Genomic DNA, 72,089 nt, shown 5'->3' with positions numbered 1-72,089 from the left:
GTATAGCCCAGTAATGTCCTCTTGAGCCTTTTCGGTTCCACTCATAGATATCTCCCAGTATTATGTCTTGCATTGCATTTTCATTATCTATTTATTTTCTCTTTCTTTCATTTTTTAAACTTTTTGCAGGCACTCATACAACATAAATCTTCCCATCCCAACCACTCCAAAGCAGTGGGGTTAATCACATTCACAATAATGTGAATTTACACCCTGTACTATAAGTTTCCTTCCACCCAAACAGAAATCCTATACCCATAAATCATTAACTCCCTATAGCCTCTGCCTCCACCCCAGTAGCCTGCACTCTACTTTAAGTCTCCAGGAGTTTCATATTATCTGATATTTTCCTTAATATTTAACATATTAAATCTATAACAATATTAGTTGCTTCAATACCGTCTTAACTTCAAGCATACATAAAGCATGCCCTATATCCTTAAATCCCCCACCTTTATGTAGTTTCAAATTACATATTTCATATTTCAAGTTATTTATATGTTGTATACCTAAAATCATTGATGTATCATTATCATCGTTTCATACATTTGCAGTTTAAATCCAGTAGGAAGTAAAAAATGGAGTTACAAATCAACATAATATGGTAATGATATTTATTTCTACTTATGTCGTTATTTCTTAAGAGATCTTTATTAATTCTTCTGGCTTCCATCAATTTTCTATTGTCCTTTGCTTTCATCCTGCACAAATTCCTTTGGTATTCCTTGCAGGGCAAGTCTAGTAGTGACAATGTCTCTTAGAATTTTCTGTTCTGTGAATGTCTTAACTCCTCCCTCATTTTGAAAGACAATTTTGCCACATATAGAATTCTTCGTTGGTGTCATGGTTAGGGACATGTGTCAACTTGACCAAGTTGTGGTACCTGTTTATCTGATTGGGCAAGTGCTGGCCTGTCTGTTGCAATGAGGACATTTCATAGGATTAGGTCATGATCACATCAGCTGCATCCACAGTTGATTCCATTTGTAATCAGCCAAAGGGGAGTGTCTTCTACAATTAGTGATGTTAAATCTAATCACGGGAAGCCTCTTAAGGAGGACTCAGAGGAAACAGGTTCCATTCCTGCTTCGGCTGGTGAGCCTCTCCTGTGGAGTTCAGCCAGACCATCCATCGGAGTCGTCGGCTTCACAGCCTGCCCTGTGGATTTCGGACTCTGCATTCCTGCGGTCACGTGAGACATTTTATAAATTTTATATTTGCAAGTGTTCCCTGTTGATTCTGTTTCCCTAGATAACCCTAACTAATACAGTTGGCAAGGATTTTTTCTTTATTTTCTTGATAATTAATATTGAGAGCTTTTTCTTTTGCAACTGAACAGGTACACTTTATTTTTTGACATTTTAAGTAAAATATAATCATCGTAGAGTCTGTGTTTGTACAGTAAATTTCATAAACCAATTTAAAATTAAGACAAACAAGTAAAAAAAACCTACAGACACAGATATCAGCATTTCCTGAATTTGAAATATTATATACTAACTTAGGTACCATCTGATTAGCTATCAAAATGATATGCATTCTCAAAATATCAAGTATAAAGTTATTAGAAACATCAACTTAGCTATAGTCATGACCTATGTTACTGAAAAATTTTTAAGTTTTTGTTTCAAGAGAATATAAGGATACAAATGTTTTTACAAGTAATGTATGAAAATTTTATCTTTTATATCATAACATTTAAAATCTATTTTTCTAATTTACTATAGCTACCTGTGCTTTCTTTTGGCTACAGCTTACACAAAACATCTATTTCTATCTTTTCAATTCCAATTTGTTTGTATTCTTAGTCTAAAATAAGTCTTTTGTGAGCAACATATAGACAGATCATATTATTTAATCTATTCTGTCAATCTGTGTCTTTTAAATAGTGAGTTTAGCCCATTAACATTCAAATTTATTAATGTAAAAGGAGATCTTGGGGTGGTGTGATGGTGGCTCAGTAGCAGAATTCTTACCTGCCATGCCGGAGACCTGGGTTCGATTCCCGGTGCCTGCCTGTGCCAAAATAAAAAAGCAAATCTTAGATCTAGTGTCTTATCCTATAGCTATAGATACAGATGTCTGAGTTTTTTTAATTCTAAATACTAAACACTAACTTAATACCATTTAATTAGCTTTCAAAACTGTGAGTATTCTCAAAATATCAAGTAGAAAGTTTTTACAAATATGAACCTTGCTATAGTAATGATTAATGCTACTGAGGATTTTCAAGTTTTGGATTTCGGGAGACTATAAAGATACAAATATTTTTACAATTAATAATGACGATTACAAATGAATACCTTGGTTAGCTTATCCATAGGCATATTAAATAAAATATAATCATTGTAAAGCCTACTTTTGTACAGTAAATTTTTTTTAATTTAAAGTAATCCAGGAAAAAAATTCTAGAGGTACAGATATCAGAGATTCTTAAATTCCAAATATTAAACCCTAACTTAATTATCATTTGATTAGCTATCGAAACTGTATACATTCTCAAAATATCAACTAGAAGTTATGAGAAATATCAGCTTTGCTATTGTAAAACCTACGTTACTGAAAGTTTTCAAGTTTTTTATTTCAGAAAAATATAAAGGTATAAGTGTTTTTAACAATTAACTTATGAAAATATTATCTCTGAAATTATAACACAAAATCTATTTTATCTAATATTACTATAGCTATTTATGCTTTCTTTTAGTTACAGCCTACATGGCACATCTTTTTCCATCCTTTCACTTTCAGTCTATTTGTATCCTTGGGTCTAAAACAGGTGTCCCATAAGCAACATTTAGAGAGACTATATCATTTAATTCATTCTGTCAATCTTTGTCTTCTAATTAGTGAGTTTAGTCTATTGAAATGCTAATTAATCCGCTGACATGCAAATTTACTGCTGTAAAAGCAATTATTGAATCCAGCATCTTATCCCAAAGTTTTTATTTATCAGATCTAAATATTTATTTCCCTCTCACTTTTTATCTTTTTAGTTACCCTTGCATTAGCCCTGCTCAAGACCTTCCTCTCTAGTTTTTTTTTCAGATGACAGAGATCCCTTTAATATTTCTTATAGGGCAGGTCTCTTGTTGGCAAATTTTTGCAGCCATTGCTTATCTGTGCAGATTTTAATCTCCCCCACAATTTTACAGAACAACTTGGCAGGATAAAGAATTCTTGGTTGGAAGTCTTTCTTGTTCAGAATCTTAAATACATCACGCTGTTGTCTTCTAACCTCCATGATGTCTGTTGAGTAATCTGAGCTCGGTCTTATATAGTTTCCCTTGTATGTAATAAATCGCTTTTCTCCCGCTGCTTTCACGATTTTTTGCTTCTCCTCAAGATTTGACATTCTGATGAGTATATGTCTTGGAGTAAGTCTATTTAGATTTATCTATTTTGGATTCATTGGACTTGTTTGGTTTGGATATGTATGTCTTTTATAAGGGCTGGGGTGTTTTCCCCCACTATATCTTCAACTTAAGCCTTCCTATCTCTTTATTCTTCTCTTCTCCCTCTGGGATGCCAATAAATATTTGTACATTTCATGTTGTCTATCATGTCCCTGAAATTCAGTTGCATTTTTTCCATCTTTCTTACAATTTGTTCATCTGAACACTCAAGTTCTGTCTTCTAATTTGCTTATTCTTTCTTCTGTCTCTTGAAATCAACTGTTATGTGTCTCTAATATGCTTCTAATTTGGTCTACAGTATCTTTCATCTCTGTGAGGTCTGATATTTTTCTATTTACTCTTTCAAATTCTTCTTTATGCTCCTCTAGTAAGTCCTTGATATCCTTTATATTGTTATGAACAACCTTACTCAGTTGTTCTGAATTCTAAATCCCCCCAGTTAATTTAATTTGGTCATTTGGCTGAGCCATATCTGCGTCTTCTTTTTTATTTCTTTTTTTTTTTTACTTTATCAGAGAAGTTGTCAGCTTATAGCACAATCATTCATAAAATACAAGATTTTCATACACTACTCTATTAACATTCCTTGCATTGGTGTGGAATATTTACTACAATTGATGAAAGCATATTAACTATAGCCCATGGTTTAATTTAGGGTTCACAGTTCCCCTGCAACCACATTCAGATAAATATTTCCATGCAGTTAATTACATTTGCAATGTTGTGCTGCCATCACACTATCCGTTACCAAAACATTTGACTTCTTATAAAGTTATTTTCTCAGTTCATGCATTATAGTTAGGAAAGTACTGGGAAAGGAGTAATTATAGACTTTAAGAAGACAGGACATAGCTGAGAAGAACATTGTGTCAGTTTGAAAAGATTATGCACCCTAGAAAAGCCATGTTTTAATCCCGATCCATCTTGTGTACGCAACCATTTCTTTTCATCTCTACTCAGCACTGAGGGTTAGAAACCTGATTAGATTATCTCCATGGATATATGACCTGCCCAGTAGTGTGTATTAACCTTTGATTAGAGGGAGATGTGACTCCACCCGTTCCAGGTGGGTCTTGATTAGTTTACTGGAATCCTTCAAAAGTGGAAATATTTTTGGAAAAAGCTTCAGAGCCATGAGAGAAATAAGAGGCCAGGCAGCCAGAGACTTTTGGAAATGAAGAAGGAAAACTACCCTAGGGGAGCTTTATGAACATGAAGCCTGGAGAGAAAGCTAGAAGACATCACCATGTCTGCCAAGTGCCTTTCCAATTGAGAGAGAAACTCTGAACATCATCAGCCTTCTTGAACCAAGGTGTCTTTCCCTGGATGCCTTAGATTGGACACTTCTATAGTCCTGCTTTCATTTGGACATTTTCACAGCTTTACAACTGTACACTTGCAACTTATTTAAATAAAGCCATTCTGTTTCTTATATATTGCATTCCAGCAGCTTGCAAACTAGAACAAACATGATACCAAAAAAATAATTCTTATTGCTTCATTTCCATAAACACAAAAAGTTTACCCATAAATTTTATCTAAAGACTGGTCAGTAGATGGGAAATTTGTATAGACAATTTAATCCTTGAGTTCTCGAATGATTCCCACTGGGACAAGTAGCAGAAGCACTCGCTGAGTTTGAATAATGTCTCAACTGAGCAGTAATGGCCTAAAAAACCATTCCTATAACCCTAAAAAAACACTGAATACCATTCCAAGTAAGGACACTACATGAATAATCCTTGTTGTTAGTTATGTTTATTCTCTGTTCAAGAGATTAATTGGAAATAGCGTAGTATTTCCAATTAATAAATTTCCAAGTACATTTCAACAAGTTGTTACAGAACAGATTTTATAGTTTGGTATGAGTTATAGTTCTGCAATTTTTCATTTTTTCTTCTAGCTTCTCCATGACACTGGAGACCAATAGAACTATCAATATAATGATTCAGCAGTCATACAATCATTGTTAATGATTATTAACAATGTTATATTCTCTGTTATATTTCTCCTTCTCTTTAAATAACATATATACACAAAAGCCATAAATTTCAAAGGACATCACAACAATTAATTGTAAACAGATTTCAGAGTTTGGTATTGGTTACAATTCCAAAATTTTAGGGTTTATTTCTAGCTGCTATAAGGTACTGGAGGATAAAAGAAATATCAGTATAATGTTTCAGCACTCAAATTCATTTGATAAACCCGACCTGTATAACTCCACTATCAGCTTTGATCTTTCTCCTGCTCTTTAGAGGTACTTAGACTATGCCCATCCTAGCTTTTTCATGTTAGTTGGAAGGGGCTGTGGATAATATATGATGGGGGAAGGAACTAGTTCACATTCTGGAAGGATTGGTCCCTCTACATTTCAGGACTCATCTTGACCAAGGACCCATCTGGAGGTTGTAGGCTTGGAAAGTTACCCTACTGCATGGAAACTTTGTACAATCTTACATAATGCCCTAAATATTCTTTAGGATTGGCAGGAATGATTTTGGTTGGGGGTTGGCAAGTTAGGATATGTAACAATGTCTAACTGAAGCTTGCAAAACAGTGACCTCTAGTGTATCTTCTTGATTCTATTTGAACTCTCTCAGCCACTGATAGTTTATTTGTTACATTTCTTCTCCCCCTTTTTGTCAGAATGGCATTGTTGATCCCATGGTGGTGGGGCCAGGCTCATCCTTGGGGGTCATCTCCCATGCTGCCAGGGAGACTTTCATCTCTGGATTTCATGTCCCACATGGGGGGAGGGCAATGCCTTCACTTACAGAGTTGGGCTTAGAGAGAGAAAGTCCGCATCAACAAAAGAGGTCCTCTGGAAGTGAGCAACAGAAGAGGTCTTCTGGAAGTGACACTTCGGCATACCTAAAGGTAGACTAAGCTTCTTTGCTACATACATAAGTTTCCCAAGAGCAAGCCTCAAGATCAAGGTCTTTCCCTACTGATTCAGGTGTCCTTAATGTGTTTTTTTTTTTTAACATGGGCAGGCACCGGGAATCAAACCTGGGTCCTCTGGCATGGCAGGCAAGCATACTTTCCTGCTGAGCCACCATGGCCCGCCCTGTCCCTAATGTTTTGCACCATTTCTGGGGCTCCCTCGGTAGTAAAGCTTAATAGTTCCTCAACAAATGTCCCACAGGTTCATTCACATTGTTGCATTCCTCACAACTTTCTTCCTTTTTGTAGCAACACAACATTCAATCATATGTATAAACTATCATTCGGTACATCTTTCAGTCACCTCTATCTACTGGGTCTCATGTATAATATCCAAAGTCAACAATCAATCAACACTCTCAATTTTAAATAATTTCACTGTTCCCAAAAGAAAGATAACCAATAAACACACCCTCACAAAATAGAAAATCCAAACCTCCCCCAAACTCTTGTCCCTCCCCCCATTATATACCCCTGGTATTGCTGCAGTTCTGTTGATGTTTTCCTGATAAACATAGCCCAAAGCATGCAATATAATTTTCCCCCATTCCCTGAAATTATGCATTCTTTGTACAAGATTCATACCTTTGCAGTAAGTCATGCAAGAACTTATTTATATTTGTAGTGCTAATTGGTGGGACACCTGAGTCTGTACAACACTTTTCAATCATGTTCACTTTCAATATTACTTATAGACCCACTAATGAGCTGCTTTCACTTCTGTCTATTCCCTTACAAATAAGTTCAACCTCATAGCAAATCGACTTTACAATGGTCATAAAAGTGATATATACAGTATCTGTCCTCATGTGTCTGACTTATTTCACTCAGTATTATGTCTTCAAGGCTCATCCATTGTGTCATATGGTTCAGGACATCATTTCATCTTACTGCTGCATAATAGTCCATCATATGTATATACCACATTTTGTTACCCCACTCGTCAGTTGATGGGCACTTGGTAGTTTCCATCTTTTGTGATTGCAAATAATACTGCTATGAACATCAGTGTGAAAATATCTGTTTGTGTCACCGTTTTCAGCTCTTCTGGGTATATATCGAGTAGTGCTATTGCTGTTCATAGGGCAACGTGATATTTAATTTTCTGAGGAACCACCAGACTGTCTTCCATAGTGGCTGCACCATTATACATTCCCACCAGCAGTGAACAGTGTTCCAATTTTTCCACATCCTCTCCAACATTTGTAGTTACCTGTTTGTTTAAAAGCTGCCATTCATACAGGTGCGAGATGGTATCTCATTGTAGTCTTGATCTGCATTTCCCTTATAACTAATGATAATGAGCATTTCTTCGTGTGCTTTATAGCCATCTGCATTTGCTCTTCAGAAAAATGTCCATTCATATATCTGGCCCACTTTAAAATTGGGTCGCCTGTTCTTTTGTAGTGGAATTGTATGATTTCTTGATGTATATAGGATATCAAACCTTTAACCAACGTGTGATTTCCAAATATTTTCTCCTATTGAGTTGGCTGCCTCTTGACCTCCTTGATAAAGTCTTTTGAGGCACAAAAGCATCTGATTTTGAAGAGTTCCCATTTGTCTATTTTTTCTTTTGTTGCTTGTGCTTTGGGTGTAAAGTTTAGGAAGCTACCTCCTATTATTAGGTCTTGAAGATGTTTCCCTACTTTTCTTCTAGGAACTTTGTGTTACTGGTTCTTATATTTAGGTGCTTGATCCAATTCGAGTTAATTTTTTGTGTAGTGTATAAGATAGGGATTCTCTTTCATTCTCTTGGCTATTGATATATAGTTCTTCCATGCCCATTTATTGAAAAGACTATTTTGTCCCAATTCAGTGGATTGGAGGGGGCTTGTCAAAGATCAGTTGACCATAGATTTGGCGGTCTATTTCTGCACTCTTGATTTGATTCCATTGATCAACGCTTCTGTCTTTGTGCCAGTACCATGCTGTTTTGATCACTGTGGCTTTGTAGTAAGTTTTAAAATTAAGAAGTGTTAATCTTCCCATTTCATTCTTTTTTAGGATGTTTTCAGCTATTCAGAAGTCTCTTTCCCTTCCAGATGAATTTGGTATTTATTTATTCCAAGTCTTCAAAGTAAGTTGAGGGAATTTTAATTGGTACTGCATTGAATCTGTAGCTCAATTTGAGTAGAATTGACATCTTAACTACATAACTAGAATGTTATGTAGTTCTCTGTGTACAAGTCCTTTACATCCTTAGTTAAGTTTATTCCTATACACTTGATTCTTTTAGTTGCTTTTCTAGTTTGCAAGCTACCAAAATGCAATATACCAGAAATGGAATGGCTTTTAAACAGTGTAATTTATTAAGTTGCAGGTTTACAGTTCTAAAGCTAAATTAAAGCAAGGCTATAGAAATATCCAATCTAAGGCATCCAGGGAAAGAGACCTTGGTTCAAGAAGGCCAATGATATACAGGGTTTCTCTCTCAACTGGAAAGGAACATGGTGAACATGGTAACATCTGCTACCTTTCTCTCCAGGCTTTTTGTTTCATGAAGCTCCCCCAAGGGCGTTTTCCCTCTTCATCTCTAAAGGTGTCTGTCTGCATAGGCTCTCATGGTTCTTGTGCCTCTGAAGCTTTTTCCAAAATGTTTCCTCTTTTAAAGGATTCTAGTAAACTAATCAAGACCCACCTGGAGTAAGTGGAGTCACATCTCGCTCTAACCAAAGGTTAATACCCATAATTTGGCATGCCACGTTCCACAGATAATCTAATCAGGTTTCCAGCCTACAGTGTTGAGTAGGGGTTAAAAGAAACAGCTGCCTACACAGGATGAATTAGGATTTAACATGGCTTTTCTAGGGTGCATAATCCTTTCATATGACACATTCCACCCTTTGAACCCTAAAAAAGACATGGTTTTCCCATATACAAAATGCATTCATTCCACCACAAAATTAGAAAGCCTTAAACCATTTCAGTAACAATACAAATGCAATACAAATTCAGGAACCATATCAAATCTTCAAAGTTAAGTAAAGGCATGGTCTGTCTTAAGGCAAAATTCTCCTCTGCCTTGGGACCTGAAAAACTCAAACCAAGTTATTTGCTGCCAACATGCAAAGGAGGGGCAGTCATAGGAACCATATACCCATTTCCATAGGGAGGCACTGGGAGGAACACAGGGTCACCAGACCCAAGCAGTTTCAAAAACCTGCAGGGAAGGGTGGGACATGGTTGGGGTGGGCCACAATGGCTCAGCAGGCAGAGTTCCTACCTCCCATGGTAGAGACCCGGGTTTGATTCCTGGTGCCTGCCCATGCAAAAAAAAAATACAAAAATAAAAATAAATAACCTGCAGGGCAAACTCCATTATTTCAAAGTCTGAGAGTCATTTATCTTTGTGGCTTTAGAAAGTGGGAGCACCACCCTTTCCAATGGCCTACTCAGTGGTCTGCCTCTCTCCAAATGTAACGTTGGGGGACACTGGGGAGACCACATTTTTCTCAGCTCCACCCTCTCTATGCATCAAAGCCACACCCAAACCCTTTGCTGTCTCAGAGGAGCACGCTCAACTCCTCCATGTGGTGGCAGCCAGGCTCTCCCCAATCCCCAAGGAATTTGCTCCAAACTCTCCAAGGCCTGAGGTGGCACAACTTTTCCCCCACAATGAGATGAAAGGCTCATTTTCTGCATTTGGGGCAAGCTCACCTCTCCAAGTGCTTGGTTGGTCCATTCTCCTGGCATGAGGTTTCTTGACTTCAGACCTTATTCTCCATTATTCTGCCTCTGAAGACATATTACCATCACTTTGTGCCTCTCCTGAGTCTTTTAGTCCATACTGGCAGAGGTTCCATTTATACAGATCCCCCAACATTCTTGTTGGCCTTGTATGGACTAGACAAGGGCCATGCCCATCAGACAGAAGGAGTTTCCACAAATCCTTCCTGGATAACTCCATCTCCAATTGTGGCTTTCTCTGAAATGGCTGACTAGTTCCACATTTGGTTAAATCCTCACGTGAAGCACTATTCCCTAGGGCCTCCCCTCCTGGAAGCCCAGAATTTTCCAGAATATCAATTTCTGGTTTCTTTGTACTCAAGAGTTCAGTTCTCAGCTTATCTCTTTCCTGTTATATTTCACTATAAGCTGTGAGGAGAAACTAGGCTGCATTTCCCACATTTAATTTGGAAATCTCTTTTGCTAAATATCCAAGTTCATGGTTTTTAAAATCTGCCTTCCAGTCAAAGCCACTAGTCAATTTTGCCAGATAATCTGTCATTTTAAAACAAGGATCATCTTCCTTCCAGGTTGAAACAACACACGCCTTATTTCTGTCTAGAGTCCTTTCAGAGGTATCTTCAGAGTCCACATTTCTGCCCACAGTCTCTTCATAGCATTCTAGGCTTCTCTATCAAGCTTCTTACAGCTCCACCAGAACCTTTCCTTTATCCATTTAAAAAGCTGCTGCAACATGTTTAGAAACTGCAGCCGCACCCCACTTCTCTATTAACAAAATCTGTTCCAGTTTGCTAGCTTCCAGAATGCAATATGCCAGAAACAGAACAGCTTTTAAAAGGGGGAATTTATTAAGTTGCAAGTTTACCATTCCAAACCCACTAAAAATGTCCAAATTAAAGCAAGGCTATAAAAATGTCCAATCTAAGGCATCCAAGGAAAGAGGCCTTGGTTCAAGAAGGCCAATGATGTTCAGGGTTTCTCTCTCAACTGGGAGGTAACATGGCAATCAAGGTGATGTCTGCTAGCTTTCTCTCCAGGCTTTTTGTTTCATGAAGCACCCCCAGGGGTGTTTTCCTTCTTCATCTCCAAAGGTTTCTGGCTGCATAGGCTCTTATGGTTCTCGTGGCTCTGAAGCTTTTTTTCAAAATGTTTCATATTTTAAAGGATTCCAGTAAACTAATCAAGACCCACCTGGAGTGGGTGGAGTCACATCTCCTAATCAAAGATTAATACAAATGGGCATGTCACATTCCATGGAGATAATCTAATCAAGTTTCCAACCTACAGTGTTAAAAGAAATGGGCGGGCCGCGGTGGCTCAGCGGGCAAAGTGCTTGCCTGCCATGCCGGAGGACCTCGGTTCGATTCCCGGCCCCAGCCCATGTAAAAAACAAACAAACAAACAAAATACAATAAAAACAAGAAAATGTTTAAAGATGTTTCCCTTTCTTCCATCCTTCCTTCCTTCTCTCTGTCTTTCCTTCCCTTCCTCCCTCAAAAAAAAAAAAAAAAAAAAAAAAAAAAAAGAAATGGCTGCCTCCACAAGATGGATCAGGATTAAAACGGGTTTTCTAGGGTGCATAATCCCTTCAAACCTGCACAATTGCTATTTTAAAAGGAATTTTTTCTTCAATTGACTCTTTGGCTAGGTCATTGCTGTGTGTGTGTGTGTGTGTGTGTGTGTGTACATATACATAGCCATATGTATAGCTATGTGCTACACACAAGGATAGAAATATTACTGACTTTTGTACATTAATTTTGTAACCTGCAACCTTGCTGAATTTGTTTATTAGCACAAGTAACTTTGTTTTAGATTTCTCGGGATTTTCCAAGTATAATATCATGTCATCTGCAAATAATGAAAATTTTACTTCTTCCTTTCCTTTCCAATTTGGATGCCTTGTTTTCTTTTTCCTGCCTGATTGCTTTTCCTAGAACTTCTAGTACAATGTTGAATAATAGTGGTGACAGTGGGGACCCTTGTCTCATTCCTAATCTTAGGGGGAAAGCTTTCAGTCTGTCACCAATGAGAACAATGCTGGTTATGGATTTTTCACATCTTTTATCACATTGAGGAAGTTATCTTTGATTCCTACCTTTTCTTTTCTTTTTCTTTGCATGAGCAGGCACCAGTAATCGAACTGGGGTCTCTGATATGGCAATGATTCCTACCTTTTGAAGTGTTTTTATCAGAAGAGGTTGTTGAATATTGTTGAATGCTTTTTCAGCATCAATCAAGATGATCATATGATTTTTCCCTTTCAATTTGTTAATGTGCTATATTATATTAACTGATTTTCTTGTCCTGAACCATCTTTGCATCCTTGGTATAAACCTCACTTGGTCATGGCATATAATTCTTTTAATGTGCTACTGGATTTGATTTGCTAATATTTTGTTGAGAATTTTTACATCTATGTTCATAAGGGAGATTGGTCTGTAGTTTTTCTTTCTTGTAGTATCTCTACCCAGTTTTGGTATTAAAGTGATGCTCACTTCACAAAATGAGTTAATGTTCCTTTTTCCTCAATTTTTTGGAAAAGTTTGAGCAGGATTGGCGTTCTTTTTAGAACATTTGATAAAATTCCCCTGTGAATGATATGAACTGACATTAGTGAATGAACTTGGAGAATTTCTGTTGGTAACAGAAACCATCAGGAGATAGAAATAGGGTAGATATTGGGTAATTGGAGCTGAAGGGATACAAATTGTGCAAGAGTACTGATTGTAAGAATTTAGGAATGGATAGCACAATACTATCTAGCTGTAATACAGTAATGTTGTATCACTGAATGAAGCTGAATGTGAGAATGAAAGAGGGAGGAGGCCTGGGGGCACAAAGGAAATCAGAAGGAAAGATAGATGATAAAGACTGAGATGGCATAATTTAAGAATGCCTAGAGTGTATAATGATAGTGACTAAATGTACAAATTTTAAAATTGTTTTGCGTGAGGATGAACAAAGGAGTGTCAATACTGTGGGGTGTTGAAAATAGATGGTAATTAATATTTTGAAACTTTAACTTACGTGTGAGACTAAAGCAAAAAGTGTTTTTTTGGTACAAAATTTACATTTTGCATTTCCTAATATAACTTATGTGGACAACTTAATTGAGCACCATAATACTTGGAACATTGAGTAGGGCATGAGATTTTGTAGGTTTGTTCAGAGTGATGCCCCCAATAAATCCCAGAGGGATTTGGACAGTGAATAAAAAAGTATTTGCAAAGTTCCCTTGGGGGAATGGTGAGAAAGGGGGAAAATTCAACTTCCCCAAGTGGAGAATTCTTGATATTCTCACAAGCAGTGGGGACAACCAAAGCAATAGGCTGAGCCCCGAATCTTGGGGGTTGTTCATATGAAAATTAATCCCATAAAGGTTAGGCTAAGCCTACTTAAAATTAGACCTAAGAGTCACCCCCAAGAGAACTTCTTTTGTTGCTCAGATGTGGCCTCTTTCTCTCAGTCAATATGACAAACAAACTCACTGCCCTCCCCCTCTCTATGTGGGAAATGACTCCCAGGAGTGTGGACTTTCCTGGCAACATGCGACAGAAATCCTAGAATGAGCTGAGACCCAGCTTCAAGGGATTGAGAAAAACCCTAGAATGAACTGAGACTTAGCATCAAGGGATTGAGAAAACCTTCTCGACCAAAAGGGGGAAGAGGGAAATGAGACAAAGTGTCAATGGCTGAGAGATTCCAAACAGAGTCGAGAGGTTATCCTGGAGGTTATTCTTACGCATTAAATAGATATCACCTTGTTATTCAAGATGTAATGGAGAGGCTGGAGGGAACTGTCTGAAAATGTAGAGCTGTGTTCCAGTAGCCACATTTCTTGAAAATGATTGTATAATGATACAGCTTTCGCAATGTGACTGTGTGTTTGTGAAAACCTGGTGTCTGATGCTCCTTTAATTTACCTTATCAACAGACGAGTAAAACATATGGATTAAAAATAAATAAATAATAGAGGATACAAATGTTAAAATAAATTTGGTAGACTGAAAAAAAAATTCCCCTGTGAAGCCATCTGGCCCTGGGCTTTTCTTTGTAGGAAGATCTTTTATTTTTTCACATGGGCAGGCGCCAGGAAATGAACCCGGGTCTCCAGCATGGCAGATGAGAATTCTGCCACTGAGCCACTGTCGCACCGTCCTGTAGGAAGATTTTTGATGACTGTTTGAATCTCTTTACTTGTGATTGGTAGTTGAGAGCTACTACTTCTTGAGTCAAAGTAGCTTGTTTGTGTGTTTCCAGGAATTTGTCCATTTCATCTAAGTTTACTAGTTTGTTGGTGTATAGCTGTCCATAGTATCCTCTTATGCTTTTTTAATTTCTTCAGGGTCCATGGTAATGACCCCCTCTCATTTATGATTTTGTTTATTTGCATCCCCCCTCTTTTTTTCTTTGTCAGTCTTAGTGGCCCATCAGTTTTGTAAATTTTGTCAAAGAACCAACTTTTGGTTTTAGTGATTCTTTCTATTGTTGTTTTGTTCACCTATTCATTTAACTCTGTTTTAATCTTTGTTATTTCTCTTCTATTTGCTTTGGGCTTAATTTGCTACTTCTTTCTCAAGTTCCTCCAAATGAGCACTTAGGTCCTCAATTTTTGCTTTCTCTTCTTTTTTTAATATAGGCATTTAGGGCAATAAGTTTCCCTCTCAGCACAGCCTTGGCCACATCCCATAAGTTCTGATATGTTGTATTCTCATTTTCATTCATCTCCAGATAGCTGCTGATTTCTCTAACAATTTCTTCTATGACCCACTAATTGTTTTTTGGGTGTGTCATTTAACCTCCATATGTTTGTGAAGGTTCTTTCTCTTTGGTGGTTATTGCTTTCCAGCTTCACTCCATTGTGAAAGTGCTGTGAACAATTTCAATGTTTTTAAATTTATTAAGACCTGTTTTGTGCCCCAGCATATGATCTATCCTGGAGACTGTTCCATAGACACTAGAGAAGAATGTATATCCTGGTGTTTGGGGATGTAACAACCTATATATGTCTGTTAGGTTAAGTTCTCTATATCCTTGTTGATCCTCTGTCTGGGTGCTCCATTTGTAAAGGAGAGTGATGTAATGACGACTCATACTATTATTGTTGAAACATCGATCACTCCCTTCAGTTTTGCCAATATCCCTCATGTACTTTGGAGCTCCCTGATTGAGAGCACAGACATTTATGATTGTTATTTCTTCTTGGTTAATTGTCCTTTTTACTAATATATGGTGTCCTTCTTTGTCTTTTATGATGTCTTTGCATTTAAAGTCTATTTTGTCTGATATTAGTATAGCTACTCTGGTTTTCTTTTGGCTATAGCTTGCATTGAACATCTTTCTCCGTCCTTTCACTTTCCATCTATTTGTATCCTTGTGTCTAAGGTGAGTCTCTTGTAAGCAGCATATAACTGGATTAAATGTCTTAATCCATTCTGCCAATCTTTATCTTTTCATTCATAGGTTTAGTCCATTAGCATTTAAAGTTCTTACTGAAAAGGCATTTCTTGAATCCACCATCTTATCCTTTGGGTTTTGTCATATCTGTAAGTGCTTTTCCCTATTTCTCTTTTTATCCTTTAGGTTACCCTTACTGATACTCTTCAATTCTGTGCCCTCCTCCAGTCTTCCCTCTCCTGTCAATTTTTCCAGCTGACAAGATTCCCTTTAGTGTTTCTTGTAGGGCCAATCTTTTGTTGACAACTTTTTTCAGGATTTGTTTGTATGTGAAAAAAAAAATTTTTTTTTTTTTAACATGGGCAGGCACCGGGAAACGAACCCGGGTCCTCTGGCATGGCAGGCAAGCGTTCTTGCTGCTGAGCCACCGTGGCCTGCCCTGTCTGTGAAAATTTTAATCTCTCCCTCAGTTTTGAAGGACAGTTTGGCTCGGTACAGAATTCTTGGCTGGAAGTCTTTCTCTTTCAGGATCTTAAATACATCATACCACTGCCTTCTCGCCTGCATAGTGCCAGTTGAGCAGTCAGAACTAACTCTGATGTGATTTCCCTTATTATAATAGATTGTTTTTTCCTTGCCACTTTCAGGATTTTCTGCTTCTCTTCAACATTTGACAGACTGATTAGCATGTGTCTTGGGGAAGGCCTACTTGGATTTATTCTGTTTGGAGTTCATTGGGCTTCTTTGATTTGCATATTTATGTCTTTTACAAACTGTGCTGGTTTTGAAAGGATGTATGGACCCTTGAAAAGCCATGTTTTAATCTTAATCCCATTTTGTAAAGGCAGCCATTTCTTCTACTCCCTATTCAGTGCTGTATGTTTGAAACTGTAATTAGATCATCTCCTTGGAGATGTGATTTAATCAAGAGTGGTTGTTAAACTGGATTAGGTAGAGGCGCATCTCCACCCATTTGAGTGGGTCTTGATTAGTTCCTGAAGTCCTATAAAAGAGGAAACTTTTTGGAGATTCAGAGAGAGCAAAGCAGAACAACATAGCCATGAGAAGCAGAGTCTACCAGCCAGCAACATCTGGAGATGAAGAAGGAAAATGCCTCCCAGGGAGCTTCATGAAACAGGAAGCCAGGAGAAGAAGCTAGCAGATGATGCTGTGTTCGCCATGTGCCTTTCCAGATGAGAGAGAAACTTTGACTGTGTTCACCATGTGCCCTTCCACTTGAGAGAGAAACCCTGAACTTCATCGGCCTTCTTGAACCAAGTATCTTTCCCTGGATGCCTTTGATTGGACATTTCTATAGACTTGTTTTAATTGGGACATTTTCTTGGCCTTAGAACTGTAAACTAGAACTCATTAAATTCCCCTTTTAAAAAACCATTCTGTTTCTGGTATATTGCATTCCAGCAGCTAGCAAACTAGAACACATAGCTTGGAAAGCCTTCCTCCATTATATCCTCCACTACTCTTCCTAGCCCTTTACTTTTCTCTTCTCCTACTGAGACATCAACGATTCCTATATTTGTTCACTTTGTTTTGTCCATCATTTCCCTGAAATCCAATTCAAAATTTTCCATCTGTTTTGTCATTTGCTATTTTATGTGTTCAAAGCCAGTTGTCCTGTCCTCTAGTTCACTTATTCTTTCTTCTGCCTCTTCAAATCTGTTGTCATGTGTCTCTAGTATTTTTTTTTAATTTGGTCTACAGCATCTTTAATGTCTAGGATATCTGTTATTTTTCTATTTATTCTTTCAAATTCCTCTTTAGGCTCTTCTAGTGTCTTCTGGATTTCTTTTATGTCATTAGCCATTTCATTGATTTTATATAGTAGAGTTATAAGAATATCTTTGATTAGTTATTCCAAAGTCTGTGTCTTCTCCTGTGTTTTAATTTGGTCATTAAACTGGGCTATATCTGTCTGCATCTTCATAAGATTTGTGATCTTCTGCTGTTCTCACAGAATGTAAATATCTCAATAGGATTACTTTAGTTGTTCATTTCCTTCTGTAATCTAAAGCTTTGTGGAGCAGGATGTGGGACATAGGGAGGGACACAACAGTGTGGTGATAGGTTGTGGTGCAGGTATATGCATGGGTCAGGGATTTTAATCTGCTGCCTGTGAACATGGGGGTGTGGGTCACAGGGTTGTGGGGTCATGGGGGTGAGGTTCAGCTCAGGAAGGCCTTGGAGTGCAGGAGCAGGGTGTGCCATGGGGGACACAGGGATAGAACATGGCAGGAGGTAGATGGGGCCTGAGCAGCTGTGCTGGGGCTAGTATGTAAACAGAATGTGGATATGCATGTGAAGTGTGTGGGTTATGGTTGTCAGGGTGTGGTGTAGAGGGCACGGAAGTGAAGGCACAGGGAGGTTGGGGTGAGGGTGTGTCCTTCTACAGGATGAGGGGGCCAGGGGGGGCAGAAGTAGGTGTATGAGTGTGTAGGGGTGGGGCACAGGTCACAGAGTTTGTGTATCAGGGGTGAGTGATGACAAAAGTAAGTGTGGCCCAGCTCAGATCCACAGGCGCAGGGGTGGGGTGAGGTAAGGGTGCCCACTGGTGCAGGGCCGAGGCCATGTGGCACAGATATGTCCACGAGTACCTGCCAGGTGTGAAAGAAGGGGTTGTGCCATGAGGTGGGGCAAGGCTGTGTGCACATATGGGGCAGAGGGGTGGGGTACATGGGTCAAGAGGTCCATGCATGGATACGTGAGTGCCCATCAGGGGATATGTGACTGTGCTGGTGAATTGATCTGGGTGGCAGGGCCCTGGTGTTCACTCCTGATAGCTCTGGGCCTCCATCTGGAAATGAATGTGGTAGACTGTTTGCACTAGGTGGCCGGTCTCCCATTCTCTACGTCTCAATTCTTCTGCTTTTTCAACCAGGACCTCCCTATGTGGTGTAGTGGACCATCCCAGGTCATTCACACCTTGGAATCACTCTCTTGGTCTTTTTTGCTGTCTTTTCTCTAGCTGTTCCTTGGAGCAGGGTGAACTTGATTTATCCTATTCTGCCACCTTCCTAGAAGATATCTGCCTCTTTTTTATGCAACCCCATAACTTTATGATATTCTGTACTTCCTTCTGAATAAGATTAAGGAGCTATTCCATATTCCGTGTCTCCTCAGGTGATTTAATTTTGTTCTTGGGCTGAGCCATGTCTGCCTGGTCCCTCACATGCTTTATAATCTTTGGTTGTGGGCAAGGCATTTTAATGTCTTAATAAGGTTATTTTACAGATGTATTTCCTTCCCATGTCTAAGATTTAGAATCAGGACTCCAGCTAAGACAGCCAACCCAACACTGGCCAAAATCTGCCAGCTCTGGGACTGGCAGATGAATGATACACACCCCGCGGGAAACTCCTTCTGTGTGGCCAATGGATCTAGGGGCCGCTAGATCCACACCATCCCCTGGGAATATGCCGGGCTGTGGGATCTGGCACTTCAGCTCCACTCACTGTGATCTTCAGCTGTCCATAGTGTTGTGGGACACACCGAAAAAGAGACCACAAATTCAAAACTGGAAGCCAGTGTTGAATTAGCCAAAGGGCTAATTAGTCTTTATTAGCCAGCGGGCGACTGCCTCAGAAATCCAAGAAGGAGGATTCAGAGCACAGTCCCGTGGGACTTGCAGGGTGTGCTTATGAAGGCTGAAACCACAAGCTTATCCACAGAAGCAGAAGGGCGGTAGTCTTCACAAACCACATCCTGGCTTTGCAGCTGTAAATAAGCAAGCTTATCTACAGAAGCAAAAAAATGCCATTCGCTTTTTGCAAAAACATGTTGGGGTAGTCGCCACATCCTGGCCCCATTACTGGGTGTTTTTCATGGGCCTGGGGGGTATTTTTCCACCCCGGTATTTTCCACATCTTACACATAGGGTGGGGGGTGGGGGGGAGAGTGGCACCAGGTCCCTAACAGCCTAACAGGTCTCTTCCACTGGTTGGATCTCAGACCAGCACCCTCCACATCTCCCCCTCCTCCCTGGTGAAAGACCCCCCCAGTCTTCACGCAAAAAAAAAAAAAAACACAGGCACCCACAGCAGCATGTCACAAGGGCAGGCCCTTTACCTTGTAGAGGAAGAGCTCATCTGCTATCTTCCCAGTTCACCATGGACATCCCCAACTATGAATCCAAAGGGATCATCATTCCAAGCCAGCTGTGGGGGTTGGCGGAGTCATGACCGAGCACATTCACTCGGTTCTCTCCATCCCAATTTCTCGGTGCTTCACTTAGGGCCTCCCTCTGCAGGGTGTAGTCTCCTTGGCCTCACTGTACAAGAAGGGGGAGGGCCTATAGCCACTAGAACACAAATCTAGATGAGGACATTTTCAAGAGGAAAATAAAAGGCAATTCAAAGAATGTATGTGTTTTTCAGGAAAGCATTGTGCTGGGTGACAGTTGGGCAAATAAAATGGCCTTCATCAGTTAAACCAGTTGACTCCTTTCATTTCTGACACCAGGGTAGCTTCTAAAATAGCCCACAAGAGAAAACATGAGCCTAAAGTGCTTATCATGTCACCTCTGCAGAGTTTTCAGAGGGAGGGGTCACCGCTGATGACCACGTGGAGTGGGGTGCCCAGGAGTGATGCCTGGACAGCTGGGGAAGACCAACCAGACACTAGTGACAGAGTTCGTGCTGCAGGGGTTCTCAGAGCACCCACAGCTGCGGCTGCCCCTGCTTGGCTGCTTCTTCTTCCTCTACACCATGGCCCTTGTGGGAAACACTCTGATCATCACCATCATCACCTTCAGCTCTGGTCTCCACAGCCCCATGTACTTTTTCCTGTTCAACCTGGCCACCATGGACATCATCTGCACTTCTTCTGTGCTGCCCAAGGTGCTGGTAGGTCTGGCTTGGGAGGACAACACCATCTCCTTCCAGGGCTGCATAGCCCAGATCTTCTTCCTCATCTGGTCTCTGTCTTCTGAGCTGCTGCTACTCACAGTCATGGCCTATGACCGTTATGTGGCCATCTGCCGGCCACTGCATTATGGGACCCTGATGAACCTACAGCTCTGCCTGGTGCTGGCTGTGGCAGTCTGGGTCATTTGTGCTCTGAATTCCTCCATCAACACTGGTCTCATGGCACGACTGTTCTTCTGTGGCCCCAATGTAATTCCTCACTTCTTCTGTGAGATCCCCCCACTGTTGCTGCTCTCCTGCAGTTTCACCCATGTGAACAGCATCATGACTGTCTTGGCTGATGCCTTCTATGGAGGCATCAACTTCCTGCTCACCCTCACGTCCTATGGCTGCATCATTGCCAGCATCCTACGCATCCGCTCAGCCGAGGGGAAGAGGAGGGCCTTCTCCACCTGCTCCTCTCACCTCATCGTGGTCTCCATCTACTACTCAGCCGTGTTCTGTGCCTATATCAGCCCGGCCTCCAGCTACAGTCCCGAGAGAAGCAAACTGGCTGGAGTGCTGTACACGACCATGAGCCCCACCCTAAACCCACTCATCTACACACTGAGGAACAAGGAGTTCAAGGCAGCCCTAGGGAAACTCCTCCCCTTTTTTAGACATTAAATACCATTCCTCCATCCTTTATTGTCCTGTGTCCATATTCTGAAGACCACACTCAAGGAAATAAGACCTAGTTTTTATAATTTTAGAAAAATCATGTTCAGCCTTGGCTCCTGGCCAAATTGGTGTGGCTTTGCTGGGTTGGTTGGTTTCTGGAACTGCATGGATATTGCGCAGCTGACCCAGCATGGTATCTTATGATGTTAGCACATAATACACATTGGGTCTACATAACCAGACTTAACTCCTGAGAGGCCCTAGTCTTGCACTCTGGAAATATGCCATGCTCTGGGTGATTTCTGAGAGCGCCTTGACACCTGAATCTACCCCCTAGTCTTCTCCTAGTCAAGTCTTCCTTACATGTTACTACCTTTCCCTCACACCCCAGTTCTAAATGAAACAAGTGACCAGCCGCATCTGACTCTTTTGTCCCATTCAATGCCCACATCAGCACACTTCCCATAGCCATTCACTTCTTCACAGGGGTCGATTTGCCCAGGGTCGCCCTTCCAACAGCATGCATTCAAAGCCAGCTTAATTGCCACCCTTCCTCAAAGCCTTCCATCATCTTTTGAGCCACAAATAGCACCTTGCTGTGCCCTGTGGAGTGCTGGTTACCTGGACCTCTTGTGGTCTTATTCCCCAGGTTAATAATTTCAGTCCCAGATCAACATCACCATCAGCCTTGTACCGTCTGGGGTGGGAAACCGGCCTTAGGAACCTTCTACACTTAATCACTCCCATCTGGAGATGCATCCTATGGCACACCATTGTCCTAACCCTCAGTTTGTTCACATAATATGACCCATTTATGCAAGTATGAATTTCATTGCATTGGTAGCCAACACAAATCCATGACCTCAGCTGCACCAGGTTCTTCATGGACCATTTCAAATACTTTTACCCACATGTCATAAAAGGTGGTTATCCAGCTCATGAGATATGATATTTCACTCCAGTGGTGGTCTGAGTTAAGTGCGATGGGCTTTGGGTTAGCTGAATATGTTCAGTGTGGAAGGATGGGGATGTACATCTGTGGTACAGAGGGTGGGGGTTGCTATTGTTGATTCCTGGAGTGAGGGTTTTGTTCTGGGTGTTCACATTTCTAAAATTGGAACAATTACTAAAACTAGGTGGCTTTAAAAATGGAAATGTATTCTCTCATCGTTCTGGAAGCTAGACTTCCATGACCAATATGTCGGCAGAGTCACACGCCCTCTGAAAGTACTAGGAGAGAGTTCTACCTTGCCCTGTCCAGCTGCTTGTGGCTCCTGATGGTCCTTGGCTTGTGGCAGCATCACTCCAAACCCTGCCTCCATCATCATGTGGCCACCTTTCCTTTATCTCTCCTCTTTGCCCATGTCTCAATCCCCTCCTCCTTTCTCTCCATAAGGAAACCAGTTATTGGATTGAGTGGAGATCCTTAAGTTAATTATATCAGCAAAGAACCTATTACAAGGAAGGACACATGCACAGGTTCCTGATTCACGTATTTCTCGGGGGATATTATTCAACACATTATTCTGTCTTCTTGCCCAACAAAATTTATGTCTGCCCCACATGCAAAATACATCCATCCCATTCCAATATGCCATGACATGTCAATCCATGATGACATTAGTTCTAAGTAGGAAATCCCATCTAAATATTATCACCTCAAAGTCCCGTATCTCATAATATAGGGTGATGCAACGGTGGTTCAGTGGCAGAATTCTCACCTGCCATGCCAGAAAATTGGGCTCAATTCCAGGAGGCTGCCCATACCAATAATAATAATAATAATGTTAAGCCTCAGAAAAAGAATTCTAAGAGCAAAAGGAGCTCTTCACACAGGGATCCCTCAACCCCCTCAGACCCCACAGCCTTCTTGACCATACCAGCTGGCACTGTATCCTCCAGATGGCAGATGAAGACATCCCAGATATCTAGAAATATAGCTGATCACACCCTCCCCTACCAGTGCCTCACTCTGCCTGATACATGCAGCTGCACATCAAATGAGAATAGTGCAACAATACCTCATCAATCTATCATACCCTAAGTCAACAAGCCCCTTTGTTAGTGCTGTCTTGAAAACTCTTGGCATGAGTTTTCCTTTAAAAAACTGCTCCCCAAGAGGGGGCACAGAGTCACTTTCTTAAGTTCCACAGACTTCTGTGCCAGTGGCTCCCTTCTGCTTCCTCCCCATATTCTCTCCCCTAATAAATCTGTTTCTGTGCTTTGACTCACAGTCTTCTGTGTATTCCTTAACGACTCCGTGCCTAATAATAATAATAATAATAATATAGATCATGGATGAAACTCTGTGTATGACCTATCAGCAAGCAGAGATCTTCTGCATCTGTGGAATTAAGCAACTACAGAACAAATCAACATCTTCTAAAATGAAATGATGGAACAGACATTGAATAGATATTTCCATTCTAAAAAAGATAAATTGTAAAAATTAAGTTGTCACTAGTCTCAAGTAATTTCAAAGCCCAGCGGGGAAATTTTTCTTGGCTCCACTAGTTTCCTCCATTAATGATACCAAAATCTAAAGCAGACTTTCCCATAGGTGCAATTTCACACATTTAGGTGTCTCAGGTGAAATGTGACAAGGTTTCCAAGCTGCTAGTCAATTTCTCATGTGCTTCACCAGCCCTATAGTCTTTTAAGTTCTCTCTGGGTATTGCTCCTGAAAATTGTCTACATACCAGCTGGCAGTGGTCAGCCTGGCCTCTTCTGTAGATTAAGATTCAGTTTCAATTTATATCACAGAAAGCTCAATAGCTATGGCAAACCACATGGGCATCCATTTTTCTTCCACACAAATGAAGACCAGAGGAAAGCAGTCTTTGGTTGGTAGGATGACACCATGGAGAAAGTTATAGTCAGGCTCTGGTGTTCTGCTGCACGCCCTTGGTGCATGAAGTCTTTGTCTCATCACCAGGCAGAGAAGGAAGGAGCAACAAGGGGAAAGGGTCACATTCTAGCTCCCTCTGGGGCCAGCAGCTTCCACTGACATCTGTTTAGCCAGACTGAGTACACGGTAACCTTGGTGGAGGGAAGCACATTGAGCAAGTTGGAGAAGAAGTGGTTACCATGTGGACAATGAGGAGCACAGCCCATTGCCAGTCCCCAAAAGCCTCACCTATTTTCCAAATCCATGAATCCATGTAATTTGCTGCCCGCTTTTCCTGCAATGACCACACACGAACAACTTGGAAAGAAACATTGCAAGCTATTTCATACCTCCTTGCAGGCTTTGTCACTCTTCAGTTCATGGTTAGTATTCTTGCTTTCTGAAATATTATTTCACTTTAGAACTACCCACTGCTTCCTTCCCAAACCTGACTTGTTTAAACCAGGGTAAAGGAAAATGGCCACAAGCAGAAATACACTCTAGATGTCTTCAGACTAAAATAATGTAGATGATGAATTAATACTGATCATCTTCTACAATGGTATTTAATGGCAAAAAGTCACTGTTTCTTTCTCCCATTTTTCTCACAACCCCCTCTGTTCTAGTTTACAAGCTGCTAGTATGCAATACATTAGAAATGGAATGGCTTTTAAAAGGGGAATTTATTAAATTGAAAGCTTACAGTTCTAAGCTTGTGAAAATGTCCAAATTACAGCATAGCTATAAAAATGTCTAATCTAAGGCATTCAGGGAAAAATACTTTGGTTCAAGAAGGCCGATGATGTTCAGGGTTTTTCTCACAATTGGAAAGGCACATGGTGAACATGGTGACATCTGCTAGCTTTTTCTCCAGGCTTCTTGTTTCATGAGGTTCTCCTAGGGGCATTTTCCTTCATCTCCAAAGGTATCTGGCTGCCTGGGCTCTCATGGTTCTCAGGACTCTGAAGTTTTTTCCAAAATGTTTCCTTTTTTAAAGAATTCTAGTAAACTAATCACAACAGACCTGGAATGAATGGAGTCACATCTCCCTCTAATCAAAGGTTAATACCCACAATTGGGTGTGTTACATCTCCATGGAGATAATCTAATCAAGTTTCCAACCTACCTGAATAGGGATTAGAAGACATGGCTGCCTCCAAAAGATGGATCAGGATTAAAATATGGCTTTTCTAGGTACATAATCCTTTCAAACCAGCACACCCTCCCAGTAGGTGAAAGAAGAAAATGGAGGAGTTCCTGTCCTTCCTTCTATTTCACCTATGGAAAGCTCAGTGGGCTTAAGGATATCCATCCTATCCCAGACCCAGCCACATATCCCTCTCTTAACTGTGCAAGGACCCTTCCAACAACACAGAATGGAGACAAACCCCTGGGCAGCCATGTGCACGAACAAGAACCAAAAATTGCAAACTCTCTTCTGCAACTGACCATGCAATGGTGTGAAATAAATTATGTTATGTGCTTTGTCATCTTGTCTGATCTATCTAACTTCATCTTTTAAGCGACCAATCCAGTAAGCCCTACCCTGGGCATAACTGTAGCTAGCAAGCCATGTGCCTCCATAAGGTCTGGATGATTCCAGCTGCCTTCAGATTCCCCAATGAACCTTGCTGCTTCCTTCCACCACGTAGTTTAAAACTGCAAATCCCCTGCATCAGCAGGAAAACCCCGCCCATCTTCTCTTGGCCACAATAAAGGTGAGAACCCAGGTCCCACTTATTTTCCTAATTCATTGAACCTTGTGGAAGCCTAGAGTAAGTAAGCCCTGGGCCTCTCTGTTGACTTCCTCTTCCCCTCCCCCCCTCAACACCCTGGGATCTAATTATCCTGGGATCTAATTATCCTGGATTGTGTTTTTACCACTGCAACTGGAAAATCATGGTTCTAGGTAGTCAAGTACAATGAGGTACTTATTTTGCTTGGAATGAAGAGGCCTCAAAATGGGTTCAAGATTCTAAAATTGCATCTCTAAAAGCATTGTCTCTAAATTAACTCAAGATAATCAAGCACTAAAATCCCAAATTCCCTACCTCCCACTCAACCACCTCAAACACCTCTATATCCTATTTTTCCAACTTACGCTTTGAGCCCACAAACTCTTCTTCTTCACTATCTGAACTTCCTTTCCACTCTGAGCCCCATCTTCAAATTCCTTTCAAGATAAAACCTGAAGAAATCACCAACTTTGATAGCACTTGGACAACTGACCAAGTTACCCTTGTCCTCTGGTCTAAGTGTGAACTTGGGCCATCACTAAGGATTCCCTAGGCCAAAGGAAGACGCGCAAAATGTACTAAAGAATTTTATATCTTAATTCAGACCCATCAAACTACCTGACCAACCTATAACAATGCAAAATGTTAGTTTAATCCAGAGAAACCCCAAATTGCATTAGAAGAGAAAACAGCAATGACTCAAAACTATAAGCATTAAACAGCTCCCCTTGCTCTAGATTGAGCTAAAATCTTATCTCCATAATTGGTAGATGCCATTCTTAAGGTTTTTCCTGCAACTTTGATTGGGCCAAAGTCCAAGGCTGCAAGCAGGGTAAACAACAACCTATCTTTGATTTTCAAGAAAAACTACAAACGCATGTGTTGAACACTGTGGACTATCCTTAGAAGAACCTCAAGCCAGAATCTATTTCTTGCTACCTTTGTCAATGGACTAAAGGACAACATTGCTAATTTAGTAAAAAGGCGCAGACTTGACTGTAAAACAGCCTTCATGATTGAGTTGACAAAACTTAACAGTTAACACCCATTCTAGAAACTGAAAAGGCCACTAAACAATCCAAATTGCTGGCTTTACAATTACAACAATTGCAGGCCTCTCCGAAATCATCCTATACCACAAGAGATCATGGGGACAGACATTATTGCAAATAAACAGAGCACTGATAAAAGGACCGCTTTAATTAAAAAGCAAATGTCATGATGATGTTGCCAATCCACATCCTACAAAATGTAATGCCCACTGATTGCCCTCTGAGGGTGCTGTTGGTTTGCTTCCAGCCCCCACATTTCACCACCAATTGGAAAGAAGATTAAAATTGATCAATAAATTTGCACTTTCCTAACTGATACCACTGATACCAAACTGTATTAGTTAGGGTTCTCTAGAGAAACAGAATCAACAGGGAACACTTGCAAATATAAAATTTATAAAAGTGTCTCACATGACCACAGGAACGCAGAGTCCAAAATCGACAGGGCAGGCTGTGAAGCCGACGACTCTGATGGATGGTTTGGATGAGCCACAGGAGAGGCTCACCAGCTGAAGCAGGAATGGGGCCTGTCTCCTCTGAATCCTCCTTAAAAGGCTCCCCGCGATTAGATTTAGCATCACTAATTGTAGAAGACACTCCCCTTTGGCTGATTACAAATGGAATCAACTGTGGATGCAGCTGACGTGATCATGACCCAATCCTATGAAATGTCCTCATTGCAACAGACAGGCCAGCACTTGCCCAATCAGATAAACAGGTACCACAACTTGGCCAAGTTGACACATGTCCCTAACAATGACACAGACTGTTAATCCCTGCCTATAAGCAGTCCATACCTCTGAGTAAATATGTGGTAGGTATTGTGGAGACTCTGATCAGATTCAAACCTCTTTCAAATAAGACCCAATCTCAGTTATCTTAAGACCAGTCACAGAATTGCATTCTTTCTTACTTTCTGATAATATACCAGTTAACTTACTAAGTCTCTAAATAAAAGGAAATGTAATCTCAAAGTCAATGAAAAGAGGGGAAACTTATTTTATTCCTACTTTAACCACAGTCCCTTTCAGGCCAGAGGAACCCATATGGCCCCTGGACACATTAAGGTTTGAAATGATTTTGCTTTTGGACAATCAATAGATAATACTGTCTGGGCATCCATCCCTAAAGAATTTTGTCCCAATTTCTTATGGAGGTAGGGAAAATTAAAAGTGCAGAATTAATTACAGCCTGAGTAGGCCAATTTGAACCCCAACCAAAATATTCCCAGTATACTCTCAAATCAGAAGCCATGAAAGGTTTAACTCCCTTGATTCAAGTCTTCACACAGAAGGCCTTAATAATTCCAGGCACTAGCTCCTGCAATGTGCCCATCCTCCATCCAAGAAAACCAAATGGGAAAGGAAGGAGAATTGTCTAAGACATAAGTAAAATTGCCATTCCTTTCTTCCTCATAGTCCCAAATCCTCCTCTACTCCTATCCCACATTCCCCTGGAGTTCCCATTTCACTGTAGTTGTCATCTGCTGGGCATTCTTTAGCACACCAGCATATCCTGATGGCCAATATCTATACAACTTCACACAGAATGTTTGACAGTGTATCTGGACTGTGATACCTCAGGAATTCACAAAGTCACCCAAACACTTTTACCAAACCCTTAAATATGTCTTACAAGACACAAACTTTCCCTCAGGCCCCACTCTTAGATAATATATTGATGATCTCCTTGTACGTTCCCCTAACAAGCAAATGTGTCAAGGTTGACTCCCTACGTTAACTACAACAGCTAATCTTAAGAGGTCACAAAACCTTTAAGGACACATCCCAATTTGGGCAGCAAGAAGTCAAATATCTCAGACATATGCTCTCCAAATCGGGGACTCATTAGATGCGAATACTATGTCATCTATACAAGACTTGCCTAAATTCTAGACAAAAAAAAAAAACAACTGACAGGATTCTTAGACTTTATGTGTACTGTCAGAATGGGATAACAAATTTCTCCCTTCTAATTCAACCCCTCATTGAACTCTGAAAGCTGTTCGTATCTGAGAACTTAAGCTGGATTCAAGCCAAATCAATGCATTTTATAATCTGAAAGAAGCTTTCCAAGCCACCCCTGCTCTTGGTTCACCTAACAAGGAAATTCCCTTCTAAGTGCATGTCTAGGAAAGGAAGGGAAATGTGGTAGGAGTATTAAAGCAAGAGCATGGAGGAAGCAAGGGGCCAATTGGATGCTACGGTATGCAATTTAGATCCTGCAGCTTGAGCATACCTACCTTATCTCAAATCAGTGGCTGAAGCAGCCAAATCGTTAAAGTTACTGCAGTTATGCAGAACCCAGTAGATCATTTTTTCCCTCAAGCTGTGGAGTCCTTGCTCAAGTTTTCTTTAGTTCAGCATCCTTCTGCTGCATGACTCACAGCTCTCATATGCACATTCATAAGACCTCGTCCCTGCACCCTGCCACTCTGCTTCTGATAAGGGAACACCTAATTATGACTCCGCAACTCTTAATGAATCCATGGTTTCCCCTAGGCCCAATCTCAGGTAACCCCCATAGACAATACAGATTTAATCCTCTTTCCTGATGGGTCATAACTGAAAAAATGAACCCCAGACAGGAATACTAACTGGATATGCAGTACTTATCTTAATAGAGATTCTTGAGAGTATTCACCACCCAACAGACAATTAAGAGCCCTTATTGGTGACATCATCAACATGGTGACACAAACAGCTGCTGAATATCTCTCCCCAGAGACTCAGTGAAAAAAAAACTTTTTAATTTTTCAGAAATCTGAAGGAAGATAAAGACGACAGAAGGACCCTACAAATGTCAAATTGAAAACAGAAAATATCAATTGGGAGACTTCATACTGGAAAGGCTAGTCCTCTACCCTCCCCATCACTCAGTGTCACACATAGCACTGAAAGGGCATGGAAAGAGCACCTAGGATGCCTCCTATAAGGGACACAGAGGGAAGTTTTTCACCGCAGTGAGACAGTCCTCCATCCCTGATGGAAACAGCAGCTGGTCGATTGAGCTCTACCTGGGGGCCAGGTGAAGATGGAATCAGCGGAGGGAACGTGGTGTCACAGATAAAGAAGGGGGCACAGCCCCATACTGAATGAGATTTTGGCCAGCAAATGGAGGGGACAAGACACCCACAGTCCCAGCTCCGTCAGGCCAGACGTAACCTGGGATACAAGGCAAATAGCTTCGAAGGACAATTACATTATCAAATTCAGCTATCTGCTGGGCAGACTGGAAACTGCCAGGCAAATGACAGGCTTTCTCAGAGAATCTCCAGAAAAATATCTCAGATATTTTTCCGCTGGACCTGGTCTAGACACCCCTGCTTTGGCTGAGAAATACAGATACCCAATAGTTAAAGCAGTGTCCTTAAAATGAATCCAGCTTTTGTGGGCCAGCAGAAAACAGAGCACCACAGGGATCCAGCAGAATTCGTTTACCCGCAAACAGAGACTTTACTTTGGTGCACAGTTCCTAAGCCCCATTTCTGAGGCAGGCCACTGTGGGCATCTGGTTTGGGGAGGGGCACCCAGGGACAGAGCCAAATTGACAACTGGCTGGCGACAGAGAAGAACAGATAGAAAATAAAGCCAAACAACAAAGCAAGGACCGTGGATTAAAGAGTGAAAAATGCCCTCCAGGACAAAGTAAGTAGGAAAAACTGCAGCCAAGACACCAGCAGAAAAATCCCGAATCACACCAGGAAGCCAGAAGATACGGCCCATCCGAATGAACAAGCTAACACCGCCACTGAGATCCTGGAGACGAAACAACTAATTAATGGCGTTCAAACAAATCTTCTAAACCCATTCAATGAGTTAAAGGAATGTGTGGGAAAAGAGATGAAGGACATAAAGCTGCGCGTCCGAATGACTGGGAGACCTCAGCTTTGCACAACCTGGGCGAAGCTCCGCATCCCCCGCGGCGCGCTGCTGCGCCACTCGGTGTCCCCGTGGCGCCCTCGTAAAGGGCAGCGGGAAGGAGCGGTGGGTGGGCCCCCAGCGGATACGACTTGTCAGGGATCAAGACCTTCCTCTCACACCGCTGCTAGGAAGGGACGGTGTCGTTCCTGCCGAGCCCAGAACACAGGTGGGGTCTCCCAGGGACAAGGAAGCCCGGTCGGGCAGGGGGCTTTGCTTGCAGGCAAAGTAAGGCGCAGCTGGAGGAAGAGCAGAAGAAATTCATTAGGCGGCTTAGAAAGCTCCGAGGAGGTGAAGGAGGGGAAGGTGGGTCTGCGGGAAGGTCCTGGCCATCGCCACCGCCACCACGTCTTGCGCCTGCCCCCACCCCACCTGTCCCCGGCCGCCCACCTAGGGGACGGCTCCTCCGACCTCATCCCCATCCGGATGTGCTCCAGGTTCAATTTCCTGAAAGTTTCTACGCCGGGTACACGAACCAGCCTCCGTGCTGCTGCCCTGTGCCCAGCGGCTCCTGGGACTGCCACAGGGGACTTGCTCGGTAGCAGCGCCGTTGAGGTCGGCGTCCCCTGCCAGTTACCTCAAGCCTTTGCTGGAGGTATCGAGGAGAATTCCAAGCAGGAGCCACTCAGCTCAGACGTCACTGTCCACCTTCTCGCCGCGCTAGGGGAAGCGTAAAAATGATTTAAGACAATTACTACACACCCATTATGTTGATGCCTGCATACAAATTTCGATATTTGTTTTTGATAGTTAAATCTGGATTGTAGAAAGCGTATCTTTCGTCAACAATTTTGCGTATGTCTTTGACAGTTTAAAGTTCCGTGGTAAATCTTGGGAAGGCATTTCGCAGAGCTCATTCTCAGCCAACCCGGCACGCTGATGCATTGGCTTCGGAAATTTTAGCCATGCCTAGAGTGCAGGTTTTCAAAGTCCCAAATTTAGTGGCTCTGTGGCAATAATTGTAGGAACATTATAATATGAGTTGTTTCCGCTGAAGTCATTTCCTTTGGACCTGAGATAGCTGCGGAACTTATTCTGTAGTTGTTTGTGATCAGGGCTTTGCAAGTCACGAGTCTCTCTTGCCTTCCTTCTCCCTTCCTCTGAGTTATGACCAGGATGCGGCTGCTGGGTGCTAACTGCCCTGTGCAGCTTCAGGGCAATACAGCCCTGCTCTGGGGGACGCCTCAAGACCTGAGCAGAGTCAGTGAGGAGAAGGGATCCCGAGTTCTCTCAGCCCAGCCGTGTTCCTAAGGCGAGCTCTGTCCACACAGGTGATCACTCCAACCGGAGAGCAGGCAGAGGGGCTGTTTGGCAAGCACTGGGGAGTTTTACTGTTTTTAATTTAAAATATAGATACTTTGTATCAACACAAAGTAGGTAATATAGCTAAAACTATATGGAGGAAGGGAGGGAAGCTGGCATTCAGTAGGTGAAAAATTCACTCTAGAAGTGCTGTTAATTTCCAAACCAAATGATTGTTCCCGTTCCCCACCCCCGCAGTGGCCACTCCTTAGAGACTAGTATGGATGGCCTGGTGCAGGCGCTGACACCTGCACAAACAGTCCAGATTTGTGCTTTTCTTATCCTCATACTTATTTCTACATATTTATTGAATGCCTTGTCCTTTTACACTGGGAGAGTATAAATGGGGTGTTGTTTGTGTCCTCTAAACGGACAGTTCATGCTCTCTGCCTGCCGGAACATGCAAGCGGACTGCGCAGGAGCTTTTCCTGAAGGCATTCTTCCTAAATCCCATCTTTTCCGAGTTTTGTTAGTTACATGGTTGTCTTAGTTTTGTGCATTACATGGTTGTCTTAGTTTTGTGCATATTGGTGAAGCTGACAAAATGTGTTTAAAATACAGAAGATGTAGCTTAAACTTTCATTTGCAATGAGAGGAAACACGTGGCTTAGGCTGTTACAGAAAACTCTTTTACAACTGCTGCAGGATTCCAAAGGAGCGGGGCTTCCTGTGGATTCAGGTGGCCATTTAGCGCTTAATGGGCATCATCCATTTTGGAATACTCTTATAACAATTTAATAGCTTGAAGTTTACATGAACTTGCATCTTTCACCACATGGTCCATCCAGGTAGATGGCAGAGCAGCTTAAAGGGGTGCTTACCGGCCACGTCAGTAAAGGCGATTGTAGGTGTTGAACGGGTTAATAATTGGCGATTGAATGAAAAGTCTGGACGGGAAGATGAGCCCATGGCTGGCTGTCTCCACCCGCAGCACCTTGCCCCCGTGTGAGCCTGACCCCCTTTTGAGCATAGGCTGCCATGCCCATCCCCCACACTGGGACACCGGATGTCGCAGGGCCCAAAGCTCCTGGCAGGGTCTGGGCTCAGAGAGGTGCCCTCAGGAGGCCGAGCCCATCGCCATTGCCCCTGACACATGTGCCCAGTTTCCTGGTGAGCCCCAAGGTCCACTGCCAGTTCTAAGCACCGGCCCAGGCCCAAAGAGTGGGCGCTCTGCCCTGCGGACAGCCCTAGTGGTGGCAGTGACATTTGCCAGCCACCCACTGGCATTCAAAAGGCAGCCCTGAGGATGCTCTTGGGGTGCTGTGTGGCTCCAGTTGTCTGAGCACCCTGAGAATCTTTCCGCAATGGGAGGTCACCCTCAGGCATTCCCTTGTAAAAGGTTCTGGTTTTCATGGAGCCTTTTAGCTGGAACAATCATCTCCTCAAGGAGTTTTAAGAAAGAAAAAAAATCAGAAACAAATGAATGTTAGATAGTGAAAACTTAGGATCATTTAAATAGGTTAATCTAGGTTTTAACTTCCTTTGAGGCTCATTGGAGCAAAAAAAAATTTAAAAGGCAGCAATTATGCTCTGTAACGTATTCTTGCTTATTCTGATGAAGAGTTAAGTGCAGTGGACGTGTCATCTGCTTCTTAATTGGCAAAGTTTTAACTTTGTTCCTTAAAACAATCTTGTGTGACAGGGGAGTATTGCTAGTTGCTAATTTTCTAGAAGTCTTGCTGGTTTCAAGATTCGAGAATGGCATATTTAACCTGATATGTTTGAAAAGACAAAAATAAAATTACTCTGAGCAGAAACGAAAAAAAAGAAGAAGAAGATACAGGGTGTCCAAAGAGAAGAACTTGAGAGATTGGAAATACAAATGGCAGAACTTGTGGGGATAAAAGGCACAATAGAAGAGAAGAAAAACAAAATAGAGACATACCACAGCAGATTAGAATGGGAAGGAGCAAGGATTAGTAAACTATAAGACAGGACATCTGAAGTCTTATAAACAACAGGACAGATAAGGAAAATAATGGGAAAATATGAACAAGTTCTCAGGGAATTGAGTGACAACATGAAGCACACAAATACTCGTCATAGATGTCCCAGAACGAAGACAAAGGAAAAGGGGCAGAAAGAATAATGGGTGAAATAATGACTGAAAATTCCCCAACTCTGATGAAAGTCATAAAATTACAGATCCAAAAAGCACAGCATATACCAAATGGGATAGATCAAAATGAACCTACTCCAAGACACTTACTAATCAGATTGACTAATGTCAAAGACAAAGAGAGAATTTTGAAAGCAGCAAGAGAAAAGCAATCTATCATATACAATGAAAGCTTGGTAAGACTTTCATATTTTTCCATTCTTTTCCTTATCTGTTCTGTTGTTTATAAGACTTCCGATGTCCTGTCCTCTAGTTTACTAATCCTTTCTTCTGTCCATTCTAATCTGCTGTGATATGTCTCTATTTTGTTTTCTTCTCTTCTATTGTGCCTTTTATCCCTACAAGTTCTGCCATTTGTTTTTTTCAATCTCTCAAGTTCAGCAGATTACTCAGCAGAAATCATGAAGGTGACAAGTTAATGGCATGACATATTTATTTACGTGACATAAGATACTGAAAGAGAAAACCTGCCAACCAAGAATTCTACATTCAGTGAATCCGTCCTTCAAAAATGAGGGAGGGACAATTTTGAGGTTTGTTCATATGAAATTTATCCCTGCAAAGAATAGTCTAAGCCTACTTAAAATTAGGCCTAAAGGTCACCGCAGAGAACCTCTTTTGTTGCTCAGATGTGGCCTCTCTCTCTCAGCCAACATGACAAGCAAACTCACTCTCCTCCCCCCTGTCTACGTGGGACATGACTCCCAGGGGTGTGGACCTTCCTCGCAATGTGGGACAGAGATCCTAGAATGAGCTGAGACTCAGCATCAAGGGATTGAGAAAACCTTCTAGACCAAAAGGGGGAATAGCAAAATGAGACAAAATGAAGTGTCAATGGCTGAGAGATTTCAAACAGAGTCAAGAGGTTATCCTGGAGGTTATTCTAACACATTAAATAGATATCACCTTGTTATTCAAGATGTAATGGAGAGGCTGAAGGGAAGTGCCTGAAAATGTAGAGCTGTGTTCCAGTAGCCATGTTTCTTGAAGATGATTGTATAATGATATAGCTTTCACAATGTGACTGTGTGATTGTGAAAACCTTGTGTCTGATGCTCCTTTTATCTACCTTATGGAAGATGAGAAAACATATGGATTAAAAAATAAATAAATAATAGGGAGAACAAATGTTGAAATAAATTTGGTAGACTAAAAAATGAGGGGGGGAAACAGATGCTGAAAGACATGCTCTACAAGAACTAATAAAGGAAATGCTACATACAGATAAAGAAAGACAGGAGAAAGTGGTCTTTGAAGTAGGGCATAGAAATGAAGATTGGCAGTGAGGGTAACTAATCAGGTAAAAAGAGGGAGAAGAAAATAAAATAACAATAGAATGCAAAATACAAAATGATAGAAGAAAATACCACCTATACCATAATAACATTAAATGTTAATGGATGAAGTTCCCCGAACAAAGGACATAGATTGGCAGAATAAATTTTAAAAGCAGGATTCTTCTATATGCTGTCTACAAGACTCCCACTTAAGACCTGAGGACAAAAACAGGTTGAAACTGAAAGGTAGGAAAAAGATATTTCATGCAGACACCAAATAGGAAAAAAGGGGGGAAGGTAGTGCTAATATCAGACAAATTAGACTTCAGGTGTAAAGCAATTGTAGGAGACAAGGAAGGATTCCATGAATTAATTAAAGGGAAAATTCAGCAGGAAAGCACAACAATCATAAATAGCTATGCACCAAGCCAGAATGCCCCAAAATACATGAGACAAACACTGATAACATTGGAAAGAGAAATGGATGCTTAGTTGGAGACTTCAATACACCATTCTCATCAATAAATAGAATATCAAGACAGAGGATCAATAAGGAAATGGGGATCTTGAATAATATAGTAAATGATCTAGACTTAGACATTGACAGGACATTGCACCCAACAATAGCAGAATACACTTTTCTCTTGAGTGCTCTGGATCATTCTCCAGGTTAGACCACATGTTGGTGCACAAAGCAGGTCTCAATAAATTTTTTTATCCCTTTAATAAATATACATACAAAAATCCTCAGCAAAATGCTTTCAAGAAGAAACCAGCATCACATTAAAAGAATTATACACTATGACCGAGTAGGTTTTACCCCAGGTATGAAAGGGGTTTTAACACAAGAAAATCAATTAATGTAATACACCACATGAATATATTAAAGAGGAAAAACCGTAGATCATCTTGATTGATGCAGAAAAGGGATTTGATAAAATTCAGCATCATTTCTTGGTGAAAATACTTCAAAACATAGGAATAGAAGGGAACTTCCTCAACATGATAAAGGGAATATATGAGGGGGATAAAACTAACATCAATGGCGAAAGACTAAAAGTTTTCTCTCTAAGATCAGGAACAAAACAAGGATGCCCACTGTCACAACCGTTATTCAACATTGTGCTAGAAGTTCTAGCTAGGGCTATTAGGCAAGAAAAAGATATAAAAGGCTTGCAAATTGGAAAGGACAAAGTGAAACTTTCACTGTTTTCAGATGACATGATCCTATACATAGAAAATCCTGAAAAATCTACAGTAAAGCACCTGGAGCTAATAACCAAGTTCAGCAAAGTGGCAGGATACAAGAACAATATGCAAAATTTAGTTGTGTTTCTATATACTATCAATGTACAATATGAGAAGGAAATTAAGGGAAAAAATTCCTTTTACAATAGCACTCAAAAGAATAAAATATTTAGGAATAAATTTGACCAATGACACAAAAGACGTATACACAGAAAACTGCAAAACAGTGCTCAAAGAAATCACGGAAGACCTAAATAAATGGAAAGACATACCATGTTCATGGATTGGAAGACCAAATATTGTTAAGACATTAATCCTACCCAAATTGATTTATAGAGTCAATGAAATACCAATTAAAATCCCAACAACTTTCTTTTCAGAAATAGAAAAACTAGTAATCAAATTTATTTGGAAGGACAATGTGCTCCAAATACCTAAAAATATCTTGAGAGAGAAATGTGAAGTGGGAGGTTATGCTAGTTTGAGCCTACTATGTACCCCCAGAAAAGCCATGCTTTAATCCTGACCCAATCTTGTGGGAGCAGCCATTTCCTTTCATCCTGATTTAATACTGTAGGCTGGAAACTTTTGATTAGATTATCTCCATGGAGATATGGTGTGCCCAGTTGTAGGTGTAAACTTTTGATTAGATGGAAATGTGACTTCACCCATTCTAGGTGGGTCTTGATTGGATTACTAGAGACTTTAAAGGGGGAAACATTTTGAAGAAACACCAGAAGCAACCAGAGCCAATGGAGAGAGAGCTGACAGAACTTCAGAGCAGAGCTAATGCAGATGCTGACACTTGGAGAATAGAGACATTGATGTTTGGAGATGCTTGGAGCCCAGCAGACATCACCATGAGTTGTTACACAAGCCAGAACCTGGAGAGAGCCATGGGAAGCCAAGAGATGAAAGCCAACCCTGGAGAAGCAAAGTGAGAAACCCCACAGGAACAGAGGCTAAAAGCAGTGGAGCCAGGAGCAAGGGACCAGCAGATGCCAACCACATAACTACCCAGCTGACAGAGGTATTCCTAGCCCATTATTCTTTCTTGAGTGAAGGTGACCTCTTATGGGTGCCTTAATCTGGACACTCTCACTTCTTTAGGACTATAAACTTGTAGCTTATTAAATTCCCTTTTTAAAAGCCATTCCAAAAAAAGAAAAGCCATTCCAGTTTTGGTGTATCGCATTCTGACAGCTTCCAAACTAACACAGAAGTCTAGCACTACCTGACTTTGGAGCATATTACAAAGCTCCAGTGGTCAAAACAGCATGGTACTGGCATAAAAATAGATGTGCTAATAGTAGAATTGAATCGAGTATGCAGAGGTAAATATTATCATCTATGGCAAATTGATTTTTCTTTTTTCATAAGAAAAAAGTCAACTCAACTGGACAGAACAGCCTCTTCAAGAAATGGTGCTTGGAGAACTGGGTATCCATATCCAAAAGTATGAAAGAGGACCCCTATCTCACACCTTATGCAAAAATTAACTGAAAATGGATTTAAGACCTAAATATTAAAGCTAAGACCATAAAACATTTAGAAGAAAATGTAGGGAAATTGTGATAGGAGGTGGTTTCCTAGACCTTACCCACAAAGCACAAGCTACGAGTGTAAAAGCAGATCAATAGGATCTCTCAAAGTTAAACACTTCTGCACATCAAAGGACTTTGCCATGAAAGTAAAAAGTCAGCCTATGCAATGGGAGATATAATTTGGAAACCACATATCAGATAAAGGTTTAATATCCAGAATATAAAAAAGGTCCTACAACTCAACAACAAAAAGACAAGCAACCCAATTGAAAAATCTCTTGAAAAAGTAACACACTTTTCCAAAAGTCATGGACAGACACTTTTCCAAAGAGGAAATAGGCACCAAAGTGTATGAAAAGATGCTCAATTTCATTGCCATTAGGGAAATGCAAAACAAACGAAAAGGAGGTATCATCTCACACCTACTAGAATGGCCATTAAAAAAACAGAAAGCTACAAGTGTAGGATGTGAGGAAATATGTACACTCTTTCACTGTTGATGGGAATGTAAAATGGTGCAACCTCTCTGGAAGGCAGATTGTCAGTTCCTCAGGAAGCTAAATACAGAATTGCCATTTAACTCCGCAATCCCATTACTAGGTATATATTCAGAGGAACTGAAGGCAAGGACATACACAGCCATTTTCACACCAATGTCTATAACAGCATTATTCACAATAGCTAAGAGATGGAAATAACCCAAATGTCTGTCAATGGATGAGTGGATAAACAAACTGCAGTATATACATAGGATAGAATATTATGCAGCAGTAAGACAAGATAAAGTCATGAAGCATGCAACAACGTGGATGAATGTTAAGGACATTACATTGAGTAAAATTAGCCAAAAACAAATACCGTATGGTCTCACTAATATGAACTAACATGAATGAGCAAACTTTGAGACTTGAAATTGAGAACACAGGTTATTAGGAGAATGAGGTTAAAGATCCAGCATTTGATGCTGAAAGAGTACAGAACGGGGTGGGCCACAGTGGCTCAGCAGGCAGAGTTCTCGTCTGCCATGCCAGAGGACCCGGGTTTGATTCCCAGTGCCTTCCCATGATAAAAAAAAAAAAAGAGTACAGAATGTTCAACAGGATTGATAGCAAAGATTCAGAAATGGATAGCACAATACTATCTGGTGGTAGCTCAATATTGTAAGTACACGGAACAAAGCTGAGTATGAGCATGGTTGAAAGAGGAAGGCTAGGGACATATTATGACACCAGAAGGAAAGATAGAAGATAAAGAATGGAACTGTATAATGTAACAAAAACTTGACAGGTCAACAATGGTGAATAAATGTACAAATATAAGGATGTTTTTACATGAGGGAGAACAAATGAATATCAACACTGCAAAGTGTTAAAATGGGATGGTATTTGGAAAATGCAATCAATGCAAACTAGAGTCTATAGTTAACAATAGCATTTTAATATGCTTCCAGTAAATGTAACAAGGTCAATATACCAACGCTACATGTCAATGAGAAGGGGAATATAAGGGAGGGGTATGGGGTTCTTGACGTCACTGTTCAGCCTTTTTGTTTTATTTATTTATTTTTTATTCTTTTTTTCTTTTTCACTTACTCTTTCTTTGCAGAAAAAAATGGAAATGTCCTCATATGGATTGTGCTGGTGAATGCGTAACTATGTGATTATACCAGAAGCCATTGATTATTTACTTAGGATGGATGGTATAAAATAAACAGAAAGATACAAGTGCTGGAGAATTTGTGGAGAGATGGATGTGCCTATTCACTGTTGGCAGAGCCCATCTGAAGGGCAGTGTGGTGGTTCCATAGGAGCCAAATAGGTGGATCCTGCAATTTTGTTATTAGGTATATACTCGGAAGAACTGAAAGCAGGGTCAAGAATGGATTTGCACACCGGTGTTTATCCTGGCTAAGTTCATGACTTGCAGTTGATGGAGATGGCCTAAGTGTGCACCAATTGACGAATAGAAGAGCACACTGTGGTGTATATATTCAATATAATATTGACTGCAAGAAGGAATGACGTTGTGAGGCATGCAGCTAAGTGAATGGACTTAAGGACATTATGTTGAGTGAAATAAGCCAGAAATGAAAAGACAAACATTATAACGCCTTGCTTATTTTGATTATAATGTACAAACTCTGAGCATTGAATTGGAGAGCATGGGTTATCAGGGAAGACTTATTGTACAGGTTCCTAGATTTTGAGCTCTTAAGCTGTCGCATCTATTCCTGAGTTGTAACAGTTATTTCTAAATTCTGAGATGCTGAGCTCTTTGTGTATAACTTGGCCATTTCCTGAACTTCAGGTATTCGTGTGACATCTGGGAGCTACAGTTCTGCAGCTATGGATGTCAGCATTACCCTATATAGGAACTGTTGAAAAACCTGAAAAAGGGATCAGATTTCAAATAGAGACATAAATGAAGCAGATCTGCTTAGGACTACGGTTAACCAGACTGAAGGGTAAAGGATAATAATGACTGTGTTTTAAAATTTCAACTTCTGTGTGAGACCAAGAGAAGAGTTTATTTGGTACACAATTTATATTTTCTGTAGCACATTGTCTAATCTAACTTATATCATCAGTTTATTCAAACACCATAAGTACATGGAACATTTAATGGAAAGTAAGATCTTATGGGCTTGTACAGGCCAGTGTGATGCTCCAATATATCCCAGAGTAATTTGAGCAGAGAATAAAAAAGTATTGGCAAAGCCCCCTTGAGGGACTTGGGGGAAATATGGAAATATTAAACTTCCCCACCTGGGGAATTTCAGATAGTTTTGAAAGTAGTGGGGACTATGAATTTAACAGGTCAACCCCTCAATCTTGGGGCTTGCCCTTATGAAACCTATTCCTGCAAAGGAGAAGCTTGGCCTACTTAACATTATGCCTAAGAGTCACCCCCAAAGAACCTCTTTTGTTGCTCAGATGTGGCCTCGCTCTCTAAGGCAACTCCACAGTTGATCTCACTGCCCTCCTCTTTACATGGGACATGACTCCCAGGGGTGTAAATATCCCTGGAAATGTGGGACTTGACTCCTGGGGATAACCTGGACCCAGCATACTGTGATTAAGAGAGCCTTCTTGACCAAAAGGGGGAAAAATGAAGCAAAATAAAGTTTCAGTGGATGATGATAAGGGTCAAAAGCTCATTCTGGAGGTTATTCTTATGCACTATATAGAAATTCCCCACATAGCAAGCAAGAATTCTACCACTGAACTACCCTTGCACCCCCAAAAAATTTATTTTTGTGACAAAAGCACAACTATAGGATGATTCTAAGAGGCACTGATTGCACACATTGGATGACTATATGGTATGTGAATGTATCTCCATAAAATTGCGTTAAAAGAAAAAGTCTTAAAAAAAAATAGTGCTTACTTCAGCTTGCCAAATATTTAAAGGCGTAAGAAGGAACATTAACACTGATACCAGATATGCCATTGGCGTAGTAGATCATTTTTATATGCTCTGAAAACAGCAAGGGTCCCTTATCTCCTCTGGAACTGCCATTAGGAACAGGAAGCAAGTAGCTAACCTATTTCGAGGTCATTTGCTCCCAAAGGTTATTGCAGTTATCAAAATTAAAGCTCAAACCCAGGAAATTCTAAGTACATATAAATGCAAGGTAGGGCAGTGCGATGGTGGCTCAGTGACAGAATTCTTGCTTGCTATGTCGGAGACCCAGATTTAATTCCTGGTGCCTGTCCATGCCAAAAAAATTAAAAATAAAAAAATTTTTAAAAGCAAGGGTAACAACTCAGTTGATCAGGTCACTTAGGTGACAAACTGAAATCTCTCCCCAAAATGAACTGAGATTTGTTTGCTGGATCAAGTCCCCTTCCTTGCAAACCCAAGCACATAATGAAATATAATTAATTGGAAATGCTCAAAGAGAAAAGTTTATGGAAGGAATCCGTCTGTATTTTAGTCCCTAAACAAAATACCTGGATAGTGTGTAACATTCACCCAGTATAACTAGAGGCCTGAAACTTATCAATATTTTCAGTACTTAATTCACTCACACACTTGGAACACCCAAAAGTAACAGCAAATTTATTTTCCATTATTTCCACTATGATAGAGAAAATGGAAAAATACCGGCAGGGTAAGGTTTATACAATATCACACACCAGGGCAATATGTCTTGGTAAACACGTCAACAATACATCCCAAGAAAGCCATTGAAGTTTCCTGTGGGACATTTTTCTTTGCCTTCCTGGCCAATGCTAATATGACAAATAGACTTTATCCAGCTTTCACTTACTCATGGATATAAATATGTGCTAGTGATGATGTGTATATTCTCTTAGTGGGTAGAAGCCTTCCTTTGTAGACAAGCTATTTCCTCTCTTGTAGCCAAAAAAATACTTGATAACATCGTTCTTACTTGAGGCACACCTAGCAAACATCATAGCGAGCAAGACATTCATTGTACAGGACAAGTCATTAAAGAAATAGGCAGTCTTCCCTGTATATCAAGGCTGCATTGCTAATACCTCCCCAGTGTCCAAGCCTGGTGAAAAGGAACAATGGAATACTCAAACAACTAGTCATGTTAGTGACACTGTAGAATTACTCTGGCTCAAAATATTCCCTGGTCCTGCTCAAAGAACACACAGTCCCTTTCTGAAAGCTTAAACACATAGCCCATGAAATGGTTACTGAAAGTTATTCCTCACATATTATCTACAAATCCTAAAAGACCAGCAATGCCTACTTAAATTTTTGAGGCATTAATGAAGTACTCTCAATATTATGTTTACAGATTGAAGGAGAAGAACGTTACCAGAAGTCCAACTGACCCCAAAAATGTGAAATCTGGAAAGATTGTGTAACAGAAAAGACATCAATTCAGAAGCTTCCTGGAACCTTCATGGAAAGGGCCTTATGAGACCTTTTCAGCAACCAGTGTGTGCTAAACCCTCTGATGTGGGCTCTTGGATACACCTACCTCAATTAAAATAATCACCACCTAAGAATTGAGACAGTATGACACTGGTGACCTCAAAAATACCCTACAGAGAATTTCAGGTCACCCAGAAGTAGATAATACCTGATGTGGACAACTTTCCCCAAGAACTACCAATCAAGAAACATGCATTCTTTCCTTCTCTTTCCACTTTCCTTTCCTTCCTGCTCTCTTGCCCCTTTTTTCCAAGCTGGGAATCCTTTTTTCCCAGCTTGACAGATACCTACTAACCTGGGAAATGTGTCAATTTTCTGGGTCTGTGCTAATTTAAACTCCACAGAAGGGCCCCAGTTATCCTCTGAATCCATTGACATTCAGACCTGATAGACATAAAATACATATTTTCCATACAGCAATTATGGGACAAAAAAGAATGGACACTCAACTGATAAATATTTTAAATAGTCACTCCATTAAACTCATCTTATTTGTAAAGAAAACTTAGACTCATAGCCCAAATTGCATAGACCGTAATAAATTTATCTCTTTGCTTGAACAAGAATAATGGCACTGAACCTTAGAAGTACTATCCCTGACAACCTTTGCAATCAGAGTCTTTGGTATGACCAAGAGAAAGGCAAATGGTAGCTTCAATAAAATGACATGGTAATCACACAATCCTCTGATGATGATGTACAAGACACTTATGATTCCAAGTTAAACACAACAGTCTTCTCCACCATTGGATATTTTGGGGGACACTTAAATGTTCTCTCACCCTTTTCTATAACTCTGAAAATCAGACTATTTATCGAGACCAATTTTCAGGCCTCACTTGGAACCAAGTCCCTAAAAAAGTACTTCACTCATTTATTACCATGCCAACAGCAAATCATATCAACTACACTGCAATGTCCATTGTTCACACTCAACTAGACTTAATTATTTTACAGACATTGTCTGTAAAGATGCAAACTCTTCCATATCTGGAGGTTGAGGGGCATGAAAAAACCACTGGGCTAAAGGTAGTACTTGAACTCTGACTCTCCCTGGCACAGGCTACTTCTTCCTATGTGGAAGGAATGCCATCAGCCAGAAGTAGGGTTTACACAGTATCAGCCTTACTACCTGACTTACAGAAGGGGGACCAATAAACTTACATATCTCCATGGAAACAATAAAAAAGATTCCACACAGCAATATTGAATGAGGATTAAAGGACATGACTTTTCTGGGGTCCAAAACAGATTCAAACTGGCACAACAATTCACTAATTTAAAGGCCTGGTATAGGCTGGGAATTTCTGAGAATTGTATTTTCATTTCACGAAATCCTGCAACTTAAGAAAAGCCTTCTGTAACAGGTCAGAAACTATTGCAAGCACCTTTAATAGTACCACCAATACATTAGAGAACTTACAACTCAAGGGAGATAGCCTACAAAGCCATAGGGCACTCAATATCCTCACAGATCATGAAGAAGGGACATGTGATATTGTAGGAAAGCGCTGCTACTTTTATGTAAATCAATCAAGTAAAATAAAGCAAATCATCTAGGACATGAAATCGAAGTTTCAGATACTGCAAGAACGAGGGACTCCCTGGACTTAGGATCTATTTAAGTGCTTGAAACCTGGGTCTTTGAGACACTGGATTAGGGATATATCCCAAATACTTTCACTCCTTTCTCTAATAATATTTATCACAATATCTTTAATTCATTGTTTTATTTCCAGAATAACAGATATGAAGCAACAGTCTCACTTCCAAAATCATTTGGGAAATCAGGCTTTTGATCTCAAGTACTGCACTTATGATGCCTTACAGGACAAAACCCAAGTTTACTACCTTTTCTTACTCCAAAATGCCGTTGCTCCTGAATAATATTGCTGACCATTCTTTCAAGAATCTTGTCGCTGACTTTGATGGAATACATTTTCCCAGAATTTCCTCTATTGCCCAAAGTACCAGAACATATTCCTTCCTCAGTGGGCCATGACTCTGGACATTTCCAGTGATGAGGACAACTGGGGTAGACCCTAGAATCCTGGGACAGCCCACAATCAATCTTAATCAGTGACTCTTTCTACAAAAGATCTTCGTTAAAAAGAGGGAAATGTTAATGAGCTGCCTGTGAAGATGACATGGGGCAACTGAAACACTCATTCATTGCTGCTGGACATTCAAGATGATATGGCCACTTTGGAAGACAGATTGGCAGGTTAGTAGAAAGCTATAATATGCCTATGATGGGATCCAGCAACTGGGTTCCGAGGTGTTTACCCAAAAGTGGTGAAAGCTTATGCCCACAGAAAAGCCTGCACATGAATGCTTAAAGCAGCTTTTCATAATTTCCAAAAACAAGAAGAAATCAAGGAGAACTTTGAAAGGTGAATGGATAAAAAAATACTGTGGCATATCCATACAATGAAACGTTGTCAGAAATGAGTTAACCATGAGAAGACATGGAGGAAACAATGGTAAAAGAAAAAAAAAACTAGGTTGTAAAGCCTACATACTGTATGATTACAACTATAGGACATTCTGGTAAAAGCAAAGTATGAAGACATAAAAGTTCAGCAGATGCCACAGTAATGGGGAAGAGATTGATTATTATACTTAAATCAGTTGTATATATATATACAAAACTGCAAGAAAGTAAACTCTGTAAAAGCAAGAAAAACTAAGTACAAATCTTACAAAATAGATGCAATGTTTGTATGCTGAAGGGTATAAAACTTTGAGAAAATGGAAATGACCATCCATAAAAAGGCTGAATAATGGCTTTGGAGACTTTAAATTCTTTAAAAGTCATTCTCCACAAACTTTAATCTAAAAAATAAGTGCAATCCAAATCCAAATCTTGGGAGGTTTTTCTTAAAAATAGAAATAGACAAGTTCATTTTAAAATGATTATGGTAAAGCAAAAATGTATATAAGACCCATCTAAACACTTCTGAAATGTTTCAAATGTTAGTGGACTCTCTCTGATTTCAAGACTTAGAATGCTAGTAATAACTTGTATTTTCAGAAGGGTATATGTGTAGATCAATGGAAAGAAATAGAAAGCTACAGGCCACACATATATGATCAACTGGTTAAAAACAAAGGTGTAAAGACAATTCAGCAAAGACATGATAGTCTTTTCAACAAATTCTGCCAGAACAATTGGATTTCCATATATCAGAAAAATAAGTCTCAACTTTTACCTCACAATATTTACAAAATCTTTTTGCAATGGATCAAATACCTAAACATAAAAGCCATCCCTGTACAATAAATTCTAGAAGAAACATAGTAGTAATTCTTTGCATCCTTGAGGTAAATAATGATTTCTTCTGAAGGACACAAAGTAAATAAATGATCAAGGAACAACTGGATAAGGTGGGATACATAAAAATTTAAAACTTCTTTGCAGAAGAAAGCAAGGAAAATCAGAAAAGAAATCCACAGAAAAGGATAAAATATTTGTAAAACTTGTTTCTGATGAAGGACTAGGGTCCAGAATACATAAAGTTCTCTCAAAGTGCAATAATAAGAAAGCCAAAGAACCCAAAAAAGTTGTCAAGGACATTGCACCAAAGGTTATACAGATGGCCACAAAGCACATAAAATGAATTTTAACATCATCGATCATCAGTGAAATGCAAATTAAAAACACAATGAGATTCCATTACATACATATCAGAATAACTAAAATTTGAAAACACTAAAATTAAAATTACCGAATGTTGCCAAGAAGGTTGAGTGAATCACACTCTAACACACTGCTGGAAAAAATGTAAAATGGTTGAACCACCTTGTAAAACATGTTGGAGGATTCTTAGCAAGGTAAAGGTACATCTCCCACAGGTACAGCATTTCCACTAGTTAATATTGACCTAAAGAAAACAAAAGCATAGCTACACAAGCACTTGTTTAAAAAATGTATGCAGGAGGGCACAGAATTCAAGAGTATCACTAAAGGTACTTTAAAGAATACAAAGCAAAAAGGAGAAAAGAATATATAGATCTGACAAATAAAATTTAAAAGATAAGATGGTGGAATCAAGAAATGCCTTTTCGGGCGGGCCGCGGTGGCTCAGCGGGCAAAGTGCTTGCCTGCTATGCCGGAGGACCTCGGTTCGATTCCCGGCCCCAGCCCATGTAACAAAAACGGAGAAACAGAATACAATAAAACAAGAAAATGTTTAAAGATGTTTCCCTTTCTTCCTTCCTTCTATCCTTCCTTCCTTCTCTCTGTCTTTCCTTTAAAAAAAAAAAAAAAAAAAAAGAAATGCCTTTTCAGTAATAACTTTGAATGTTAACAGGCTAAACTTACCAATTAAAATATACAGATTGGCAGAATGGATTAAGAAACATAATCCAGCTTATAAGAGACTCATCTTAGACACAAGGATACAAATAGATTGAAAGTGAAAGAATGGGAAAAGATCTTCCCCGCAAATTGTAACCAAAAGAAAGCAGGAGTAGCTATACTAATATAGGACAAAATAGACTTTAAATGTGAAGACATCATAAGAAACAAATAAGGACACCATATACTAATTAAAGGGTCCATTCACCAAAAAGATATAACAATCGTAAATGTTTATGCTCCCAAACAAGGAGCTCCAAAGTACATGAGACAGACATTGGCAAAACTGAAGGGAGTGATAGATGTTTCAACAATTATAGTAGGAGACTTCAATACACCACTCTTCTCTATAGATAGGACAAACACACAACCTATTTGGTGAGGGTGTGTTTTTTGGTTTTCTGTCTCTTGGGAACAATGAAATTATCTAACATTGAGAATCTTGATGGACTGTGGACTATGGGCCCTCTACATGATGCCTGATGAAAGCAGGTGGCTGAAGGATGCACTAAGAGAGAAGCAGAATGGCAAACAATGGTGTATGCTTATGAAAAAGCGCTGTGCTGCTACAAAAAAAGAACAATGTCGTGAGGCATGCAACAATGTGAATGAACATGTGGGACAGTTAGTGAGACAAAATAAGCCAGAAACAAGAAAAACAACAATGGTATGGTCACCATTAGAAAATAAGAAAACAGGGGCCTAGATTGCTAACTTTTAGAGAAGACATTAAGTCTGGAGTGGTGATTATTGTTTCTGGATTTTGAGAGACTGTTTTATATATGTACATAACCTGATATTTAGAGATAAGGACAAAGCTGAACAGGTTGGGGTTAAAGTAATTCAGAACATAGGGTTAAGGAAGACAGTGTCTATATTTTAGAACCACACATACTCTTTGAAACCAATGGAAGAAAGGTTTATTTGATCTGGAACTGGAATTCTCTGTAGTGCATAATCTAATTCAACCTATCTGTATAGCTCATTTGAATGGAAATACAAAGAGCACAGAATGAGAAAGAAGTCCTTTAATTCTGTATAGATTATTGTAATGCCTGAAACACCCTAGAGTATATTAATCAGACAATCAAAAAATATTGGAAAAATCCCCTGAGGTTGGGGAGAAAGACTATGAAACTATTAAACCTTACCATCAGGGAATCCCCTGATACTGTGTCAAACTTTAGGGACACCCAACTCAATAGGCCATGCCCTTGATCATGAGGCTTACTCTTGTGAAGCTTATGTAGGTAGCATACAAGCTTAGATTACCTATAGGCATGCCTAAGAGTTACTTCTCGAGGACCTCTGTTGTTGCTCAGATGTGGCCTCAGTCTCTCTAAACCCAACTCTGCAAGTGAAATCATTGCCCTTCCCCCTACATGGGATATGACATCCAGGGGTGAAAGTCTCCCTGGTGACATGAGAGAAGACTCCCAGGGATGAATCCAGACCTGGCACCATGGGATCAACAATTACATCCTGACAGAATGGGAGAATAGAAGTGTAATTAATAAAGTAACAGTGGCAGAGAGAGTTCAAATAGAGTCAAGAGACTACTCTGGAGGTTGCTTTTATGCAAGCTTCAGGTAGACCTTGCTACCTGTTATAACCTGCCAACCCCCAACCAACACCATTCTAGCCAATCCTAAAGAACACCTAGGGCAATTTATAAGATTCCACAAAGGGTTCCAGGCACTAGAGTAACTTTCCAGAAATCTACAACCTCCAGATGAGTCCCTGGTCCAGATAAATCCTGAAACCTAGCCCACCCTCTCCAGAACATCAGATAATCCCATCTCCCTACCCCATATTAGTGACAGACCCTTCCAATATCAAAAATTTAGAATTGTCATAGCCCAAACAACCCCAATGAAAGGTATGGAAAGATCAAAGGTGATGGTGGAATTATACATAGAAGATAGAACTTAACAAATGAATATGAATGCTGAATAATTAAATTAGTATCTCTTTTAATCTCCACTATTTTAGATCAGCTACAAGTAAAACCCTAAAATTGTGATATTGTAACCCATGTCAAAGTCTGAAATATGTTCTACAACTAATTGTGGTGCTGTGCTTGGAAATTTGTAGCTTTTTTGTATATATATTGTTGTTCAAAAAAAAACAAGGAAAAAAGTTTATTGTGATGATAAAATAGTATTTAAGACCTCTAGCCTCCTATATTCTGGGGCAGCTAGAAGGAAAAATATGAGAGGATTGTATGGTAGCCCATGACAAACTCTGGGATCTATCCTGTAACGACTTTTTGAAGAGTTCTTTGAAAACTATTTAATTTTTATTTCTTTGCTTTGTATATATATTATACTATACAATTTTAAAAGTTTTTTTTTAAATGTATGCAGAAGCTTTATTTGTGAGAAATGGAGAGCAATCCAAGAGCATCCCAATAGGTGTATGAAGAAACAAATAGTGGTATATCCATATAGGGTAAAACTTGTCAGAAATCAAAAGTACTAAACTGAACTTAACAAGACAGTGACTTAAAGGGCTCCAGGGAACCGTACCCTACACACACACCATCTCTTAACAACTAGCAAAAACTGACATAGCCATATCTGTCAACACTCTGGGAAAAAAAAAAAAGAGTTGCAGTAACCAGGAAACTGCAAAGTCAAGAAAAAATCCCTGAAAGGGTAGGCAAAACTTGTGTTGTCCTTGTTATCTCCTCAACCTCCTTCTCCCCAGCCATTGTGGAGCCAGGCTGAATTCCCTGGCGGGACCCTGCCTCTCTTCCAGAGGGAACAGAATAACCCCCGTACACACTGAAGTGCCCATAGCTGAGCATTCATCTATGTGCTTGGAGATTGAGACTGAATCAGGAAAGAATTGAAAGCAAAGACTCAAAGACATATTTTCACACTGATGTTTATAGTGGCATCAGTCACAACTTCCAAAAGTCAGAAGTGACCTGAGTATTCATCAACTGATGAATGGATAAATAAAATATGCCATCTCCATACAATGGAGTATTTTCAGCCATAAAAATGAATGAAATTCTGATACATGTGACATCATGTGGTGATGAAATAAGCCCCACACAATGACAAATGTCATATAAGTCCACAGACTTGAAATAATTAAAATAAGCAAAAGATAAAGTCAGAATCTAGAATATAAATTACTAGAGGATGGTGTGGGGATAGGTATGGCTTAAAATGTACAGGGCTTATCTCTTAAATGATGGTAATATTTGGTAATGGATGGTGGTGATGGTAGCTGTCATGGTTAGGGACAGGTGTCAACTTGGCCAAGTTGTGGTACCTGTTCATCTGATTGGGCAAGCGCTGGCCTGTCTGTTGCAATGAGGACATTTCATAGGATTAGGTCATGATCACGTCAGCTACATCCACAGCTGATTCCATTTGTAATCAGCCAAAGGGGAGTGTCTTCTGCAATTAGTGATGCTAAATCCAATCATGGGAAGCCTTTTAAGGAGGACTCAGAGGAGACAGATCTCATTCCTGCTTTGGCTGGTGAGCCCCTCCTGTGGAGTTCGTCCAGGCCATCCATTGGAGTCATCGGCTTCGCAGTCTGCCCTGTGGATTTTGGACTCTGCGTTCCTATGGTCACGTGAGACACTTTCATAAATTTTATATTTGCAAGTGTTCCCTGTTGATTCTGTTTCTCTAGAGAACCCTAACTAATACATCTTGGTACCGGGAGTGGTTCTTAAGGAACAGAATCTTAAAAATGGGTTTTTATGAATGGTTTTCTACTCTGACTGGGCTCAGAGACACTAAGGACTCTGATTCCCGTAATCAGAATGACACTCCCAATCCATGGACTGAGTTGGCAAAGGAGATAGTCAAAATATCATCATTCGATTCTCCTAATGCTTCGCTTGTATGAAGCCAGACTCTGGGGGATAATGTTTTTGACACCTTTACAGAGTTTTGTAGGAATAAGAGTTATAGAGATGTTGGTTGGTTGTTGTTAGATACACTGTCTACATTAAAGGGTGAAAGGGATGGGCTTAAGGCTTCAAACAAGAAGCTTAAGTGCCGTCTGAAAGATGTAGAGGTTTCTATGAGTATCCTGAAGGAAAATTTTATTTCCTGTAGCCATAGACTTGAGATCTCTGAAAATCAGACTCAGAATCTTATTGTTAGAGTAGCAACTTTACAACGTAAACTGAAATCTCAGTCTTGCATGGTGTCTGCCGTTAAAGTGAGGGCATTGATTGGAAAGGAGTGGGACCCTGAAAAATGGGATGGTGACATATGGATTGATAATGATGTTGGGGGTGAGGTTGAAACCCTAGACCATGCTGAGCCTTCTTTAGATAACCCTGTAATAGTCTGCCCTGAGGACATAGCCGCCCCACCTCCAGCCTGCCTTGAGGAGTTGGCCACCCAACCTCCTCCTGAAGGGATTAGCCCTAGAGTTATTAATCCTGTTTCACCATATGAAACTGCAAATGAAAGCCCTGAAGCAAATGGCTTGGAAGATATTTCTCATTCTTTTCATGACCCACCCCCACCACCCCTCATTTCTTCCAGACCTATCACTAGACTAAAGTCCCAACAGGCCCCTAAAGGTGAGGTACAAAGTATCACACATGAGGAGGTACGTTATACTCCAAAAGAACTGAGTGAGTTTTCCAATTTATATAGACAGAAATCAGGGGGATATGTGTGGCAATGGATTTTAAGAGTGTGGGATAATGGTGGGAGGAACATAAGGCTGGATCAGGCTGAATTTATTGATATGGGCCCACTAAGCAGAGATTCTGCATTCAATGTTATAGCTAGAGCAGTTAGAAAAGGTGTTAACAGCTTGTTTGGGTGGTTGGTTGAAACATGGATCAAAAGGTGGCTAACATTACCTGAGGGTGAAATGCCAGAACTGCCCTGGTATAATGTAGATGAGGGGATCCAGAGGCTTAGAGAGATTGGGATGTTAGAGTGGATTTATCATGCAAAGCCTGCTCTTACACCCCAGGAATGTCCAGAGGATGCACCTTTTACCAGAACAGTGAGAAATAAATTTGTAAGACTAGCACCATCATCCCTCAAGAGCTCTGTGGTTGCACTTCTCTGTAGGTCAGATATTACTGTAGGAACTGCTGTCACTGAGCTGGAATCCTTAAACACAATGGGGATGACAGGATCCCAAGTTGGCAGAAGCCAGGTGGCAGCACTTAATCACCAAAGACAGGGTAGACGTGGGTATTATAATAGACAACAAACTCAAAGGAGGCATCAAAATTATATGACACGCAGAGATTTGTGGCATTGGCTAGTAAATCATGGGGTGCCTAGAAATACAATAGAAGGGCAGCCTACTAAATTCTTGTTGGAGCTGTATAAACAAAAGAGTTCTAGGTCAAGGGAACAGAAGTCTAACCTGAATTACAAAAACACAGAGTCACGGCCCTTAACCAATTTCCAGACTTGAAACAGTTTACAGACCCTGAGCCCCTTGAATGAAGGGGAGGCCAGGTCCCTATGGGGAAGAAACCTGTTACACTGCCACAAATTTATACTGTTAACCTTCCTCTAAGTCTTCCCCAAGGAGACCGACGGCCTTTTACCAGGGTAACTGTGCATTGGGGAAAAGGAAATGATCAGATCAGATATTTCGGGGATTATTAGACACTGGTTCAGAAGTGACATTAATTCCAGGGGACCCAAAACGTCACTCTGGACCACCAGTCAGAGTGGGGGCTTATGGAGGCCAGGTGATCAATGGAGTTTTAGCTCAGGTCCGTCTCACAGTGGGTCCAGTGGGCCCCCGGACCCATCCTGTAGTTATTTCCCCAGTTCCGGAATGTATAATTGGCATAGACATACTGAGCAACTGGCAGAATCCCCACGTTGGTTCTCTAACTCGTGCAGTGAGGGCTATTATGGTGGGAAAGGCCAAGTGGAAGCCACTAGAACTGCCCCTACCAAGCAAAATAGTAAATCAAAAGCAATACCGTATTCCTGGAGGGATTGCAGAGATTACTGCCACTCTTAAGGACTTGAAAGATGCAAGGGTGGTGATTCCCACCACATCCCCATTCAACTCTCCTATTTGGCCTGTGCAGAAAACAGATGGGTCTTGGAGAATGACAGTGGATTATCGTAAACTCAACCAGGTGGTAACTCCAATTGCAGCTGCTGTTCCAGATGTAGTATCATTGCTTGAGCAAATCAATACATCCCCTGGTACCTGGTATGCAGCTATTGATCTGGCAAATGCTTTTTTCTCAATAGCTATTAGTAAGGACCACCAGAAACAGTTTGCTTTCAGCTGGCAAGGTCAGCAATATACTTTCACTGTCCTACCTCAGGGGTATATCAACTCTCCAGCCCTATGTCATAATCTTGTTCGCAGAGACCTTGATCGTTTCTCCCTCCCACAAGACATCACACTGGTCCATTATATTGATGATATCATGTTGATTGGACCTAGTGAGCAAGAAGTAGCAACTACTCTAGATTTACTGGTAAGGCATTTGCGTGTCAGAGGATGGGAGATAAATCCAACAAAAATACAGGGGCCTTCTACCTCAGTAAAATTTCTAGGTATCCAGTGGTGTGGGGCATGTCGAGATATCCCTTCTAAGGTGAAGGATAAATGGCTGCATCTGGCCCCTCCCACAACCAAAAAAGAGGCACAACGCCTAGTTGGTCTTTTTGGATTTTGGCGACAACATATTCCTCATTTGGGTGTGCTACTCCGGCCCATTTATCGAGTGACCAGAAAAGCTGCTAATTTTGAGTGGGGACCAGAACAAGAGGAGGCTCTGCGACAGGTCCAGGCTGCTGTGCAAGCTGCTCTGCCACTTGGGCCATATGATCCAGCAGATCCAATGGTGCTGGAAGTGTCAGTGGCAAATAGAGATGCTGTCTGGAGCCTTTGGCAGGCCCCTACAGGAGAATCACAACGCAGACCCTTAGGATTTTGGAGCAAAGCCTTACCATCTGCTGCAGATAACTACTCTCCTTTTGAGAAACAGCTTTTGGCCTGCTACTGGGCCTTAGTAGAGACTGAACGCTTAACCATGGGCCACCAAGTTACCATGAGACCTGAGTTGCCTATCATGAGTTGGGTGTTGTCTGACCCACCAAGCCATAAAGTTGGGCGTGCACAGCAGCACTCTATTGTAAAGTGGAAATGGTATATACGAGATAGAGCCAGAGCAGGTCCTGAAGGCACAAGTAAGTTACATGAAAAAGTGGCACAGATGCCCATGGTTTCCACTCCTGCTGCCACATTACCTTCTCTTTCCCAGACCAGAGCTATGGCCTCTTGGGGAGTTCCTTACAGTGAATTGACTGAGGAAGAGAAAACTCGGGCCTGGTTTACAGATGGTTCAGCACGATATGCAGGTACCACCCGAAAGTGGACAGCTGCAGCATTACAACCCCTTTCTGGGGTGTCCTTGAAGGACAGTGGTGAGGGAAAATCCTCCCAGTGGGCAGAACTTCGAGCAGTGCACCTGGTTGTTCATTTTGCTTGGAAGGAAAACTGGCCAGAGGTGCGTTTGTATACTGACTCATGGGCTGTTGCTAATGGTTTGGCTGGATGGTCAGGGACTTGGAAAGACCATAATTGGAAAATTGGTGACAAAGAGGTCTGGGGAAGAAGTATGTGGATAGACCTTTCTGAGTGGGCTAAAAACATGAAGATATTTGTGTCTCATGTGAATGCACACCAGAGGGTGACTTCAGCAGAGGAAGATTTTAATAATCAAGTGGATAAGATGACCCGTTCTATGGATACCAGTCAGCCTCTTTCCCCAGCAACTCCTGTTATTGCCCAATGGGCTCATGAACAAAGTGGTCATGGTGGTAGGGATGGAGGTTATGCATGGGCTCAGCAACATGGACTTCCACTCACCAAGGCTGACCTGGCTACAGCCACTGCTGAGTGCCCAATCTGCCAGCAGCAGAGACCCACACTCAGCCCCCGATATGGCACCATTCCCCGAGGTGACCAGCCAGCTACATGGTGGCAGGTTGATTACATTGGACCACTCCCTTCATGGAAGGGGCAGCAATTTGTTCTAACTGGAATAGACACATACTCTGGATATGGGTTTGCTTTCCCTGCATGCAATGCTTCTGCCAAAACTACTATTCGTGGGCTTACAGAATGCCTTATCCATCGTCATGGTATTCCACATAGCATTGCTTCGGATCAAGGAACACACTTCACAGCAAATGAAGTGCGGGAATGGGCACATGCTCATGGAATTCTCTGGTCTTACCATGTTCCCCATCATCCAGAAGCTGCTGGATTGATAGAACGGTGGAATGGCCTTTTGAAAACTCAATTACGGTGCCAACTAGGTGGCAAAAACTTGAAAGGCTGGGGTAATGTTCTCCAGGAAGCTGTGTATGCTCTGAATCAGCGTCCACTGTATGGTGCTGTTTCTCCCATAGCCAGGATCCATGGGTCCAGGAACCAAGGGGTGGAAATGGGTGGGGTGCCACTCACTATTACTCCTAGTGATCCACTAGGAAAATTTTTGCTTCCTGTCCCTGCTACCCTGAGTTCTGCTGGTCTACAGGTTTTGGTTCCAAAACGGGGTGTGCTTTCTCCAGGAGAAACAACAGTGATACCATTGAACTGGAAGTTAAGATTGCCACCAGGCCACTTCGGGCTACTTATGCCTCTGGATCAACACACCAAGAAGGGGATTACATTATTGTCTGGGGTAATTGACCCTGACTATCAGAAGGAAGTAGGACTGCAACTACATAATGGAGGTAAAGAAGAGTTTTCTTGGAATACGGAGATCCCCTGGGGCGTCTATTAGTACTACCATGCCCTGTGATTAAAATCAATGGAAAACTGCAACAACACAATCCAGGCAGGACCACTAATGGCTCTGAGACTTCAGGAATGAAGGTTTGGGTCACCCCACCAGGCAAAGAACCACGGCCAGCTGAAGTGCTTGCTGAGGGGAAAGGGAACATGCAATGGGTAGTGGAAGAAGGTAGTGATAAATATGAACTTCGACCACGTGATCAGTTACAGAAACGAGGATTGTAATGCTGTTTTGTTTGTGTTATACTATTTAAGTTGTAAGATATCAAGTTTAAGAATGAATGTTGCCCAAGGATTTGCACGCTATTCTGGAGAGATTTAATGTGTTTCCAGTTATATGCAGGACAGTTGAGTATTGTCAGGTAAAAGAAAAAAATGTGTGCTTATTTGTTTTCATTTGGAAATTAAGTATGGTCTAAGGTGATATATATATATATGTGCCAAATTGACAAGGGGTGGACTGTCATGGTTAGGGACAGGTGTCAACTTGGCCAAGTTGTGGTACCTGTTCATCTGATTGGGCAAGCGCTGGCCTGTCTGTTGCAATGAGGACATTTCATAGGATTAGGTCATGATCACGTCAGCTACATCCACAGCTGATTCCATTTGTAATCAGCCAAAGGGGAGTGTCTTCTGCAATTAGTGATGCTAAATCCAATCATGGGAAGCCTTTTAAGGAGGACTCAGAGGAGACAGGTTCCATTCCTGCTTTGGCTGGTGAGCCTCTCCTGTGGAGTTCATCCAGGCCATCCATTGGAGTCATCGGATTCGCAGCCTGCCCTGTGGATTTTGGACTCTGCATTCCTACGGTCACGTGAGACACTTTCATAAATTTTATATTTGCAAGTGTTCCCTGTTGATTCTGTTTCTCTAGAGAACCCTAACTAATACAGTAGCACAACATTTGAAGGCAGCTAACAGCACTGAACTATGTATCTGAATATGATTCAAAGGGAAAATGTTCCATTGTATATATGGTAGCTGAATAATTTTTTCTCAAATCCATTGGAATGACACAACACAAACAGTGAACCCCATGTTAAGCCAAAGACTTTAATTAAAGTACAATTATAAACTGGGCTATCATCCGTTGTAAAATTTAAAGACTGAACCAGAAATCTTTCCTCAAGGTCTCTCTACCAGAATCATAGTAAACTTAATTAACAGCACTGAAATATATACCTGAATGCGGATTAAAGTGGAAATTTTGGATTGTATACCTATCAAAAGAAAAAAATTTTAATCCATGGAAGAGTGCTACACAAACAGTGAACCATATCTTGTCTAATTTTTCTGGGAAGAACTTATTTACAATAGCAGTGATGTTTGGAATATTTTTCTTGTTCCTAATCTTAGAAAGAAAGCATTCTGTCTTTGATCATTGTAGGATACTTGCTGTGGGTTTCTCATATACTCCTTTTGGCATGTTGAGGAAGTTTACCTCTATTCCTAGTGTTCTAAGGGTTTTTATCAAGAAGTGGTGCTGGATTCTGTCAAATACCTTTTCTGCATCTACTGAAATGATCATGTGCTTTTTCCTTTATTGTGTCAGTGATTTTATGTTGCGCCAAACTTGCGTACCAGGATAAAATTGCACTTGATCATGGTGTTAGTTGTTTTGTTTCGTTTTGTGTTGCTTTGGGTGCCGAAACCTGGGAATGAACCAAGGGTATAATTCTTTTAGCGTGCTGTTGGATTATGTTTGCTAGCATTTTGCTGAGAATTTTTGCATAGATATTCATAAGAGACATTCATATATTTAGAATGATGAATAACTTAACATCAATAGCAGAATAGTAGTATTCTTTTCTTGTAGCATCTTTATCTGACTTTGGTATGAGGGTGATGTTGGCCTCGTAGAATGAATTAGGGGATGTTCTCTCCTCTTCAGTTTTTGAAAGAGTTTGTCCAGATTTGGAGTTAAGTCTTCTTGAAATGTTTAGTAGCAGTCCCATGTGAAGCCATCCGCTCTTGGCCTTTTCTTTGATCTGAGGCCTTTGTTTACTGATTCAATCTCTTTACAAATAATTGATTTGTTGAGAGCTTCCATTTCTTCTTGAGTCAATGAAGACAGTTTGTGTGTTTCTAAAAATTGTTCCTTTTCTTCTAGGTCATCTAATTTATTGGCATGCAGTGTTTCACAGCATCCACATATAGTCCTTTTTATTTCAGTGGTGTTGGAAGCAGTGATCACTTTTTATTACTGATTTTCATTATTTATATCCTCTCTCTTTTATTTTTTGTCAGTCTAGGTAAAGCTCACTCATTTTTTCAAAGAACCAACTTTTGGTTTTCTTTTATCTCTCCGTTGTTTACATTCATTTGTTTGCATTATCTTTCATTTCTCTCCAATCTATTCCTTACTATTTCCATTCTTCTGCTCATTTTCTTTTTACTAATTCTCCCAGTTTTGAGGTTAGGTCTCTAATCTGTGGTCTTTCTTCATTTTCAATGTAAACACTTAGAGTTATAAATTTTCCTCTCAGCACTGCCTTTGCTGCATCCCATAATGTTCGGTTTGTTGTCTTTTCATTTTCATTTGCCTCAAAATATTTCCTAACTTCCCTTGAGATTTCCTCTTTCACACATTTGTTTAGAGTATGTAACTTAATTTTCACATATTTGTGAATTTTCCAGTTCTCCCTCTGTTATCCATTTCTAGCTTCATTCCATTGTGGATGGAGAATATACAATTTAAGATTTCAATATTTTTTAATGTATTGAGACTTGTTTCTTGACCTAACAAATGGTCTATCTTTAACAGTGATCAATGTGCACTCAGGAAGATTGTGTATCCTGTTTTGTTTGGTGAAATTTTCTATATATGTCTTTTACATCCTGTTGGTTTAGAGTACTGCTCAACTTCTATATTTCCTTACTGATCTTCTGGCTAGATGTTCTAACTACTATTGAAAACAGTGTAGTAAATTTCCTACTATTCATGCAGAGCCATCAATTTCTTCCTTCAAATAAATCATTAGTATTTGCGCATATGTTTTGGGGACTTGCTGTTATTTACATTTGTTACACCTTCTCGTTCAATTTTTCCCTTTTTCAGTATATAAGGATTGTTCTCTTTGCTCATTACTAGTTTTGACTTAAAATCTATTTTATCTGATATTAATGTAGCTATCCCAGCCATTTTCCGGTTACTACTGGCATGGCATATTTTTTCTTCCTTTCACTTTCAGCTGAAGGCGAGTTTCTTGCAGTCAGCATACAATTTGGTCATGCTTTTTTTTTTCCCAACGCTTTCTGCCAATCTCTGATTTTATGGAAGAATGATTCCATTCACATTTAGAATCACTACTGAAAGGTGGTACTTTCTTCTGACATTTGTGATTTATCCTTTGTAAGTCTTATATTTGTCTTGATTCTTCAATTGTTCCATTAATGCCTACCTAGATTTATATTTATTTGATTTTTGTGTTGTACCATATCGATTGCTCTCTCTTTTCTATCTAGATATATTTTATATATCTTTCCTTTAGGTTACCATGGGTTTAAAATTCATCATTCTAAATATATAATTATCATATTTGCTCTGATACCAACTTAACATCAATAGCAGAAGTATAATTTTCCTATATTTCTGTTTCCTACTTTTTTTTTTGGACTTGTTACCACTTATATCTTTGTACATTGTACATCAAAAAGCACAGGCTTATCATTATTCTTTATCCATTTTCATTTTAGCTTTAGAAAGTAGGAAGAGAATTTACACACCAAACATTGCACTACAAGAATACTTGCATTGTCCAAATGGTTATCTATACCACAATCATTATTTTCTTTATGCTGCTTTGAAACGTTAGTGTCTATGGTCCTTCACGTTCAGTCTGAAGAACTACCTTTAGCATTGCTTGTAAGACAGATCAAGTGGTGATGAATTCCCTTAGCTTTTATCTGGAAGTGTCTTAATCTTGCCCCCATTTTTGAAAGGAAGTCTCACCAGATACAGAATTCTTGGTTGGCAGTCTTCTTTCAGCTCTTTATTTCTACCCACAGCCATTTTACCTCCAGGTTTTATGAATAAAAATCAGCCCTTTAGCTAATTGTGACTCCTTGTATGCAGCTTTCGAAACTCCCTCCTTGCTCTTTGCATTGGATACATACGATGAGCATTGGATAGGATGCCATCTTCTACATGATTACCATGTTTGGTGGACTCTGGCATCTTTGATATGTATATTCATGTCTTTGCAAAATTTAGGAAGCTCTCAGTTGTTATAACTTTGAAAAGTCCTTCTGCCCCGTCTCTCCTTTTTCTCCTTCTGAGACTCCCATAATACATATATTGCTATGCTTGATGGTGTCCTACATGTGTCTTAGGTTATTTTCACTTTTTCTAATTCTTTGCTTTCTCCTCTTCAGCATGGCTCATGACATGTGTCTTGTTTTCAAGTTCACTGATGCTTTAATCTGCTAGTTCCAATCTTCTCTGAAACCCTCCAGAGAATTTTTCATCTTTAATTATTGTGGTCTTCAATTCCAGCTGTTCTATTTGGTTCCTTTTTTAATTTTCTATCTCTTTAATAAGATTCTGATATTGTTCATTCATTCCTTCCTTGATAGCCTATGTTTCTTTCTCTGTACATTCCCCATCGGCATTGTTAAGATTATTTTTTTAAAGGCTTTACTTGGTGTGTCCACATGATGGTGTGCAGTGTTGATGTTTTCTGGATCTTCATGTGCATGGAGCACAATTTCCTGCTTGTTTGGGGTTATTATACTCCTTCGTTATACACTGTATATGAAAAAATTGTTTCCTATCTGATCAAGGCATATGTATTCCGCAAACAGGATTGAAATTGGGATAAAAATACAGCCAAGATAAGTGCTGTGGATTTAACACATAGAGTTTCAAAATTTAAAAATAAAAAATAAGTGCTAAAGGAACACTGAATGAAAATTCAAGCAATTATTATGCTGCTTAAATGTATGAAAAATAATAAGAGGCATAAAAGAAACAAAAATACTCTAGGGATATGCCTGCATTGCTGTGTCTAATTTTTTTAAATATGTATAATTAGTAGAATGTAAGATTAAGACAGAATAGCCTTAACTGAATTGGTTTAAAAGTTAGTGAATTCTTCTACACAGGAACATTTGAAAATATAATGGTGATGCTTTCAAGGCAGATATTGCTGTGCTGCCAGAGAAATTGGCTGCAGTGCTGGGCTGCTCTTGCCCTTACAAGTTGAGGCTCAAATTGCCCAACTCTATCCTCAGCACCTAATTTGCAGAAAGCATTGGTCGTGAGTCATAGAACCATGTTTAATTGCCCCTGAGAGATTTCTCTTAGACTCTGCCTCCCCAGGACAAAAAACTGACCCCGGTCTTGGGAAAAATAGAGGTTGACTTGAAGACCAATTAAATCCAAGCCAAGAAATACAGGCAAGAGAGCTAGAAATTCACTTCACAGGGGACGGTGTCCATGGTCCCTGCAGCTCCTACTATGGACTGAAGCCACTTTCCCAGAGAGCCCACGAAGGTCACTGGAAGGTGAAAAGGTGAGTTAAGCATTAGATCCTAGGCTGAAATATGGAGCTTATAAACTGTTTATTTCACAGTAAGAATGGAATTGTTCACAGTTCTAGGAACTAAATATCGAGGCTAACCCAATTTTCTAATGGCAACATGTCCTAGATAAATTGCTACTTGAAGTTTATAAGTAAAACTCATGACCAAAGATAAGACTTCTCATAGAAAATACTTGGTTTCATGCACTACTATATAAAAGGCATAATGTCAAACCTTTTTTCAAGGTCACTGAGTTTATTCCTATCTATTATTTTATGTTTTGTCTAATATCTTGTTTACTCTCTCAATTGCCTTGTCAGTAACACGAAGCACAGGAATCTAAGACCCATGTCCATGACTAGAGAAGACTTGGAGGTCTCCCACTCAGTGATGGCTTCCAGAGAGAACTTTGTGAAATGGTGGTAGACACCAATCTCTTACCCAAAGTCAACAGACCAACATTCAAGAGTAGAAAATGTCTTCAGATTTAATGAAAGGAAATTATTAATCCAGTCCTATTAGGTCTGGCAGGGCTGTGTCTATGGTGGGTTCAGCACTTAGATAAGGGGCATCTAAATATTGTTGTCATTTGTCCTTTAAAAGTTAGAAAATTGAGAGAGAGAATAAAGTGGGGAAAGAACATGATACAAGGGTTATAGACAGGTGACCCTTCCCCCAGTGTATCCAGTGTGCATCAAGGCTCACAGTGTCCGGGGGCCCAGGGGGAGGCTGTTGCCACAGTGGTGGACCAAAGGCAGCCTGGGCCCTGACAGACCTTCAGCTCTTACAACTGTGCTGCTGTCCTCTCTGAGGTCTTGTCTTCACTCGCTGCCTTGTGGGGCTGCTCCAGGCCACTCATTAAAACTGTAATTCCTATCGCTTCTTGGCCTTTTGGCTAAGATCAAGTGTAGTATCTGTTCTTATCAGTTTAATATCTGATACGTCCTCTATCCGAGGACAATATATTAAATGGATTTTTGGAGCAGGAAGATGGAATAGGAGCTTGCTCCGACACTCCACGCATCGACCTGGTATTGCAGTACTTCCAGGAACGGTGCACCCCCTCCTCAATTGTGGTGTGAACTGACAGACTTGATTTTTCCTTGCTCTTCTGCTTTGCTTCTTTTCTTTACCAGACCGGGATGTCTACAGCTCTCTTCATGTTTTTCCCCCTAAGCTGCTTGTATGGTCGTTTCTTCTTCTTTCTTTTCTACTGACACGTCCTTTATTCATGGCAATGGCCAACCCAAGTTTCACGCAAGTGGTAAATAAATGCTAGGAAGTAAAAAAAAAAAGACAGTAATTCCTAGACTCTCCCACAGTCTTTCACAGGAGCTGCAGCCTAGATCACTTACTGTCTTCTCCAGAGGAACACATTAGAGCTCACTCTGTCTTCCAAGCAGGACAAGGAGTGCAGCAGCATCCTGAATGCATGGAAGGAGCCCCACAGCTTTGGGTGGTCCCAGGCCCCTCTGCTAGGGTGTGGGGTGGGCAGGGACATGACTGATTCTCTGTGGATGTCAGCTACTGGCTCTGAAAAAAGAGCCAAGATTTCCTTGGACCCAGCCTATAGAGAGGTATACCAGTAGTCTTTGACAAGGCCAGTGTGCAGTCATCTGATGATTATTGATTTATTACTCTTTTAGTGTTGTTTATATTTTTTCATACATATCTTCTGGAGTAGCCGTCAGTTACAAGAAATTGTACAGCAAGTACAGAGCATTCCCTTACACTCTCCCTCCACTGTCAACCATGTAGCGTTTCCCCTATTATAGCATCCCATGTTAGTGTGGAACACTTGTTACAACTGATAAACCAATATTGATATGTTATGTTAATTAAAGCCCACAGTTTGCATTAGGGTTCACTCTTTGCATTGTAGAGCTCTATATGTATTTTTTAACTTTTCATGTTGAGGAAATTTGAAACATTCAGGACATGAAAATGCAAGTTCCAACATATCCCAACTTCCCCAGATACCTAAATCCATCGTTACTGTGTCATTCTATCTATAATATTTTACCATCATTACTGTGTCATTATATGTATAATCTATCCATTTATCTATCACTCTAACTAACTTCTGAAGATTAGAGAGCGGGTGGCACACATCAAACTCCTTGAAAACGTGTACATTTCTGATGAACAAGTATATCCACTTATGTAATCACCCTAAGTGCATTTACCAAGTTCAAGAAATGCAATGTTGATATAAAACTTTACAGGTTATCTTCTAATTTTTTCTTATAACTCAATAATGTCCTTTTCAACCTCTTTACCTACATTCTTAGATCTCTTCCAGTACAATGTATTGCATTACATTTTCATTATTTATTTGATTTCTCTGTCTTGCATTTTCTAAATTTTGCAGATGCATACATACAGATCATAAATCTTCTTATCCCAATCCCTCCAAAGCAGTGGGATCAATCATATTGATAATATTGTGGTACCTTCACCACCAGCTTTTACTATAACTTTCCCTTCACCCCAAACAGAAACCCTACATTATGCATTAACTCCACATGGCCCCTGACTCCGACCCACGTAGCCTGCACTCTACTTTCAGTCACTATGTGTTTCATATTCTCTGAAATTTTCCTTATTGTTATCATGGAAATTAAATTTAACATATTAAATCAATAACAATATGATTACCTTCAATACTAACATAACATCTTAATCGCATATATAAATAAAAGTATGTTCTACATCTTTATATCCTCTGACTTTATGTAGTTCTTGATTCAAATTAAACATTTATCATTAGGAGTGCAAAACAATTGATCTGTCACCATATTTTATGCCTTTATGTTTAGACCATCAGGAAGAAAAAAGTTGGCTTACAAATGAGCATACAATGGTACTGGCATTTATATATAACTATGTCACTATGTTTACTGAGATATTTATTTCTTCATGTGGCTTCAGTCAACTTTCTATTGTCCTTTGCTTTCAACCTACAGAAATTCCCTTGGCAATTCTAGTAAGGCCACTATAATGGTGCCAGATTCTCTCAGATTTTCTTGATTTAGACATTTAGATGTCTAAATTCTCCCCTCATTTTTGAAAGATGGTTTCGTATGTACGGAATTTGAGGTTGGCAATTTTTCTGTACTTTCCTGTTCATGGACATTGTTGAGAACTTTCTATGCACTTACTGGACATCCACAAATTGTAATTTGTATGGATTCTACTTTGTCAACCATCCATTTTGTATTGAGTAGCTTGACTTCATATGTTTCAGTTGTAAGGCTGTTTTACATAGTCTGTATATGAGTCCTTAGTCACCTACAAGTACTATGAATAATTCCTCCAAGTCTGTGGCTTCCCTTTTCATTTTTTTATTATTTATTTATTTATTTATTTTGGATGGGCAGACACCGGGAATCAAACTCAGGTCTCTGGCATGGCAGGCAAGAACTCTGCCTGCTGAGCCACCACGGTCCACCCCCTATTCATTTTTAATAATGTCTAGTGATGAGAAGTTTTTAATTTTTATGAAAACTGCCTTGTCAGTGAACCTTATTATTAGTACTTTTGTGCCCTATTTAAGAAAGCATGTGTAAGAAATGTGGTCTACCAGATGATGAAGATATTCTCGTATGTTTGCTTTCAGTGACTTTATCATTTTACCTTTTCTCTTAGGGCATTAATGAATCAATTATCAATATTTATGAAGAGTGAGATAGCAGACAAGGTTGCATTTTTTCCATATGACTACTTAGTTGCTTCAACATAATTTGTTGAAAAGACATTCCTTTGCTGTTGAATCTTTTAATGTATCATCATAAAAATCACTTAACTAAGATGCATGGGTCTATTTTTTGACATTTATTCTGTTTCATTGATTTCTTTGTCTATCCTTAAAAATGAAATTGTTCTGAATATTGTAGCATTCATCATTGTAGTCCTGAGACCAGGCACTATAAACCCTCCAGATGTGTTATCCTTTTCAAAACTGTTTTCTCTATTGTAGGTCCTTTGTGATTCTATATCAATTTCAGAATCAGCTTTTCAATTTCTGTTTTTAAAAATGTCTGCTAGCATTAGCATTGAGATCACGTTAAATCTACAGATCAATTAGGAGACAGTTGGCATTGTAATAATATTCAGTCTTACAATTCATGAAAGTGGTGTATCTTGTATGAAATTTCTCTTGGCAATTTCTCATAGATTTTTAATTAGAGGTCTGTTTCAATTATCTTTCTAAGCATATCTTTTTGAGTTTTACTTATTTGTGCTGGTCTCTTAAAAAGAGTTGGAAAAGATTTCCCATCCATTGCTTTCTAAGTTCATGCAATAGTAGTAATATTTCTTCATGTAGATATTAGTTAAAATCCCAAGGGTTTTCATCCAAGTGAAGATTATTTTTACAACAAATTCAATGTCTTACACCAATATAAATGATATCGATTTTTTCTATTTCTTTTTGGATGGTTTTATAAAAACTGTGTTTTTCAAAGAAATTATGCATTTCCTCTATTTTCAAATTCATTGCCTTAAATATTATCATAATATTTCCTTATTATCATTTTAAGGTCTGTATGATCTGTAGATATATTATTTCTGTCAATTTTGTTTATGATAACTACTGTTTCCCTTTCTTTTTATCTTAATTACTCCTTTCAGGTTATTATCAAATTGTTAATCTTTCCATATGACCAACTTTTAAATATGTTTATACTCTCTGCTTTTTTATTTTATTTCATTAATTTTTTTGAAATTTTATTTTATTTGTTCATAACTTTTTATTGTATAATATATTGTATATACAAAGCAAAGAAATAAAAACACAATAGTTCCCAAAGGCCCCCTCAACAAGTAGTTACAGGGCAGATCCCAGAGTTCATCATGGGCTACCATATGATCCTTGCAGATTTTTCCTTCTAGCTGCTTCAGAATATAGGAGGCTAGAAGGCATAAATACTTTCATATCACCACAATCGAATCATTTTTCTTTTTTGTGTGAAAAATAACATATAGACCAAAAAGAAATACATTTCAAAGCACAGCACCACAATTAGTTATAGATCATATTTCAGACTTTGACATGCGTTACGATTCCACAATTTTAGAATTTTACTTCTAGCTGCTCTAAGATAATGGAAGCTGAAAGAGATATCAATTCAATGATTTAACAATCATATTCATTTGTTAAATCCTATCTTCTCTGTAGAATTCCACCATCACCATTGATCTTTCTATCCCTCTCTTTAGGGGTATTTGAACTATGGCCATTCTAATTTTTCATGTTGGAAGGGTCTGTCACTAATATGGGGTAGGGAGATGGAACCATCTGATGTTCTGGAGAGGCTGGGCTAGGTTTCAGGACTTATCTGGTCCAGGGGCCCATCTGGAGGTTGTAGGTTTCTGGACAGTTTCACCAATGCAAGGAACTCTTGTGGAATCTTATATATTTCCCTAGGTGTTCTTTAGGATTGGCTGGAATGGCTGGGGGGTGGCAGGTTGTGATAAGTAGTAATGTCTAACTGAAAGTTGCATAAGAGCAACCTCCAGAGTAGCCTTTTGACCCTATTTGAACCCTCTGTCACTTTATTAGTTACACTTCTTTTCCTCTTTATTTCATTAATTGTTGCTGTTACCTTTCCTATTTCCTACTTTTTACTTACTCTGTATTTAACAGGTTGGCTTGTTGCTTCTTAAATTAGAAACTTAGGATACTGAATTTAATCATTCCCACTCTCTCTTCTAATATATATTTAATTATAATATAATTTAAATCTATAAATTTCTCACCTATCACTGCTTGTTTGCTTCCCCAAAAGTATGAAAATGATGTAATTTTTTAATCATTCAATTCAAAATATTTTATAATTTTTCTTGTTGTTTCTTGAATGTATGTGATACTTAGAAATTTGCTCTTAAATTTTCATATACCTGGAATTATTCCAGTTATAATATGGCCACTGATTTCTAGTTTATTGTTGTCAGAAAACATTTGGGAAAATTTCAATATTTTCACATGTATTGAAATTCTCCATTTTATGGAACAACACACATCTAGATTGATAACATTCCATGTGTTCTAAAAAAGCAGAAATTGTTGTCCATTTCCAAATTTCTACATTTCCTAGATTCCCTTGACTAAGGTTCTGGCTGTGAATTAATTTTCACCAGAGTGGCATTTGCAAGATTTCCAAGTGGAGATAAGACAGAACTTCTTTCTACTTCTGTTACAGTAGGGAAGAAGAAATCTGAATTTTTTTCCTGTGTTTATTCATCTTGGACCCAAGTGACCAATTCAGGGATAAGGAGTTAGTGGTTAAGGTGTGAGAACAGGTCTCTGCACCAAGAAACCCTGCAAGAGGCACCAGGGCCCTCTCAGGAGGACCTTCCACATCAAGCAGGAAGATTCAACTTAGATGAAGACTCAGGGTGATGTTGGTCAGTTTAAAGCAGGAAAACACCAGTATTGGGGTTTCCTTTAAGACATTCACTCTGACTTCCAAGAAGCAAATATGAGGTGGGTATTGGGCCAAGAAACTGGACACCCTGGTGATGCCAAAAAAACTCTAATATAAATAAATAGATGAGAATGAGTTATAAGGACATTTTAAGAGGTGCTTAGGAAATTTTTATCTGCAGGCCTTGGAGACCTAGTTGGATGAGAGGTGAGCAAAATGTCAATCACTGTCATTTGTTCTTTGAACAAATATATCTCTTCGAATATGGTCAGGAGCTAAAGACCTGGCAATGAGCCAGAGAGGCGAGGCCCTGCTCCCAAGATGCTACATCTGAGACTTGGATGGTTGTGGGCCCAGGTGGGTGTGATACCTACAATGAGGAGACACGCACAAGAAAGACATATCAGGAGGCGATATCAGTGAGTTTGGGTTTGAAGGGTCTGTGGTTCATCAAGTCAGATAACACACAGAAGTGCTTGGGAGTCACAGGTCTGGAGTATGGGAGGGAGATCACCTGGAGTGATAGAGCTACAAATGACAGAGTGTGGGCAGAACCAGCTGCCAGAGTGGGAAGATGGACCAGGAGGACAGAGGGATCAACTGTGAGGAATCGTGCACATGGAAGGAGAGGCAAGAATATCCTTGACCCCGAAATCCTAGAATGAGCTGAGACTCAGCATCAGGGGATTGAGAAAAACTCTAGAATGAGCTGAGACCCAGCATCAGGGGATTGAGAAAACCTTCTGGACCAAAAGGGGGAAGAGTGAAATGAGACAAAGTATCAATGGCTGAGAGATTCCAAACAGAGTTGAGAGGTTATTCTGGAGGTTATTCTTATGCATTAAGTAGATATCACCTTGTTATCCAAGATATAATGGAGAGGCTGGAGGGAACTGCCTGAAAATGTAGAGCTGTGTTCCAGTAGCCATGTTTCTTGATGATGATGGTATAATGATATAGCTTTCACAATGTGACTACGTGATTGTGAAAAACTTGTGTCTGATGCTCCTTTTATCTACCTTGCTGACAGATGAGTAGAACATATGGAATAAAAATAAATAATAGGGGGAACAAATGTTAAAGTAAATTTAGTTTGAAATGCTAGTGATCAATCAAAGGGAGGGGTAAGGGGTATGGTATGCATAAATTTTGTTTTCTGTTTTCGTTTTATTTTTTTCTGAATAGGTGCAAATGTTCCAAGAAATGATCATGATGATGAATATGCAATTATGTGATGATACTGTGAATTACCTGATTATATATGTAAAATGAAATGATCAAAATAGGTATGTTTGCATTTGTTTGGTGTTTTTTGGTATTTAAAAAAATAAAATTAAAATAAAGAAAGAAAGAAAAAATATCCCCGACCCCAAAATAGATGAGAAGGGCAGCTACTATGGAAGGAGCCTGAGATGCAGGATTGTGTCAGATGCTGAATAGAGGCTCAGAGATGACCCATTGAAGGTAGTTCTGGATATGGCCGAAGGAGGCAGAAGTAGTGTCTCCATGACCATGTCAGGAGACAGCAGTGCATGGACGGCACAGAGAGAGAAGGAACAGACAGCACTCCACAAGGAATGTTCCTCTTGGTTTCACTGTAGAGGAAGGTTAGGGTGAGACATGCAGAACACAAATCTAGATGGCAAAGATTTTCGAGATGAAATTAAGAAAAGTCAATTAAGGGTATGTAGTTTTCAGAAAAATATTGCATGGAGTGCTGGTTGAGCAAATAAATGGGCTTCACCAATTGAACCTGTTGAGTCCTTCCTTTTCTTAGAGCAGGGTGGGTTCTAAAATAGTCACATGAGGAAACATGTGCCTGAAGCACTTATCACGTCAATTCTACAGTTTCCAGAGGAAGGGGCAAGCATTGAGGACCTCATGGAGTGGTGCCCAGGAGTCATGCCTGGCCAGGTGGAGAAGTCCAACCAGGCACTGGTGACAGGGTTTGTGCTGCAGGGGTCCTCAGAGCACCCACAACTGAGCATGCTCCTGTTCAGATGCTTCTTCCTTTACACTTTAGCCCTTGTGGGAAATAGATCATCACCAGCAGCTCTGGCCTCAAGAGCCCCATGCCTATGGGAAGAGACAAGAAGAGCCCCACCCCCAAAACAGCTGAAAAGGGCAGCTACTGAGGAAGGGGCCTGAGATGCAGGGTTGTGTGAAGTGACACAAAGAGGTTCAGAGATGACCCATTTCAGGGAGCTCTCCCTGTGGCAGCAGGAGGCAGAAGCAGTGCCTCCATTACTCTGTTAGCAAATGGCAGTGCATGGATGGGATAAAGAGAGAAAGAAGGAACAGCAAGGGCTGTTCCCCATGGTTTCACTGTAAACGAAGGTTAGGGTGAGGACAAGTGGGCCCAGAACACAAATCTAGGTGGAAACAATTTCAAGGAAAAAATGAAATGAAAAGTCAATAAACAATATGTGGTTTTCAGAAGATCATTGGAGTTGGTGGTGTTCAAAAAAATAAATGGGCATTCAACAATTAAACCACTTCACTCCTTCCCTTTCCAAGAACGAGATGGGCTATAAAGTAACCACAAAAGGAAACATGTGCCTGAAACACTTATCATGTCACCTCCACAGAGTTTCCAGAGGGAGGGACCAGCACTGATGACCACGTGAAGTGGTGCCCAGGAGTGATGCTTGGACAGTTGAGGAAGTCCAACCAAACACAGGTGACAGAGTTTGTGCTGCAGGGGTTCTCAGAGCACCCACACCTGCAGCTGCCCCTGCTTGGCTGCTTCTTCTTCCTCTACACCTTGGCCCTTGTGGGAAACACTCTGATCATCACCATCATCACCTGCAGCTCTGGTCTCCACAGCCCCATGTACTTTTTCCTGTTCAACCTGGCCACCATGGACATCATCTGCACCTCCTCTGTGCTGCCCAAGGTGCTGGTAGGGCTGGCCTGGGGGGAAAACACCATCTCCTTCCAGGGCTGCATGGCCCAGCTCTTCTTCCTTACCTGGTCTGGATCTTCTGAGCTGCTGCTGCTCACAGTCATGGCCTATGACCGTTATGTGGCCATCTGCCGGCCACTGCATTATGGGACCCTGATGAGCCTGCGGCTCTGCCTGGTGCTGGCCATGGGAGTCTGGATTGGCTGTGCCCTGAACTCTTCAGTCCACACTGGTCTGATGTCAAAACTGTCCTTCTGTGGCCCTAATGTGATCACTCACTTCTTCTGTGAGATCCCTCCACTGTTGCTGCTCTCCTGCAGCTCCACCTATATAAACAGCATCATGACCCTCTTGGCTGATGCCTTCTATGGATGCCTCAACTTCCTGCTCACCCTCGTGTCCTATGGATTCATCATTGCCAGCATTCTACGCATCCACTCAGCCGAGGGCAAGCAGAGGGCCTTCTCCACCTGCTCCTCCCACCTCATTGTGGTCTCTGTCTACTACTCAGCTGTGTTCTGTGCCTACATCAGCCCAGCCTCCAGCTACAGCCCTGAGAGAAACAAAGTGGCTGGAGTGCTGTACACAGTTTTGAGCCCCACCCTAAACCCACTCATCTATACATTGAGAAACAAGGAGTTCAAGACAGCCTTAAGGAAACTCCTCCCCTTTTGCAGACAGTGAATGCCATTCTTCTCTCCTGTGTTGCTCCATGCCCATTTTCTGAAAACCATACTTACAGAAGGTAGGCCTAGTTATCTGTTTTAACAAAATCATCCACAGCTTTGGCTGCTGGCCAAGTTGGTGTGGCTTTGCAGGGGTCAATTGATGCATTGGAACAACATGGTTGCATTGAACTGGCTTCAGCATGGTATCTCATGATGAGCACATAATAAATTTGGATCTGCAGAGGCTGACTTGGTTCCTAAGAGGCTCTTTTCATGCAAGACACATCCTGGATAATGTTCCAGGCTCTGGGTAACTGATTAGAGAGCCCTGACATCTACAACTGCTCCCTAGGCTTCTCCTGATCTCATCTTCCTTAGATGTCACAACCTCTTTCTCACATAGTAAGCCCTAAATGAAAAAGTTAATCAG

General features: G+C 40.3%; 2 protein-coding genes, 1 non-coding gene and 1 pseudogene across 3 annotated transcripts; all 4 read left to right on the top strand.

Moving 5' to 3' along the window:
* The first annotated feature begins 20,050 nt into the window (after positions 1–20,050).
* On the top strand, positions 20,051–20,995 carry LOC143683011 (olfactory receptor 13A1-like). The gene has a single exon (XM_077159340.1). The coding sequence runs from the start codon at positions 20,051–20,053 to the stop codon at positions 20,993–20,995; it is 945 nt and encodes a 314-aa protein (XP_077015455.1).
* A 9,299-nt stretch (positions 20,996–30,294) lies between these two features.
* LOC143683010 (ceramide kinase pseudogene) lies at positions 30,295–31,259 on the top strand (annotated as a pseudogene).
* A 441-nt stretch (positions 31,260–31,700) lies between these two features.
* LOC143683009 (olfactory receptor 13A1-like) lies at positions 31,701–71,675 on the top strand. Its single transcript, XM_077159339.1, has 3 exons — positions 31,701–31,788; positions 32,859–32,996; positions 70,675–71,675. The coding sequence occupies exons 1-3, from the start codon at positions 31,701–31,703 to the stop codon at positions 71,673–71,675; spliced, it is 1,227 nt and encodes a 408-aa protein (XP_077015454.1).
* Positions 62,534–62,723, top strand: LOC143685395 (U2 spliceosomal RNA). The gene has a single exon (XR_013176631.1). It is a non-coding gene; the product is annotated as a U2 spliceosomal RNA (small nuclear RNA).
* Positions 71,676–72,089: the final 414 nt, after the last annotated feature.

This window comes from Tamandua tetradactyla, chromosome 5 (assembly GCF_023851605.1).
Source record: "Tamandua tetradactyla isolate mTamTet1 chromosome 5, mTamTet1.pri, whole genome shotgun sequence".
In the NCBI taxonomy this organism is placed as follows: Eukaryota; Metazoa; Chordata; class Mammalia; order Pilosa; family Myrmecophagidae; genus Tamandua; species Tamandua tetradactyla.
Note: the sequence above shows the minus strand (reverse complement) of the source record. Positions and strands in the feature narration are given on the sequence as shown.

Coding starts and splice junctions, on each gene's coding strand:
- LOC143683009 (XM_077159339.1), top strand. CDS start 31,701: ATGCGGCTGCTGGGTGCTAACTGCCCTGTGCAGCTTCAGGGCAATACA. Junction 31,789..32,858: donor TCAAGACCTGAGCAGAGTCA/GTGAGGAGAAGG, acceptor TTTTGAGCATAG/GCTGCCATGCCCATCCCCCA. Junction 32,997..70,674: donor CACATGTGCCCAGTTTCCTG/GTGAGCCCCAAG, acceptor TCACCTCCACAG/AGTTTCCAGAGGGAGGGACC.
- LOC143683011 (XM_077159340.1), top strand. CDS start 20,051: ATGCCTGGACAGCTGGGGAAGACCAACCAGACACTAGTGACAGAGTTC.